The sequence below is a fragment of the Ambystoma mexicanum genome, chromosome 6q (genome assembly GCF_040938575.1).
Source record: "Ambystoma mexicanum isolate Mex_15411 chromosome 6q, UKY_AmexF1_1, whole genome shotgun sequence".
Taxonomy (NCBI): domain Eukaryota; kingdom Metazoa; phylum Chordata; class Amphibia; order Caudata; family Ambystomatidae; genus Ambystoma; species Ambystoma mexicanum.
The window spans coordinates 527,259,978-527,332,066 of NC_090937.1; positions in this window are offsets into that span (position 1 = coordinate 527,259,978).

The following is a 72,089-nucleotide window of genomic DNA, read 5'->3' on the forward strand; positions in this document are numbered from 1 at the left end:
CAAAACTGGATTACTGCAATGCACTTTATGCAGGCACAAATAAATACATCATCAATAAACTTCAGGCCCTACAAAACAACGCGCTCAGAACGGCCTGAACCTCCCAGCTAGAAAGCATATCTCGAATGTGCTGAGAAAATACAACGGGCTAAAAATTAGCAATAGGATCACCTTCAAAATTGTCACACTAACATTCAAATGTCTGAACAATGCAGCCCCCCCATACCTTAGGGATAGAATAATAAGAAAACCTACTGAACGACCAATCAGAACAGCCAACTCTTTCTGCCTCCAAACCCCTAGATTCCGACTAAAAAATAAACAGGAGGTAATAACTTCCCTGTGCAAGCAGCCCAGTACTGGAACGCCCTACCAGTTGAACTAAGAAGGGACTAGCCTTACAAAAGCTTCAGGCACCATACCCGCACCTGGCTTCGACGCAACGACCTCTGAAACCGGTGACCCTGAGCATTGTGATCTGATGACACACGTACCCCTCCACTCTTAGATGTAAAATGTACATAATGTATTTACTGTATATAATTTGTTACCTTTCCACCCTTACATGTATAGAATGTACATAATGTAATTACTGTATACAATTTATGTTACCAACAACCTGTAATATGCAACCTGTAACCAAGTTCTAAGCATGCTTTTTATTTTGTGCGCCCAGCTACCCAAGGGTTTTCTGGCGCCCTATAAATAAACAAACAAACCCTTAAGCCGATGAGCCTTTTTTTTCCTTTGACATGGATAAAAATAAGCGCGCTTTTCTTCTTATGTGAAAATCGTACAAACCTGATGATAGACTAAGGAGGCCTATGAATTAACAATGTATATACATATGCGTGTGTAACTTGAAGTTCATATTACAACCTGCTATGTTGAAAGCACAATGTATGTTGACCTATAATTCTGAAATGCTCATAACACTCATTGCAACATTACAATGTTTAACCAAATATAGATCTGTACGTGCAAGCACAATGCTACCTCATTTTTGATGAAGTAGAATGTAAATACATGTATAGTGTCATACAAACATATTACAGAGGCAAATCACTCCTAGTTAGCTGCACCCCCAGCTAAAGGCACTCCCATAGACCCTCGCTGTGATATGAATCTGGAGTTAAAGACATGTGTAAGTGTCAATTACTCCTTAATGAATCCTCTGCTTCCCTTTTTGCTATAATGAGAGTGTCTAGTTAAATGAAGATAAAAGTATGTTCTAAACCTGTGTGATATAAGTGTCAAACAGCTAGCCGCATGCTAAGAGTGAACTGTTGTATAATATGGAACCAGATTGCAACAGGGGCCTCAATTCATCCCAGTCCATCTGGGTGTCAAAGAGAGTTAGTGATGTTTGGACATTCGATCACTGAGCCCCCAAAATGAAACATATGCCTATCATGATGTGTACCTTTTGTGACCTATTCATTTCAGCCATATATTCTGAGTTCCCCTTGTTGGTACCTAATGGACACCTCCAACCATACACTGACCCCTTGAGCTCTACCCCCTAGCCAATATATTCCTAATTTGTTTGAACAAAGGGAGCAATACCTTTGATGAAGGACAGTTAATTCATGACTGGCAATAAATAAGCCTGCCTTAGAACCCTGTTTTCACAAGTGTTAAGATAAAGGCCTTGTCACCAGATGAGCAGGTCAGAGTTCTGAATGGATGATAATGTGTGGCCACAAGGGCAAATGTTGTGAAGATAGGATGTCAAAGACTACACAAAGAATCAACATGAAATACCAGGCTGATGAGCCCAGCTGAGCGAATGACCCGAACACCATGTCATCTCATCACATGCCCATGGACCAATCAGCCATCTCTGACCCTATAGCACCTATAGGTGCCTACTCTTAGTATCCAATCCCAACCTCTCTTGTGCCCCCTAACCCTTCCCACAGTGATGACGATTTTTGTAAAGAAAATTAAAGTGCAACATGTTTTCTGCAGAGCACTCTCGGCATGAATAGAATAGATTCTGCTAGCCCTAATTTTAGATAAAGCCTTTAATCGCACTCTCACTTAGTCTTGGTCTGGCATGTACTTTTATTGACTCTGTTGGGTGGTTTACCAGCAGTATTAGGGTTCTCCCACCTTCAGAGGCTTTTAATTGTCTTACTGTAGAAGTATCTAGCTCAATGCTTTTGAGTTCTCTTTGCATTCTTTCCTTCATAGTTTGAATTACAGGCTCATGTGGATGTTTATGTGTAAATGTTGGACGAAAAACTCTTTGTGATGTCTCGACCAATAGATGTAGTGTTTCTGTATATGGTAGATTTACAGCAAAGTGTAAAGTGTCGAGGTCATTGTGTGGCCGATCTAAGAGTGTTCTAAGTTTAGATGTTGTCCATTTGACCCTAGTCCTTCCCTTTAGGAGTTCAGTGGAAGGCCCATAATATTCACGTTGTGTGTAGTCTATTTGTATTCATACAATTCACAAAATATTATGGTCACGGTCTGTTGTTGGGGCAACCACAAAGTTTTGGATCTTGTCGACGGAGCATGAGGAAATAAAGACATAGGGCTTCATTACGAGCTTGAAGGTAGCCATGGTGCTATTTGCACCATGGCTGCCTCCAAAATTGTGTCTGGGGTCTGTGAATGAGGAATTACCGGATCATTCCAACTTTGGAGGACCCGTTAATTCCTCATTCACAAAACCCTTCCCCGTTCCCATTCAAGCACCCATAGGGCTCAATGGGATCGGATCGAGCAAATAATGGTCCCGTTAATAACGGGCCCGGTTATTAGCTCCCTGGTCCCCTTGCGAGACCCACAAAGAACAGCTGGTCTGATCAGACGTTCTGTGCGGTGTGGGATGTTTATACCCATGCATCCAAGCCCTACCATAAAACTGTGCAGTACTGGCATTGAAAACATCATGATGGCCAGAACTCCCCAGAGAGTGCACAGGGAAAACATGAAGAATAGGCTGCCACCCATTTTTGCCTATGTTGTGAGCACAGGAGGGCACTGCCTAAAACCACCATTGGGCTACACACACAGTAGCCTGAAACCATTGGGAATGGCAATGCGGATTGCCAAAAGTAACCCAGAACTGTGGGGAATTCATTTTCTTAATGTCAAAAATGGATGCAGTACCGGTGCTCACCACTATCAGAAAGTCAGTGTTTTAAAACCACCATACTTTTGTGTAAAACTGAACAAATTAACCGAAACCAGGCCAAGGAAAGACTTGCTAAGAGGTGGATACAATGTAAAACTAGATTCTGAAATGACTTGAAGGAAGTCATTATTTAATGTATATATAAAAAATAGCTGCATGTAAATTGGATTTGAATGTAGAAAACTGGGAACTAAATTGACATTTAGCTGAATTCTGCCTGACAACTACCCCTGACAGGAGTTCAACTGGCTCAACAACTCTTCCCAGGCGTAGCTGCATCCTGCTGGCCCCACCAAAAGGAGATGACACCTCTCTGATTGAATTAAAGGAGGGGTACCTGTAGACTGCAGGAGGTTGAACAAAGCCCTGTCCTGGGCTCAGGCAAATGTTATATTGGGGGGGTCGTAAAATGGCTTCCTCTTGGGAGAAACTGGGAGGGGCAGTGCCTGTGAGAGCCAGCTGAGCTTGGGGGAAGTGGATAAACCAGTTATTCCACCATGTGATGTGGGAAGCCACACCCCTTTTTGACCAGGGCCTAATTTTAAAAAGATGGATAATTCATAGTACGGACCTGTCAAAATGATATAAATAATATTATTCTTGGGATTTTTCCGTGCACATTTTAAAAGGTGTTAGGACCCTGTGGGGTATTCTGGGGGGTTGCTAGTGGAAAATAGGGTCTTACTCCAAATGTCTGCATGTTAAAAATCTGACACTTCATCAATTAATGTCCATACTCCTTGCGCACATTTGGATAATTTTTGCTAAATGTCCAATATTGCAAAACCAGTCAAAAAGCGCAAAATGTTGTCATTTTTGAATGCAAGCCCGCAGGAAGATCAGAGGCGGACAAGCATGGACCATAAGGAATATATAATGTGTACATGTAATTTCAACAAATTGTGTATCTGGGAAATATGTATTTGAATGAAATATAGATTTGTGGACAAATTGACCAGGGGAGGATCCTCTGACCCATAAACAGACCTCATCATGATGGCAATCCATTTCCTTCCCCCAATCATGGGAGAGGGGAGAATTGGGCCAATGATAAGTTGAGGGGGTTGGGCATGCAGTATGCCACACACACAGCCACTTCCAAAACACATAAAAAGACTGCTGGGACAGGTAGAGACATTCATTTTCCATTTCTGCGGCGCATTTTGACGGCCGACATCCCATCCAGACAGAGACCAGAACCAGAGACCCATAGACTACAGAACTTTGAACCTAGAAGGCCCACTGCAAGCAAAAGTATTCTCAGCAGGCATTCAGAATCCAGCAAACCTAACCAAACTATTCAACAGCCGGGCGAGCTGTTTGAATTCTTTGCCAAGAACTTTTGCTGGAACCGCAGACCAGACCCAGAACGCTGTGAGCAGAACCAGATGTCCGGATCGCTGTGAGCAGGACCAGTTCCTGATTGACCCGCCGAGCAGAGAGAACCGCCGCTGGACGTGTTGACCAGATCCGTGACGAGGCCTATTTCAAATGTATATTGTGAGTACCTAGCAGAACTGTGCAGAGCCAATCTCTTAGTTAAAATAATCTAATTCAAACTATTTTAACCTATTAGAACTGCCTCCTAGAATCGTGTCATTCTGTCATCTTTAAAACTGAAAACTGTCATCTGTCATTCTGAGCTTTAAAATTTCAAATCCGAAAAACTACCTTCACAAAATCGGCCGTATCTCCAGAACCGTTTGTGCTAGGAGCGGAATTTAACTTTTATCTTAAAGCTAAGATTCTAAGCTTTCCAACGAGCCTCCTTATAGTGCCTCCGTAATCGCGCTCGACGCACGCGACTAAATTTGCCGCGATTTGACATTTTTGCTCAATTTCAGCCACGTGTAAAAATATTTGTCCTTGCTTTGCTTGCTGAAATTCGTGTGCAACCTGACAATCATTCATAGAGCATTGCTAAAGTGAGCCTGAACTAATATAAACTAGATATCACCCACCCTGAACCTCTAGAGGGAATTAAAAGCATTTTAGCACATTTCTCACTTCATTGTCATCACATTCAAAGCATTTTGGGCCTGTGTTTCAAACTTCTACCTGTTTCCTCTAAGCTTGCTGGGGGGGGGAAACTGAATTTCGTATTGTATTTGATTGCATTCCTGAGAACTGTGTAACTGTGTGCTCCTCTTTCCATCTCCTTCCATTTCTTACATTGCATAGGGGGGGGGGTGAATTGCCAGAGAAAAAGTGATTATCTTATCTTTTGCTAAAATCATATAAAGTATTTCTGTACTGCATTTTATTCCTCATTGCTTTTCCCTTGAAACCATAAAATTATTTTTGCTACGTTATCCATCCTATACTAACTCCTCATTGATTGTAAACAAGTGTGCTAGTGCCAGGTTACCCATTTTTGATCAACATTATATCCATAAGTGTGATATCAATTATTCATTTATTATAAAAGTGTGATATATATCTTGTTAATTTTCAAATGAACCTTTTAATTTGCAAAACAAACCTACTTCTTGGCTCAGTGGGGTCAGGGGGATTCTAAGAGGGGGGTGTTATACAAGGGTTGTCATCCAGAGTACTGAACTGGACATAAAAATACATCAATAAGGGTTTTCCTCAGCATCCCAGACTAGGCATTGCCTTAGCTGTAGTGTTGATTGAATATCGCTTACAGCGGGTCCTGCAAAGGAACCTCGTATTAGGGCGGAATGTGTTTACCGGCACCATTACCGGTGCCGGTAAACCCATTCCGCCAACCTCGCAATGAGGCCCATAGTCCAATATGGCAGACGAAGAATCTTTGTGCCACGTTGGGGAAGGGGGAATTTTGCCTTCAATCATTCCATTTAGTATTGTGAAATCTCTCTCTCTCTCTCTCTCTCTCTCTCTCATTAGATTCAACCATCTAGCCACTCTGGTAAAAGCAAACGATCATTAGGACTAATACATCTGATACTTGCAAACCGAACAATTAGTATCGTATGATTACTCAATTCATGCCCAACGTTTTGCTCACCAAGTCAAAAAAAGCATCATTGGTAATGCAACCGGGTTCCAGTACAAGTTCAGGATTGCTGTATCAGGGCTGAGAGGATTCAGGGATTCGACGAGGAGAGTTTTGTCACTTGAATACATGGGTGGCGGGATGCCCATGGGAGTAGCCTACTGCCCAAGTCCAATTTTACTGCTCTTAAAAATCCAGCAGAAGGTCTCGCTTTTCCCTGTTTGATGGCAGGTAACCAGCAGATTTCATAGCTTGGCCATATGGGTTCACTGGTTATCCAGGTTTCTTGGAGTACAGTAATATCATAGGCGGCTAATGGGTGATTTTCATTATTTTGCATCAGATGTTTGAAGACTCTTGTATTCCATACAGCCATCCTGAGATTATGAGGCAATAATGTTGCCTGGCATTAATATTTCCTGGTGTACATCTTTAAAATATACTTCACGTTTTAAGTGACCCCGGTTACCTTCACGGTTAATAAAAAGAGGTTCAAATGGATATGGTTGCAAAGAGTCAACCATAGCAAATCTAGATTTAAATGTGTCTCTCAATCTCTCAATCTTAATGAGTTTGTTGTTTTTTGTACTTCTAAGTTAAATTCATGATGTTTAAATGTATCTTTTGCGTTTCATATCAATTCGATAACAATCTGTAATGGTACAGTCAATTTCACTATATCCATATTTGTATTGTTAGTGAATTGGATGTACTGAATATCTTGCAATTGTATCAGTTTTAAGTTGGATATGGATTTGAACATGGTTAGGATTGTTGTCCTATTATGGAAATGGTCGCCTCTTTTCCTATCTTTCATAGTTAGAATTAAAATGTCTGATAGTTTAAGTGCAGAAATGTGTGTTTCAGATTCATTTCTAATGGAAGCTACTGGGGATGTTGCATAACCTTCTTTTTGAGAAGAGTGTAACCACTCCCTGATTTGAAGAGTCAATCGTTTATCTTTATTTGTGTTGGAACGGGATTTAGAATGTTGCGTGTTGGCAAAAGTCTTATCCGAGATGCTTAGGAGCTTGCAAGCTCAAATTCTTTTTTGCTCCATGGTAAGGAAATATGAGCTTTCATCATTTAGATCCCAGCTTTTATCTTTATGTATGTCTGGAGGCGCCGGGGAATAAGATAATTCTTGCATTACTCTTCCTTGTAGTAGGGAGGACATGGAATAGGTAAGTTCATTAGCTCCTCCTCTTCCTCATTGTCAGGTTCAATTATGTGAGATTATAGGAGGGCAGATGATGTGAGGGCAGGGTTTTCTCTCTGGGTATGGTTTGATGTTTATCAAGTTTTTGAGTGGTTTTAGATAATAAGATGGATATTGAAGCATGTGTAGGAGTGGTCAATGATTCTATACATTCTTTGGATTTACTAGTTACTGATCTAGTTGCTAGGGGTTGGTTCTTAGCTTTTTTTATATCGTTAGTTTGTTTAGTTTTAGTATTTTATTTTTGTGGTTGGAATACATCAACGTATGGTTCCGGCACATTGTGAGCTTCAATGGCATCTATTATACTTGAGGAGGGCGTTGGATCAAGTTGTATAGCAGTCTTAGCTTGAACCATAATTTCTGGCTCCTATGTTGTCTGTGAACCTACCTCAATCGTCAAAGTGGGCTGAGAGACCACACAAGTAGCCTCACACAAAGGAGTAACTACAGCCGAAATTTGGCAATCTTTTAAAAAGAGATGATGATGGTATTTCATTTCTGAGGCTATACAGTCTACTTTTCATGATAGAAGTTTCAAAAGAGTGGTATGCAAGTCAGTTTTTAGTTCCATTGTGTCAAAAATGTTAGTTAGACTGTACATCCCGTTGTTGATAGCAGTCAATTTGGTCTCATACAGGGGATTGGTGGTTGGTTCAGCCCACAGGAGGGTCTCATGATAGGTTTTACAAAAGCCTTGGGGTACGTAGCAGATGAATTAAAAGTCAAATTAGATGAATCACGGTATAAAATGGGTGAATGCGATACATTTCAAGGGTAATTATTTGCAGCTTCCTGTAATTGGGTTTCACATACTGTATGCTCGTCATTTGTACATTTTGAAATAGTGCCTACAATCAGTTTAGTGGGCTTGTTACATGAGGAAGAGGTCATACTTGTGTTGAGGCATTTGAGGTAGTGTTGTTTCATTTGCTGTATTTTTAACAATTCGCAAGTAGAAAATTAGTAGTCGCATGTTGTCAGTTGTGTGAATTACTTCCTTTGTAATTGTCGGTATTGGTGTTTCCATAAAGTTTTAAGCAGTTACAGTTGTGACCTTCTGTGTATTATGATTGGAAAAACTAATCTGTGTGGGACATGCCAACAGCTCAGCATCAGTTATGTGGTGCCCAGCGCTCGAGATTGAAAGGGGATCGGTTACTGCTGTGTGCATACAGGATTGCAAAGAATTTCCCTGTTCAGTAGTAATAATCGCTTGTATATGCGTGATAGCAGTCAGGCCATGCATACCAGGTTGCCAAAACTGTTTGATATCAGCTGGTAATGATTTTGAACACTGACTTTTAGAATATTTGGTTTTGTTGCTGATTTATGGACCTGGGTCTGGTCCATGTCTTGTGACTGTGGATGGCTCTGCTTGCTGCTCAGCTGAACAGCCGAACAGCACTAAATGATCACTCCCACGATTCACATGCGGGTAGTTTTTGTAGTAGTTCCGGAGGAAGAGGCGGGGCTTAGCGATCCGTTAAAATAGAATGAGAGGATGTTTTAGATGTATATCTAGTTCGTAGACTTCCAATAATGAGTGGAGGTAAATAAGGGCCTAGCACGAATCAGCAGTAAGTGTTCACCAAAGAAATGCTGCAAATAAGAAGTTCGAAGAAGTTTGAATGGAACTTGGCAGGTCCAGCAGTAGGTTCACAGCAGCAAAGGATCCTCAGCCAAACAGCACTCAACAAGCACTCCCATGATGCACCATTCAAGGTTAAATACATTTGCACAGTATAGAGATGTGCATTGGCTTATACCATTCTACCCTACCAGTGTCATTTTAGCGTATGATTCTTTATCACACCCACTCCAATCCGCAACGGTAGCCATTGAAGGTAAAGGTAGAGACATGAGTACTTCATGGGATACACTTAAATAAAATGCAGATGAAAACTCTAAGAGTGTGCTCATCCTGTTAGACATCTCAGCCATTTTTTACATGACTATGCAAACATCCTCTATCTTAGACTAACAAATTAACTAATGAAGAAACTTCAAAGAGTCCAACATGTAGCAACAAGACTACTTCTCAGAATTAAGCGATTTGAACATATAACGCCAGCATTACATATTCTCCACTGTCTGCCCATTGTAAAAAAAAAATAATTACAAAATCGTGTGCATCTTTCATTGTTCAAACCACTGAGGATACACTTCTTTGTCTAGAAGTAAGTTTCAACACTACACTCCCTCCCGAACACTTAGGGCTAGCAATGCTGCACTAGTACTAGTCCTCATCTTCAAAAGGGAATGGTAAGGCAGATGCTACTTTTCATTTTTGGCCACAATACTGTGAACACCCTCTCCAAACATCTCAGCCTGTAAGTGAACCAGCTGACTTTCAGGAAACAGTTCAAGACTTGGATTTTCAACCAATCAGTTGAAATGAAAAATAATAGTAACTCACTTAAAACTGTGCACCAGGATCTTGGGCTAATTTACTACAAGCATTTTATTAAACACTTGATGCTACCATCTGTGGGAAACCAATTTGATTCATGGATCCTCTGCTACAAGACACTATACCCACAGTAATCTCTGTGAAATCTACATCCACAAGTCACGACAGGACAATATCCTCACCCCCCTTCCACTCTCCCTATCCCTTAACTAACTCCTCAATACTAAAATATATATCATTAAACCTCCCACTCTCCATCAGACAACCTCCTTGTCTAGTGTACTTAACAAATTCAGACTTTACAATATTGTTCAGAACAAAATAAAAATCAATGTGAATAAAAAACCTTCAAGTAGTAACTCATATTAAATAGCACAATGACAAAATGTGTATTATTGATGAGTAATTGTAATAATCAAAAAGGATACACATTTTTGTAGTAAATCACAAAAGAATACCATTAACCGAAAAATATATATTGGTTCGAAAAATGAATTATCAAGTTTAATTAGAAATTCATGAAAGACATTACAGTGACACCAGCAAAGTATGCCGAGAGAAATGATAAACTTGTGAATAAAACATATTTAAAAAGTAATAATCAAAAATTAAGATATTCATAATACAAAATAAACACAACAATCTTCACACATGTTATCAAAAATAAACTGTAGAATGAATAATTAATACTAAATTGCAGACACAATATCAACTGTTTTACATTTCATTGACAATCAAATAACAAAGGTTATCAAGGCCAAAATGTAATATATAACTTTCCGAATTGTGATTTGGAGTTTTTTCCATAGAATGCAATGTAGAGAGCAGCCACCTGTACTACTTGTCTGGACATTGTGATGGCATGCCTTGCCTTGAGGCTTCAAACTCGGCTCTAGTGAATGTATTATCCTGTAATAAAGTTGTACCTCAGGGATTCTAAAAGTGCCTGGTGGTGGGTGCACCATACATAGGCATGATGTCAGAATGTTCACAAGAAATGCTGCTCGTGGCTGCAATCTATGTCGCATTCTGGGGAAAAACTCCAAATCACACCTTCAGGAACATGAACTACAGTATACTGAATAACTTTACTGTGCTGTACTCCACCTGTGTTCTTGCTCCTTACAAGACATCCACACATTACATTGTGTATATAATGATCAGAATTTTAGGTGAGATTCACAGAATAGAAACAACATAACACAGCATTACATAACATAACATACAATAATGGTACACACATTCGTAATGGCATAGAGAACATTTTATATTGGTCATGGCACCATTGCACTCCACGACTCTGGGAAACACTTTAATAGCGATTGTCACCCGTACACGTGTATTTGGGATCCAGAACTGCCTGCACAACTATGAAAGGCCCTGCGATAATGATGTTATATCAGTGATATTATACACACAATTAAGTTCCCCCCTAAGATGTGCCCAGACAATATTGATTGGATTTAGGTGAGGAGATTTTTGGGGAATTCAAAACTAAGTGTGTACCTTTTCCTCAAAAAAGTGAACCTCAATGTTATATTTTTACCCATGTGTATTTGTTAGTTCCCTACTTAATCATGTTTAGTTGCCTTTATTAATAGCATACTTCTCACCAGTGCTCGCTATGTCTGCCATCTTAGGCAAGATGGCGGTTACTTCAGGGGTTGTCTGGTTTCCACCCTGACCTTCTTTACCCCGGATAACTCCACCCCCAGTACAGAACTTCACTGAATTCAGCTACCTCACAACATTTTCTGTGTTATGTTAAATGTTGTCACTTTTTCTCTTTTACCCTTTTTTTAATTATGTATATGTTTGACTAAATCCATCCTTATTACCAATAAGGTTTTATTGGACACTTACATCAAAACAACACAAATAAATATATCGACCCATAGGAACAAGCCAACAGTGGTAACACAATAGCAAAGAACAATAGTACAGGTAAGGAGGCTAATTCATGGAATGTTTAGAGCGGTGCAAAGTGACTTTGCACTGCCAAAAAACGTGTTCATCTGGGGCAAATTCATAGAGCAGTTCAACGCGTTTGCTGGCCTGTGCAAACCGTTCCATGAATAAGGACCTTGGGTTCATCAAGAACATGAACTGAAAGTGTCACCAGCAGGAATGAAAATAAAATATGATATTGAAATAATAAAACATTGAGGGATAAGTGCAGGGACTAAAAGAGTGGTGGAACACACATCATCAATATTATAACAAAGTTATCATTTAATCATATTACTCCAATACCTACCAGTGCTGCCGTTAGTTAAATTATATTGCCTTTCATGCACCCCAAGAAGAAACACCAATCTTCATGGACAGCTCTCCTTCAAAACGCCTCTTACAGTTTTCAATTATACTTCTTACCTATCCTTTGTATGCACAGGAGCTCAAAGGGAAACACTCTGCTACTTCCATTGCCATCTGGCCATGGTGAAACCAAAGCGTCAAGGCACCAAATGATTGAACATCCAGCTTGTCTCCTAATATTCCAAATAGAACATGAGACAGCAAAGGTAGTAACAGGTATTATTTACATATAGCTGTGCAGAAATTGAAAGGAAAACCAGCATAGTATCCCAGTAACACAGTTGTGCCCCTAGCACAGAATCCTCAGGGAAATTGTAGGGTTTTACACAATAAGCCTCGTATAGAAAAGTCTATCATGATACAATTAGTTGGTTACATTAACAATCAACTTCCGAAAGACACATACTCCAGCTCTGAGTGCATGGCAAGACAGCGCCAATCAGGAGCTGAATCATTCTGATCACATAACCACAACTTAAACACTACCCCAACAGCTGGCCTTTCTACATAAACTAATGGTAAGATACTCAAAGCCTGATTCATGGAATTATTTGCGTGAAAAACGCAGATTTGCGCGCCTTTCTGTCCGAAAATCCCTATACTTCAAACAGGGATTTTCAGGCAGAAAGACGCGCAAATCTGCGTTTTTCACGCAAATAATTCCATGAATCAGGCAGAAAATATCTCTCTGTCCAAATGATTCCCCATTCAGGATCCAGTACATTTACCCAACCTACATCTGAGACATATACACCGGTAATAGGGTGGTGTTCGGACATAACTCGGCGTTCCTAAGCCATGAAACATGCCTCACTACTAGACACACTGCTATATGGGCTCATATGTGTGTGTGTGCCACCCAATCCCCATTCATTCAACTCCACATCACTAATCATATCTGCGGCTCATTGGCCATCAAAAAACATGGCAATGGCTTAACCAATCAGTATCCTTGGTTATTTACTGCATTGCCTTGAACTGTTTCAAAATGCTTTATATGCCCATGTTCAATGTACCCACATCACATCCTTTTTCAGTCTGTTGGGAATCTCTCCACTGCTTAACAATACATTGCAGAGTTCAGTTCACAACCCTAAATTCTACTCATGGAATTGCTTCCCACTATTTGGCCAAGAAAACCAAACCTTTAAACATACCAAAACACTCTGCTTTGAACCCATTCTTTTGTTGTGTATCCCCAATTCTAGATGCATGTTAAGAGGGAACCAGAGGTTCTCTATGGCAGGCACTCAACTGTTGCTCTCACAAGTCCTTATTGCGGTCTTCACTATTTGCATTTTTAAAAGCCTGAATTAAAACGCCAGCTCTATGACTACTAACAGCAAATAAATAAAGAGAGACGCAGGTGTTTGAGCCTCACCAAGGAAACCGTAAATTACAAACAGAACCTGAGGGACCCTGACCAATCGGGATATGGGGCAAGGCCCACTGATCAAGTTGTGGCACCCCTCCAGCATGGGCCTCATGGCAGTCATTTACAACCTCTCATGCACAAATGGGAACTGACCTCATGTATGGCACCTGTCCAGAACAGGTTGACGTGAGGAAGTTAGACTTAGCCAGGCCTAGTCCAACTGATCAAGGCCAGTCCCTGTCTGATATTGATGAGTATTCATATGTAGCATACAGAAGGGCAAGTGGCCGGACCAGTGTGTCCTGGGAAGTAAGGAATACTACTTTTAGTACTTATGAGGAGAAAGTCAGTGAGTTAGATTGGCTGAAGATGCACCTACAAAGAGACCAATGTGCCCACTTCGCTGAAGGAGAAAAGCCAGACCCTCAGCCTAGGAAGGGCATTCTAAAAACCTCTGTATATTCAGGGGAAGGAGGGAATTCCCAGACCACCTGGTAGGAGGGTTGAGGAATCTGGGTGCCATCCTGAGCCTGAAAGGAACTCCAAGGAGAGTGACCCTGAGAGTTCACTCTGGTCCAGGCGAGAGGAGTCCAGACCCCATGGTTATGGGAGATATTCTCAGTCTCATAGAGATAGAGGCAGCCTAGAAGACAGGGATTGGAGTACCACTAGCAGCTCTGAGTCAGAAGGTGAATGGACTCACGTGCAGCGGAAGAACACAACTGCAAAGCAGAGCAAGGGTTTTGTGAATGACCCAATAAGACAAATCAAGGCCATTCCTGACTTCATAGCACAAGAATTCTAAATATTTAGTAAGGGAGCACCTGGAACTTTATGAGCAGATTATGGCATCATTCCAGATCAGGAACGATGTGAATTGTATAGCATTTGCAAAATGGACGTTCTCACCTGAGTACTCCAGTTTCATTGCAGGACTGGAGGACCAGGATCATCGTAAATGGTCAATCTATAAGGCGGACATATTGAAACATTTTTCCACCCACAGGAAGCCACAAGAGACCTGTAAGGCTGCATATAACTTGCAGTTTGAGGAAGATCAGGCACCTAGGCAGTTTGTGCATGGGCAAATGTGTGCATTTTCTCAGACTTCCCGGCAGGTGAACACCAATAGTAGGGAGTTCATAACTACATATTTTCATGCTCCCCCCAAATACATAATGACTCAGTTGGTGTGTGACTTTCACGAGCATTGGACCATGGATTGGGCGATTGAGCAGGCCACCAAGATTTATGAGGTCCTAAAGCCTGCTGAGTGTCAAAATACTATAAAAAACCCAAAATCATCTAACACCACAGCAGCTGCAAAGGTGGCAGAGGTGAAAACTACCCCTTCATTTGATCTGGGGGGGGGGGGGCTAAAAGGAGCCCTCCTGACAACAAGCAAAATGGAAAGCAGAAAGGGCCCTCAACCCGTCCCAATCGAATGGTAGTCAGGCTGGGGCCCAAAACAATGACCCTGTCACCTATATACATCCTAGGAACAAGGGTACTAAAACAATCCTGGTGTATGTAGACACCCCCCTTGCCCAAGTGGGGACTAATCATGTAAGTACTGTCCCGGGAAACTTCCCTCTAAACGTCCCTGAACTTTGTATTCCCCAAACCAGAACTTCCTAAACAATCCTCCTCTCTCTCCCTGGTTCCAGGAAAATAGATCCCTGAACCCGGGAGAAGGGAGATTTAGGATGGAAAATTATGTGGGGAATTTCCAGTACCCGAGCTACTCCGGGAGAAGGGACCGTTACCCCTTTCAGGAGCAGCAGAGGTATGACTTGAGACCTTCCTACCACCCAGACAAGGTGTCGCAACTGGAGCGACAGGTCCAACAACTGACCAATGATCTGGGGTGCATGCTGAGGGCTCAGTCCAGCTCTCAACCTAACCCTGCTTCTCAGAATTCCCCAATACCCATGTCTGATGCCCCAGGGAGGAAATGATGTCAGGAAACCTCCGACAAACCACAGGTTCGAAGGAGGGCGGTCAGGGGGAGGGGATTTGTCAAGCCCTTGAGGAAGCTTCCTTTCTCACCCAAACAGAAGCCCTAAAAACCTCTCACCCTGAAAGAGTCTCTTCTACCCGCAGAATGTTAGAAGCCAAAGAGCAAAGGGTAAGTAGGAGAGACCAATGAATATTCCACTTTGTGGAGGAAATGCAGATTATCCCCTTTAATGAGAAGAATCCCTGGAGGATTCAGATAAGCAGACCTTCTCTTTCAAAAATGGGGGCATCCCTCCCAAAGATAAATGGGTCCCAAAAGACCTTAAGTGGCACAGGGTAAGTATGGAGACCAACCTAAAACCACAAACTATTCAACTCCAAACATGTGAGCCACGCAGAAGTGAAACAGAGGGGGTGTCCTTTCTCCAAAAAGTTTCTGAGAAATGTTGTCAGGTAACAGGAGACAGCAAAGGAGGATTCGCCAAGAACACCCATTGCGAGTTGCAAAACTTTTTTATAGTTTCCAGAACTCCGACACAAAAAACTGCCCAAGATCACGCAGTGTCGGACTTCAATATTAAAACAATGACCACCGGGCTGTCAAACAACTCACACTTTCTTTGCACTGTGGAGAAGAAAGAAAGCCAATTTTATGCACCGATTAAGGTGCAAGGTCAGTGTGAATTATTTGCTCTGGTGGATACTGGATACCAAGCCACCCTCCTGTCAAAAAGGGCGTTCACCAACTAAACTCATGATGGGCAGAGGGCCATCAAATTCCACTCACACCACTTCCCAGACAACCCCAAAATTATGACAGGAATTATATCGAAGGGACTGTGGATCTGGATAAAAAAATTTGACGGCACCGGCTGAAACATCTGGTGATCGTTGTGACTCCAGTGGGCACACCTTCTTTACTGGGGAACGATCTGCTGAGGAGGTTACCATCTCTGATCGATTGTGTAATCAAGGTCCTCTGGAGTCACATTAACCTATCAAATATAAATGAGTACTAATTATGTAAGCCTGAATGGTACCTGTAATGTAATTGATCAACGTTCTGAGAATGTAGAGTTCCATTTAAAAAATGACCAAGTCTCAGACATCACTGTCATCTCTGTGGGAGAATAAACCAGTGATGGGAACCATTGTCCATTCTTGAAAATCAACATTCCTCCTGGTTTTTAGTGGCAATCCATACTGGAAGTGAACACCCTAAAACTTTAGAAAATCAAATGTGGTAATGAGTTATGGATGACTTTGTTCTTTGGGCGAATTCAATCTTAATTTTTATAGGACTATATCACATCATGGTTTGGTTGTCAGCTTTGGGTATGTACTATTATCTTGATTACCAAAGATAAGATTAGATCAATAGGGTAGGGATGTGCATTTCCCAATTGCGCCAGTCCAAGACAAAGTATTCAACTTTTGTCGCTGAGAGCCATTATAGAAATTACCATTCTTGAGGAAAAAAAAATGTGTGAGTATATTTTATTTCACAAGGTATTTGTATGTTCTCACAAGGTATTCGTATTCTCTATACTCGTGTTTCACCCTTAACAATCAGAAGGGATCCTCAGGAAATTTTCAATTGCAATGTTGTTCCGATTAGGCGTTTAAGCATAGGTGATTTTAGAATTTACTGTCCCTATAAAAAAAAAAGAGATTTGGGGGTCCAAAGGCTGGGAGGATGCAATAGTCCTATCCTGGGTGCATACAGTGTTGCACTTACCCTAAAACTTTACACCAGTCCAAAATCAGAAGAAACCTGAGTCCAGTGAAACCCGACAAGGAAGAGTCCACTCAAATTCTGATGGACATTCAGGAAAAAGGCTGAGCAGTTGTTTTTCCCCATTCAGGTACATGAGAGGGAGGAACTGGTGCTTGCCAGAGTATGCCTGAATAATGGAAGGAACTTCATCAGCAAAGAATTATTCAGGAAACTCCCAAAAGATCAGACCATTCACACATGTAAATGTATTGACAAATGGGAAGTAGGTCTGGAAACCTCAAATTCCAAACGTCTCCTGCCTAGCAGGTGCATGATAAAAATATCAATTGGCAACAAAGTTATAGACCATAATTGTTGCGTCGTGAGAAATGTCCTTTCCGCCTTTTATCTGGTAAGTGACATTCTCAACCGATTTGCTATCAATTTGGACCTAATGAATAATAAAGCCTGGTCCCGACTGGTGAGTAACCCTATGGGCTTTGACAACATTTAAAAAGCATTCCAGTCAGCTCAATCGCTCCCTTATGTGGTTGAAGTTCAAGTGGGAGAAGAGGTTAACATTGCAGGACAGGTGCGACAATTACACTTCCCCTCAAAAGTAAGCGAGGACAGAACCTCAAACATCAGGACGCATATATAAATATAAATCCCCATCTTCAACAACAAGGTTTATATTTAAATCCAACACCTCTAGTAGACTTACAACACAACAACATTTGAATATTGGTGGATAACAGTGACCCTCGAAGTATCACTTTGGGTGCAGACACCTTTATTGGAATGATGGTTGATACCCAACATTATTCTATTGATTTAGGAAATGAAATCATGGGACCAACCCCAAACGACTGTTTCGACATCAGCGATGGTATTCCTCCAGGAAAGATTTTCACTAGGCATGGGGAATTTCCTGGTGTACTCTCCATGCACTTACAGTGTGGATGAGGTGAGCTGTGACAATAGGAGGGAAGAGATAACGTTCAGAGTCAAGGGCCACTACTTCAAATGCCCTGTCCAGGTCAAAGCCATCAAAAGAGATCGATCCAACCCCAACTGAAAGACACTGCTAAAATTGCCAAGCCCAAAGTCTTTTCAGGTTTCTAACAGATGGTCTTGGAAAGGCTCAATCTTGGTGATGCCTGTGAGGCTGAGGAGCAAAGACTAAAGCTAAAAAAGGTCTTCCTGGAATTCAAAGATATCTTTTCAGTGGACTCATATGACTGCAGATGCACAATCATTCATACAACCACCATTCCCACGGACCCCAAGATGGCTCCCATATTTGTGAAACAATGCTGGTTACCCCTCACATCCATAGAGTCACTCACAGAAATGATTAAGAATTTAGAATCCCGTGGGATAATTTACCCTATTCACAGTACCTTTAACAACCTGGTACTGGGGATACTCAAACCAAATGGTCAGTGCAGACCTGAGGGATTTAAACAAACGGGTCCACATGTCAAGATGGCCCCTTCCTTACATCGATCTGGGACTGGCCCAGATCCAAGGGTCATAGGTGTACATCACCATTGACCTGACCTACGGTTACTGGATAGCACCCATGAGTAGGGAAGACGAGTACAAGCTTGTCTTTACCTTTGGTGGGCAGCAGTACACATGGACCCAAACCCCCTTTGGATACATAAACTACGGCAATGAGTTCAACATCTTCCTACATAAAATCATACCTGATTTGGGTGAAAGGGGAAACCTGGACTATGAGGATGATGATTTGATCAAGAGCTGTTGAGGAACATATAGCAGAAATCTGCTATGTTTGAACCCAGTTGCAGAAGGCTGGATAAAAACAGTCCTTTCAGAAAGCACATTGGTGTAAGACTGAGTGAACTTTTTAGGGCACAAGATCACACCTGAGGGTCTTAATACATGTGCGAAGAAGGTGAAAGCTTTATTGAAACTGAAAGACCCTACCACTCTGCAAGAATTAAGAAGCCTTCTCGGACTTACTAATTATATTTGATAGTTCATTGAAGACTATTCAGAGGTCACTTGAACCTTGGTACATTTAGTAAAGGCTGGAGAATAGTGGGAGTGGGTTCTAGAATAATCCAAGGCAATTAAACAACTGAAATGAAGCCTTACCTAGGCTCCTTGTTTGGCTTACCCCATAAAGAACAAGGAGTTCTTCGTTGAGTCCGGGTTCTCAAATACTTGCCTAAGAGCGGTATTGTACCAAAAGCATGACAAGGTCAATAAAGTCATTTCATCTGTGGAGGAAAAATTCAATGACTCTGGGAAGGCAATTCTGGCAATGTTGTGGGTGCTGAAAGATTACCGCCCATTCATTCAGGGGGAGCACATAATTGTCGAGACTCCTCACCAACCCTTCTAGTATCTACATAGTGACAGAATCAGGGCAGGGAATGTTAGTAATTCCAGAATTACTTCCTGGATTCTGTCCATGCAAGGCTTTCCTGTGGAGGTCAGATATGACCAAAACAAGAAGAGTCCCCTAGTGCAAGGGTTGACTGGATTGAATGATTGTGCTCAAGAAAACTGTCTTTAGGACAAAGGTCTAATGACCAACAACAACATGGAGGCATACGTAACTTCCCCACTCAAGGTTTATGAAGAAGACATTTGTCAGGGGATACCCACAGTTTATGTGGATGGGTGCTCATACCATGTTGATAACAACAGGGAAAAAGAACTGGTGGCTGGCATTGGGAAATAGGACCCAAAAGTAGTCCGGTTGCAGAGTTGATGGCTGTTTAACAAGCCATCCTCACTGCAGTGCACCACCAACTCAATGAACTGGTCATAATCACTGACTCTGATTATGTCAGGAATGGGTTTGTGGAGCACCTGATTAACTGGAAGAATCGAGGCATGCTTTGTGACAACAACGAACCCATAAAGCATGCCAAACTGCTCCATTTAATTGATGATCTGGTGACCTGCAATAAGATGACCATCTATTGGAAGAAGATAAGAGGTCATTCCACGATAGAGGGGCCAGGGAAGACTGGGAATCACCTGGCTGACGAGCTGGCTAAAGCCGGAGCTCTGCAGGGGATTTCATAGAAACAGGATCCCTGCTGTTTGAAATCTAAATGGCTTACCAACATAGGCCAAAGCAACGGGGAAGGGGGGGGGGTGTATCTTAAAAACAAACTGCAAAATCACTCTGCGTGTATTCTTTTAAAAAAAAGGGGGTTCCACGGGTGTAACACTTTCAGAACTGACCCTAAATAAGAAAAAATAGGAATAACAAATAATTTGTCTTTCAGCAATTTATCATTGCTAGACTCATTAAAGGTTTCTTTTAGGCACATTTCAGCGGGTGAGTCACTGATTTAGTCTGTTCTTAGATACCTCAACTCAGCCTTTCATCCTTCTGAGGTTCATAAATGAGTACCAACACAGGTAGGGTGATATTGTATTTATATTTGTTTATATAAAATGCTTAAGCCTAAGTGCTTGAACTCGCAGTAATTTGCTAATATGGGCCTATACACACTGACATTGATACATATGTTGATCCATTCTTTTATGAAATGTATATCACATTATAGTGATTTTGTAACCATATGTTTCGTAGTGTACTTAGGTTCAATGCTATGTGATGCCACTTCCTGTTTTTTCAAGGGGTGAAAAAAGTCATGTTCCATCACTACCCGTGATGCCACTTCCAGGTGAGGTCACATGACATCACGTCCTCTGATGTCATCAGAGGTCAAAGGTTGTGTGATGTCACTTGTGCTACCCCTGACATTTTGGTAAAATGATGTGCCTGAATCCTGGGCTGAATTGAATGATATTCCCCCAGGTTCAGCGCAACTGGCAGCTGCACGCACCCGGCCTCTGTCTCCACCAACACTGGTGTTCTGTGGCTGGCCCCATAACTATCCCACCCACCCTCAATTTTCTCTGCCTCGCCTCCTCAGAGTTCTCCACTGTAGCCACTGTCCAGGAGCCACTATGCAAATGCAAAAGGGGCTCAGCCTACCATTTTATTTAGTGTTTTTTTTAATGTATTTTTACTGAAACAATGGGACATGAGCTCGCTGAAGTTCAATTTTTCAGGGGAAAAAACGTGATGGACATAGCAATAATTCACAAACAAAAATGCATTGATTGATTTCACGGTAATTCACGTGGTCTCAAAAATGGGTGCGGCTACATTTCCAGAATATAATCAACCGACGACTACATTTGAAACTAAGTTAGTTATTCACGCGTGCTATTTTCGATGGGTGTAGTCACCACTGTTGAACGGCTGCAGAGTAACTGCATGTAAATTCACTATAAGAAACGCGAAGAATGAACAATTCAAGCCGTAACAAAAACTGTAAAGAGCAAGAGAGGGAGGAGAAGGAATCTAATTTTCATCAAGTGATCACAGACATAAACATGGCTTTGTTTTTTTCCATGTGTGATAAATGCAAACATAACCCTAATTACAAAGCGAGGTGACTATCGTTCCGTCAGAAAGAGCGCAAAATGATGTGACCTACTTTCCTTTGGCATTTCACCCAGCAGCAGTTATTTAATCAAATGGAGCCCATTAAAACGATCATGAAAGGCAGACAATAGCTTTCCTCTGATTGCCAGCCTCAGCCTTGTAGTGTTTGGTAAGTAAAAAAATAATATGTTATTTTTTTTTTCTCCACTCATTTCCATGCCACCTCATTTCATACCCCTGTTGAACAAGTTGATAAAAAGGCCCGTAATAGCACTCAGCTGTTGGAGATTACCCTAGACGGCTATGGTAAGTTAGGAGAGGAGCACGTCTGCAGATTCGGGAGACGCACTTCAACATGCTTTATCATTTCCTGTAGAGCGACTGAATAAAACTCATTTGTAGAAGAGTGCTCATGCATTATTTCCATCATGTAGACTAATGTAACGTTCCAAAAGACAACCGCCTTGCACTTTAATGCAAGGTAATGATTGCGTCTTCTGGTTGCACTTACAACGGAGTTTGATGTCATAACAGAGAAGGACCCTGCGTGAATTTCAAAGCTTTTTCAGTGTGTGCGGGCCCTCCCCACTCTGAAAAACATGAAACCAGAAAAACGAACTGTTTCGTTCGTTTACACACTGAGTACAGACATGTGTTCTTCATTTGATTCCAAGCTACACAACTGATGGATGAAAACGCAGTGGGTCACCTTGAAAGTGTTCTGACCTGCACCTTCTAGAGGTAAATGTGAAGAGTTGCTCAACCTTTATCTGCCAGAAACGGTCTACGCTAAATCCCCCCAGTGGTCGCAACTGGGGAACGACAAAGGCGGCAGCTGCATTCAGATATGATTTTACATCAAAACGTTTATGCTAATCCACTTCTGATTAAACATTCTCCCTATTCATCATATTATAATTTTTGCGTTTCAATTCAGCTGTGAAATAATGCATACATTAGAAGGAAAATGAAGGCATTGATGAATATATTCAGGTACCTTTTAAAGCGAATGGCAGCGAAAACGGTATTACCTGTCACTAAATATAACTGTTTAAACTCTGTGGGAAAAAGAAAAAAATATATATCTAAATTATGATCTCCCCCTTTCTCGTTCTCTCTTTTTCTCGCGCTCCATCTCTCTCCCTCTCTCTGTCTCTCTCTCTTTCTTCTACAAGCACACGTATATATCGGAAGACACGAGAGAGAAGTATCTCATGTTAGACACTACCACCCATGCAAGAACATTGTGGGAATCTGTTTAGCCCTCAGAACAGGGGCACAGTGAAAACTACATTTCGGGGGGCACACTGGTGATGGGAGGGGGCACTTTAGAAAATGGGTGTGGCAATCTTGGAGGCTCCACCCCATCTATTCTACCTAAAGGGTTATCTGGCACGGGGCCCAAGTATGCAATGGTAGCATCCCGGCATTACACATAGGCATACCCACCATTACACATTCACCCATTCATTTAAACATCCCATTTACCATACACTCACTCATTTACATGCACACCAGCCCCCATACATCATACACTCATTCACACACACTCACACATACATTACATACACACTTCTTGCACACATGCATACATACATACATACACAATGAGCTAATATGTACTGCTAGTTTCAGAAAAGACTTCTCACGCCTCTACCTAACAAAAAGCAAGTGTGCACATCAGCCTCTCCCCCTAAGATTGATTGATAGTTTATTTGTATATCGCCTATACACAATGTGTTCCAAAGCGCTTCAAGGCAAGGGAGGGAACAAGTGAAACATACACTGATATTCTTGCAAGGCCTTGAGATATTTAGAATGTGAAATTACTATCGTACTAGGCCTGGCGACATTTCTGGTCGAGCCGGAGAACTGACAAGAGGTGCAGTGAGGTGGGTGGGGGGGGGGGTGCTGGGAGGAAGAGAAGAACAAAACAAACGACTACCATGCTAGGCCTGACAACATTTCAGGTAGTGCTGGAGGGGGAGGGAAGCAGAGGAAAAACAAAAGACCTGATATCATACTAGGTCTCATCACATTTCAGATAGAGTAAGTGCAAAGAATATATTAATGGGTAGGGTGGAAAGGGGAGAGGGAAAAAGATAGAGAGAGGAAGAGAAGACTAAGATTCGGTGAGTGTGGTGAAGGAGAAGAAGAGGCAGGCAGGAGAGGGAGCGAAGTACAGAAGGCAGGCACACAAACAGCACAAGCATACAGCAGGGGGGGAGCATAGTACAAAAGGCAGGCAAACAGACAACACAAGTATAAAGCAGGAGGGGCTGCGAAGATGGCACAGCAAGTTTGCATAAGAACACAGGCAGATTTGAAACTAAGTTAAATGCAAAAAAACACAGCCAGATTTGAAACTTTGTTAAATGCATAAGAACACAGCCAGATTTGAAACTAAGTTAAACGCATAAAACAAAGCCATATTAGTGTAGCAACCAGAATCAGAAGCTAGCAGTGGCTGCAAAAACGCAGGGCTAGCAAAACAGTGGGTGCAAACATGAGAGACAAGCAGAGAAGGAAAGTGAGAGTCGAAAGTGAGAGTCCAAAGACGGTAGAAGTGTGTCCAGAAGTAGGGAATTAACCCATGGTTATGGAGGAGTGTTATGGAAGACCACATTTCTTAGTGAGGTGGGATAGCAGCACTATGGAAGTTCAAGTGCAGGTGTGACAGGAAAATACCTCAAGCAGCGCTCTGGTAGGGCACAGGGAGCAGACAGGTCCCTTCTTCTTCTTCTTAATCATCGGAGGCGTGGGCAGACCCACGCAGGCGCTTCCCCATCCTATAGGATGATGTGCACCCTACCCACTAATTATTATTTGGCTCCATTTAAGGTCACAACTCCTCCCACCTCCCCGTCTGCCTCACAAAATCCAACATCACACTACTCCTCCTCCTGCCTCTCTCCCATCACCTCCCAGTATAGTCCTCCCACTCAGCTCAGCCCCACCCAACGCAGTCAACCGAACTCTCATCAATTCTCTCTCTGCAACATGTCTTTCACACCTAATCAAAAAATGTCCCACCGTTTCAGGCACCCCACACACCGCACAGTCCCTTGATTCACGCTTCCCTATTCGAAATAGACAGTCATTCAGCCCCACATGACCTATCCTCAACTGATTCAGCATCACCTCCTCCCCCCTCCTCCATTCTGAACTCCCTGCATCCAACTTCACCGACACTTTCCCACGAACACCGAACATCCACCTGCCCTTCACCCCATTCACCCACCTCTCCTGCCACTCATCCAGGACCTGTCTCACCATCACAGCCTTCACCTCATCCACACTCAAAGGCAACCTCACATCAATCGCTCCTCTCCTCATACCCTCACCCGCCGCCAGATCCACCAACTCATTTCCCAAAATGCCACTGTGACTGGGAACCCACGCCAACTCCAAATCCATACCCCCCCGCACACACCGATCAATCTTCATCCTAATGTCCAAAATCACATCCTTCCTATCACCATCCCATGCCACAATCGCCTGTAACCCACTCAATGAATCTGAGAACACCACCACTTTCTCATACCCCAACTCACACACCCTATCAATCACCAATGCAATCGCCACCAACTCAGCCGTACAAATAGACACATCATTCGTCAGTCGTCCTATTTTATACTCCCCAATGCTTTCTAGATAATACGCCATTCCCACTCTCCCAGACACAGGATCCTTTGAACCATCCGTAAACATCTTGTATCCTTCCTTTCCTGCCACATACTCCTGACCCAAAGCTTTGATCTCACCCCGCATACCTCTTTTCTTCGATACCACATTCGCCAACTCCAAACACACCTTTGGAGATCTCATCATCCACCTCGGCCTTCTCTCCAAATCCGTATCTGTCACAATCATCAAATCACCCACACCCCACTGCACTCCCTTCTCCCACATGTGAAACCCAAAAGAGCCCCCCTTCCTCCTCCACCGATCCCTGTAATAGTCAAACCTCCAATTATACTTCAAACATTCACGCACCGGATGAGCCACACTCTTCGCACTGCACTTCACCCACCATCTCATATTTAACGCATCCCTCCTCAACCCCAATGGCATCTCTCCCACAAGCACCTGAACCGCATTCACTGGGGAGGACCTCATCACACCCGAACACACTCTCAATGCCCTCGCCTGTACCCTATCTAACCGCAACTTCTGACTCGACTTATAACCCACTGACACCTGACACCCAAAATCCATCACACTCAAAATTAACCCCTTACACAACATTCGTAAACACTTCTGTTGCGCACCCCATTCTTTCCCAGTCACCGCCCGCAACAAATTCAGCCTGCGTTTACACTTATCCACCACACCATCCACTTGCACATTCCAATTCAACTTTCTATCCAGAATCACCCCAAGTACCGAAACTCTTCCACGCTCTTCACCCTCACACCTTTCAAAACCAAATTCAACTCCTGCTGCACTCTTTTCCTTGAGAACACCATACTCACATTCTTATCCACAGACACCGAGAAACCCCATTTCCCACACCACTCCTCCATGCGTACTATCGCAGCTTGCAACCGTCTCTGTACCAACAACAAACACCGCCCTCTTACCCAGACCACACCATCATCCGCGAAGAAATCCACCTGACACCCAATTCCCGCCAAAGCTCGAATCAACCCATCCACCATCGCATTAAACAGCATCGCACTAATCACACTCCCCTGCGGCGTCCCATTCTCCATCTTCCAAACTTCAGACAGCACCCCCCTCACTCTCACCTGAAATGTCCTATCTGCCAAGAATGCCTTGATCCACCGAAACATTCTTCCCTTCACACCCATCTCCAACAGTCTCACTAACAACCCTCCCTTCCACACCATATCATACGCCTTCTCCAAATCCAAAAAGAACGCTCCCACCAACTCTCCATCACATAATGCCCCCTCCACCCCAGTCACTAATCGCACTAATGGATCAGCCACCGACCGATTCCTCCTGAACCCACTCTGAAAGTCACTCAAACATCCATTCGACTCCAAATAAAACCCCAATCGCTCAACCACCATCCGTTCCATAACCTTACACAGCACAACAGTCAACGCAATCGGTCTATATGACTTACACTCTGTAGGAACCTTGCCACCCTTCAAAATCACCACTACAATCGCTCTTTTCCACAACTTCGGCAAAACTCCATTCTTCCAGATCTCATTGAACAACGCTAATACCTCTAACTTACATTCCTCAGGCAACTTCTCCAAAAATACATGCATAATTCCATCCACCCCAGGGCTAGACCACTTCCCCTTCCGAATCGCTCCATTCAACTCTACCATCGAAAATGAAACCTCATATTGCTCCTCCCAAGGCCCAACATTCGCCACCACCTCTCGCGTCTCCTCCTCTACCACACCCATTCGTATCCTCACCTCTTCTGGGAAGTTCCTCGAACTGTGAACCCCCGCAAAATACTCCCCCAACAAATTCGCCTTATCCCCATCCTCACTAATCACCTCTTCTCCTTTCAACAACACAGACATACCACCCTGCGACCTCATTAATCCGGACATCCGCTTGAACTGTTTCCAAACCTCACTCACACCAGAATCACTCCCCAGGGACCCACAATAGCCCCTCCAATATCCTCTCTTTCTTTCCCTAATCACCCTCTGTGCCATCGCCTTAGTCTTCTTATATGCCATCAGATCCACCAACATTCCCGTTCTCACCGCTCTTGCTCTAGCCTTCTTTCGTGCCGCCACTGCTCTTGAACATTCCACCGACCACCAAGGAACATCGATCTTCCCACCCTTCCCCTTCTCAACCTCCGGAATTGCTGCCACAGACGCTGCTCTCATTCCCTGCACCAGATGCTCATTCCATTCATCCAACCCCCCCTCTCTTCCCCTTGGAACAATCAAATCCCGACACACTCCTTTGTACACCTCCCAATCAGCCTTCCTAAAATTCAACCGACTCCCAGTCATACGTGACCTGATCCCTACCTCACCCCTCACAGTCACCAAAATAGCAGAATGATCACTCCCCATGTCTCCATCCTCACGCACCTCCCAATCACATTCACCTTCAATTGCAGCAGTCACCCAGGTCAAATCCAAGCACGACAGCTTCCCAGTCCTCACATCCAACCTTGTACCCGACCCATCATTCAGCAATACCAGACTCAATTCATCCGCCATGTCTTCCAACAGTTCTCCATTTGTATCTGTCCTATCACTACCCCACAACGTGTTGGCACTGTTAAAATCGCCACACAAAACACACGGTCCCACATGTCCTCTTATCACTCCAGTCAACACACCCACTTCCACCACCTCACACGGATTATAATAATTCAGCACCAATACTTCCGATCCTCCTACCCGAATCCCTGCCCCATTCGCCTCTACTGCTCCATCCACCACAATCTCCCTTGCAATCAACCCCTTTCGAACTGCTAAAGCCACACACCCCCCTCTCCCCTCCAACCTATCCTTACGAAACAACTCAAAACCTGGTATCACAAATCTTAAATCACCCCTCAACCACGTCTCCTGAATACAAACCACGTCAACATTCAATTCCTCACACAACACAGCTTTCAACTCCTGTCCATTACTCAACAAACTCCTCGCGTTCCACTGCAAAATCCTCACGCCGGCACCCCACTCAGCTTCCGCACTTTAGCAACCTTCTTAAACACATCTTCTTCTGATACATCTACAACATTCAAAAACCTCCTCCCAGCTTCCACCACTCCTTTCGTAAGATCTGATGAACTGATAGACGTATTCCCCTGAACCAGATCCAGCACATTCACTATAAAGCACAAAAACTCAGTTTTCGGAACAACCACCATTTATACACCTTTCACTTCACCCACCACTTTCTTTCTTCCCACAACCTCATCCACCACCAACTTTTTCTCACTCACCTCACTCACTACCCGTACTGGTTTCACCTTTGCAACAGCCTGCGCGTAAGACAGACCTTCCGCCGCCCTCACCTGTACCACTTCTCTCGCCACCCTGTAACTCTCACATCCCCTAAACGCAGAAGAATGCTCCCCCCCACAATTCACACATTTCTCCGGAGTCCCCACCTTACATTCCTTTATATCATGCTCTCCACCACACCTCCCACAATGTCTCTCATTCCTGCATGCTCTCGCCACATGTCCAAATCGTTGACACTTATAACACCTTAATGGCATTGCCACATATGCTTTCACACGATACCTCTGATAAGCCATCTTCACCACCTCCGGACATGCCGTTCTCTCAAATCTCACTGCCACAGTTGTAGACACCACATCCCCATGTGCATCCCTCCTCCCCAACCTCCATGCCTCCACCACCCCCACTCCCGCCAGTTGCTCCTCCACCTCAGACATACTCATAACCACTGGCACTCCATACAGCACCCCCTTTACAAGACACTCCACTTTGATCAAACACTCTTACCGCATGCCTACCCAGAATCTTTGCTTTGCTATCAGCATCCGACCCCTCCACCAACAACCGACCCCCAGCCACCACTTGTACCCGGGAAACATCTCCCACTGCTGCCTTCAACCATCTAGCAATCTCCGTCGGATTCACCCCCAGAAACGTCTTGTCACGATTTTCAGGTTTCAACACTACCTTCCACACACTATCAGACTGCATCTTCTCCTCAGACATACTGCTCACTGAGGCTTCCAGCCCCTCCAAAGCGCATTTTTCTGGAGTCCCCGACCCTGAGATGTCCCGGACCAGCCCCCCTTCATCATCCCTCTGAGGGGATCTGCTGCGATGCCGTCCCTCATTTCCCCCCATCCTCCCCTCCACAGGTGTAAATTTCACAGATGATGTCTTCCCCCTCTTTGCCTCCTCCTCCTCCTCCACCCCCCCTTCTTTCCAACCTTCCCTTTCCCCTTACCCATTCTTACCGCCTCCTCTGAGCACTCTCACTCCTTGCATCCGACTCCAGAGACAGGTCCTCCTCCTCGAACCCAGCACCCTCCACCCAGTCACTGCTCCGCCCTGCCTGGGTCCGCCTTCTCTGAGAGTCTCCTCTCCCCTGCAACAGAGCCACCGTCCCTAGTTCCTGTTAGAGGAACGGGCCTCTGCTAGCGTCCCTCCACCACTTCCTGTGGCTGTCACTAGTGTCCCCTCATGCTCAGTGCCAACTCTCTTCCGCTCTCCTCGTTCAAACCCGCGAGCAGTAGCAGCCCCTGCTTCTCGCTAGAGGAAGGGCAGTGTCTACTTCCCATTCGAGAAACGGACCATAGCAAGACCCGCCTTTACGTCATCACGTGGGCTGCTCTGCATCACGTGCGCAGACAGGTCCCTTTGTTGTGAGGCTTCAGTAGTCAGTGCCGGATACCGCCTCCCGGTTGCTCCAATTGGCTTAAAGGCCAAGTGAAACCAATGGGAAGGGGGCAGCCAGGCCGGGCTGAGGAAGCAATGCAGGAAAAATGGTGCGGCCATGTTTAGGAGGCCAACAAACAATGAGGCAGGGCTTCAGGATACCTTCAAAGTTGCAGATAGGCATACAAAAAGAAATATAGAACAAAATGCTGCACCTCCGGTCGGATTCTTCATTTGCACAGAATTTATTTTCAATTTAGGTGATAACATTTCTTTTTTTGAGAAAAATAATGCCACACCAATGCGCGTTTCAGAAATTATACCAGGCTTACCCCAGTATCAATGGTTTTTGTAGGAAGTGAGGTGGAAGAGAATGGGATGCCTCCAGCGTCGTCGTTGCACTCTGATGCAGAAGAAGTGGAACAGATAATGTTCACACACAAACGGGGGGGAGGCTGTGTTCATTTGATTTTTGTAAGGCAGAGTGGTGACACTAGCAGCTGTAAAGCTTTGCTGCGTTTGTGCGAATACATATTTCTGCACAAACACAGTCAAACTTTAATGTTGCCTGTTTTTAGCAAAAGCTTCTTTCCCCTCTCTTAATAACAGAAAATGGTGTGCAATGCCATTGAGCTAATCGGGCTTCAGCTCGGGGGGTGGGGCGGAAGGCCAATCTTCTCAATGGTGTTGTGCGTCTGCCTCAGTATCCCCTGGGCCATGAACAGGGCAAGTCTCAACCTAGCGTGTTGTTTAATACTTTTTAAAATATTTTTATTTGCATTTTAGTTTATTAAAAACCTTTTAGCGGAGCTAGGGGGCGCGGGAGAAGGTGGCTGCCTAGGACCGCAGCTCCCGCTCCCTCCGGCTATACAGAGATGATATAGAGCATCTGCATCTGAGAATCCATGAATAACAGAAGACTTCTGGAACACGCAGAGTGAAAGACAGACCCAATAACGCACAGCTGAGGGCAGAACGCCAGGGAAAGAGACGGCAGTGCACTGCAACGCTCTCAGTGGAAACAAGGCCTCCAGCCCCCTGCAACCAGAATTACATGCCCCCAATGCACCCGCGTCCTCGGAGCAACAGACGGATGATAAACCAAAGAAGGCCATTAAGGCCCCCCCCGGGTTAGTAGAACGAACCTGGTGTGACCCCCCCCCCTCGGGACCGTCTCAGGGTGAAGAACCTCACACAGTATACCGAATGGATGTCCTCTGGAGGGCCATAGACGGAAGGAATTAACAGCTTCTTCGAGGACAGAAGGAGATGGCTGGAAACAACCAACCCTCAGGAGCCAAGCCACACAGTGTGCCAGTAATGAGATGCCCAGCTGATGGAGGAAAGAGACCAAGGCTAGCAGAGCTGCGGGAGCACCAAGGGAGCAGTCTGGAGCGGCTGCAGAGGATGCTGCAGGAGTTGCCAGGTACGTCCAACATTCCTCCCAAGGTCCTGAGATGGCAAACTGAGTGGTCCAATGGCGGGGTAAGACCAGGGAGTGGAGGAAAGGCCAGGAGGGAGAAGTGAGCAGTGGGCCAGCCGGGGGTTCGGGCCGCACAGAAAATCATGAGCATAGTGGAGAGGGTGCACAAAACATGCGCTTTCCTCCCAGAACTGGCTCCTTCTGTGTAGCACTTTCAAAACGAACACTCGGGAGCCCTGGACGAAGGATATTAACATTGCAGGACGAAGCAGCAGAGCGAGATGAGGGGCCACTAGAAGTTCTGGCCATAAAAGTTGCTAGGGGGGGGCAGCCCAAATTAAGAAGACCTGTGGGGTTACAATAAAGACGAGAAGTGCATGCTGGAGACAAGGGCACTATAACTGCAAACCTAGCGGGCCAGCTGAAATGAGTGTGTGAAACAGAAGAGGCAGTGGGGTACACAGAGAAGGACAGATGAGTGATTGAACCCCCCCATCTATGTCCCATCTATGGCAGCCTGACAGACGACGGGCCACATGGTGAAGGAGTGGCCAAGATGACCTGGAGCATAGGCCGGGGGCTCCGAGGACATAAGGGAGTTGCCGAACAAACAAAAAGGGAGACCCACCACGAGGCGCACCACGGCACAAGAAGAAGGGGAGTGGAAAAAAGAACTGGATGGTAGGGGGACTGGAGGAGGGGTTGTGCAGCAGCTGGAGGACACCAATCCTATGAGGCAGCTGCAGAATAAAGACTAAAAGTAGTAGGGGACGGTATACCCGGCAAGGGGAACCGTGAAGCACTAGTGGTGCACTGTAAGTGAGATTCCGTTGCCTGTAACCCCATGTGTGCAGACTTGGGAGCAGATCACACTGGTGTGGCGGACTGAGGAGGCGGAAAGGAGAAGCAACTTAGCAGACAATACCCGGACCGGAAGCATGGAAAGAAACAGAAGCAAAGATAGGGAAATCACGGGGCCGTCAGGGGACCGCTAAGAACAAGGGGGCGAGTACACTAACAGACTTTAAAACTAATGAGGACAAAACTGGGAAGCAAAACACAACGAGGACCAAAGCTCCAGAAGCCAATATGGCGATAGGAATAGATTTGAATACATTCTCTACGAAATAAGATACAGGGTATATCCTGGCTGAGATTAAAGGCCTCAGAGAGGACATACAAGCTTCACTGGTAGAATGACCACACTAGAAAGCATAGTCGAAGGACTTGAACATAACCAGCTGAATTCAGACATGGTTGAAATGAAGCTGAACGCTAGAATGACAGAGTTGGAACTCAGGGAAGAGGAGGTTATGCTCAAAATGGATGACCTTGTAAACAGAGAAAGACACAACAACATAAGTATACTGGGCTTGAAAGAACCGGCAAGGGAGACCCCGAGACAAGTTGAGGAAAAGGTCCTTGCACTGATACATCAACTCCTTGAAGTGGAAGGGGGCAAAACAGTGCAACTCGAAAGGGCACACGGAGGAGGATGGCACTACGGAAATGGCCCCCGCTCTATAGTAGCTACATTTTTTGAGCTACAAGGACAAAATGGAGGTTCTGAACAGGGCAAAGCAACTACAAGAAGTAGAATTCGAAGGCTCCAAAGTCTCCAAATACCAGGACCTCTCCAACCTTACGCTCGCATGACGAAGAAGTTGCAGGCCCCTCACGACATGGCTGCAAGAAAAGGAAATTAGGCACATGTGGGGCTACCCATTTTCGCTATAATTCGAAGTGGGGGGGTAGAATGCCGGCTAACATTGGCAGAGGAAGTGGAGCATGCCCTGAGACACCTCACAGCAGACATTGAAGTCCAGGCAAGAAGCACACAGGGCCCATCCATGAGCACAGAATAATTGAGACCTGCACCAGGCCTGTAAAGGAGAAGGAGGGGGTAAACGGGGAGGAAATATATGAGGCTCAAAGGACCCTTGCCCTGAAAGGTGCATGTGATGCAAGAAGAACAAACGGAGCAAGACTCCAGGGACTAGAATGTATGTGAGTTTGTTAGACTACGTGAACTGGGCAGATGCCGGATATAACAAGTAAGATTTGCTGGAGGCAGGCAGAACTTCTTGCTCCAAAGTGACCCCCTGTGAGAAAGGGGTGTCTCTGAGACTGGTAAACAAAACACTGAGTTGGGGTAGCAAACTGTTACAATGTTACTTAGTAAATTATCTATGGGGGTAGGCTTCAGGACTGAGCACATTAGGGGAAAGGAACATGGTCTCTGGATAAAGGAGGGAAATAAGAGAGATGGGTCAATAACCATATGTGGATGCGAAAAGGGGGCAGAGGGAAACACCCTTAATGGGGAAGGGTGATATCAAGAAGGGTCTCACTGTGGCCCCTCTTAATATTAAAGGTTTAAACTCTCCGACAAAGAGATCCCTGGTTGTGAGAGAATTCCGGAAAGCCTCACTGGATATTCCTTTCCAGGAGGAAACACGTCTAATACAGGGAAAGGAACACGTGTTGAAAGGCAGGGGAATTGGACAGGTGCACTGGGCTTCTGGGACCACTAAAAGAGGGGAAGTCAGCATAGATTTCCACAAACAATGTAGGCTACCGGAATGTGTAACCACAAAGCTGCTAGAGGGTAGAATTTTGAAACTGCAAGGTAATCTGGAAGGAGCACAAATACTATTGGCAGCCATATATGCCCCCAATCAGGGTCAAGAGGGGTTTTTAAGGTAGGCATTTGAAAAAATACAATTCTTTGAAGCAGACCTGTACATCATAGGTGGGGATCTTAACTCGTGGGTGGATGAAACCTGAGACAGGAAGGCGAGGGAGGAGACAGTTGATAAAGGGGTAGGCAAACCGGGTCACTTGGGACTGGCAATCGAGAGTGAAGGCCTTGTGGATGTATGGAGTAGCCAACACCCACGGGAGGAGGGTTATACATACTTCTCAGTGCCTCACAAAACATACATTAGAATTGACTATCTACTGATAAATAGGGATCAGGGCACAAGGGTAATGGAAAGTAGTATCAGACCCGTGGGATGGACTGATCATGATATAGTGATTACGACCCTGGATGCGGTGGGACTACACAGACCTGAGGGTATGTTGCACTGTAATGAGTCACTCTGGGGCGATCCCATCTTCAGAGACCAATTTAGTAAGGCAATAATGGAATGCTTTGAGCTGTATGGCTCTGTTGACCTCAAGACTCAAATTGAGGAACTAAAGGACAATGGAAAAACAGCCCTGCTCCTCCTACTGGACTTGTCGGCAGCGTTTGACTTGGTAGATCATGCAGTCCTATGCAACCACCTCGAATCTGCCGCCAACTTCACCGGAGATGCCATAGCTTGGTCCAATCCTTCTTAGCCAATCGCACTATGCGAGTCTTCTCCACATCTGACTCTGCCGACCCTGTCAAATTAACCTGTGGTGTCCCACAAGGATCCTGTGTCTCCCACACCATGTATAACATCTTCACCAAGCCTTTGTTTGACAAGTTGGACAGACTGGGTGTCACCTACATGAACTACGCAGATGACACCCAGATCCTCATACCCCTTTCGGGCGACTACGAGACAGACTCAGCCTTGGTGAACAGATATACACCCTCATTCAGGAATGGATGGCCTCACATGGCCTCTGCCTGAATGACGATAAAACGGAGATACTAATCCTAGGCTCTGAAGCTAATATCCAAAAACTAAGCCCAAACTACACATCCTTTAGCATTGATTACAACCCTATCAAGGTGATGCCTGTGGTTAAAACCCTTGGATTCTATCTGGACTCCTCCCTCACTCTCAAGAAGCAGGTCAACTCCCTTGCCTCCTCCACCACTTACACCTGCAAACTCATCCGCGCTTCCAGACCGTACCTCTCCAGTACTAGCTGCATCACTCTAGCTAATGCGCTCATCATGTCTAGGTTAGATTATTGCAATGCCCTGTACTCAGGAGCTAACAGATACATCACAGACAAAATTCAAAGACTGCAGAATAATGCCTTGAGAGCAGCACTAAACATCCCCCACAGAGAGCACGTCACCAAATTCAGGAAAGATGTTAATTGGCTAAAAATAATGGACAGAATCCTCAATACTCAAAACAGCTTCCCTCACCTCTAAATGTCTGAACAACTTAGCCCTCCCGTACCTCATGGAGAAAATCACGAGGAAAACCTCTATGCAACCCACAAGATCTGTTAACACCTTTAACACCTTTAAACTAGAAACTCCTCAGTTTAAACGCTCGACATCGGGAGGAACTAGCTTCTCTGTCAAAGCTGCTCACTGCTGGAACAAGTTACCACTCGACCTCAGAACTGAACAACCATACCCTAAATTCAGACACAAGATCATTAACTGGTTGCGAGCCAATGACTAACAACCAACTACAGATATACGATAGACAGTCTTGCTAGAGTGCTTCGAACTTTTCTAAGTCAAATCTTGTACTTGCACACATGTTTGTATATATTCCTGCATATATTTCTTTTTGCCTATGTGTTCGTTATATTCATGCCAAATATTGTAATAAGCTTAAGATTTCTTGTACACTGCTGCACCCGGCTACCCAAGGGTTTGGCGCACATTACCAAATAAACAAACAAACAAACAAACAAACTGGGGAGGTGGGTACAGAGGTGGTTTGGGATGTGGGGAAAGCCACTTGGAGGCGCCTCTTGATCAGGGACGGAGCTAGGAAGAGGGGAGAAGGGGCTGTGGGAGGAAAAGCTCAGAAAAGAGATACTGAAAGGCGAGGCGAGGATGCAACCTCTAAAAGGAAACATAGATGGGATTAGGGAAGAGAAGTTTTCTACTACGAAAAGGAGTACAAGTAAGACACTCTGCTGGCAGCAAGAATCTGGGTATGGAGGTCAGAAAGGTGGGTATCTAAACTGGCGGACCATGAAGAGGGAGATCAGGTCTTACCGAAAGACATTGCGGAGAAGTTTCCTCAATATTACCTAACACTATACAGGTCTGAAGCCTTCGATAAGATGGATGCGGTAGGATCATACCTGAGTGGGGTGGACATGCCTAAACTCACATATCTGGAGAATGAACACCTAGAAGCCAAATCACAGCTGAAGAGGTAAAAGATGTAATAGCACGTCTCCCTAATGGAAAGACCCCAGGCGAAGATGGCTTCTCCATTGGGTTTTATAAAAAATATGCAGGAATACTAATACCGCCTATGGCGAAGCTCTATCATATTTTAGACTCAGGGAAGGTACCAGAAACATTCAGTAAGGCATTGATATCAGTAATCACGAAGGAGGGGAGGGACATGGCGCAATGCTGGTCATCTCGCCCTATCTTGCACCTAAACGTAGACGAGGAAATATTCCAGAGAATTTTGGCGACGAGACTTCTAGGGAAGCTACCCCATATTGTTCCCCCAGACCAAATGGGTTTTATAGCTGGCAGTAGGGCCAGCTGCCATAAGGAAGTTGCTAGATCTAATGGAACACAGTAAAGGTAATCTAGGGGACCAGGCACTACTAAGGCTGGATGCCGAAAAGGCTTTCGACAGAGTGGAATGGGGCTACCACTTTGCAATACTGCGCAAAATATGGGTTGGGGACAGAATGTGCTGGGCAATAAGGGCAATCTATCCAAGCCTGACAACTATGGTGGCAGTGAACAGGAGGAGATCTAGAGAGTTTGAGCTTAGTAGGGGAACCAGACAGGGGTGGCCTCTATCGCGCATACCATTTTCTTTGACAATTGGACCACTAGGTGATCAGATGATCAGATAAAGGAATTATGCTAGGGAACCAATGTCACAAAGTGAGCATGTATTCTTATGATATTCTATTATATCTCTCAGATTCAAGGGTACCAGTGCAGAGGGCTCTACGGATGATAGAGGAACGCAGGAAGGTGTACGGTTTCAAAGTAAATGTTGGTAAATGGATTCTACTTCCACAGCAGGAGCTTACAGAGGACCAACTCAGGAAATGACGGACCTGGGAATGCCATGGAGAGGGATAGCATAAGATACCTAGGAGTGAGGATAACAAGAGACTTAGATAATTTATACGAGTGCAACTTCCCCCACTGTTACACAGGCTTTCTAATGATCTGGAGGCTTGGGCGAATTTAATGGTACCCTGGCTTGGATGGCTAAATGCAATAAAAATGATGCTTCTCCCAAGAGTACTGTACTTATACCAGGCGCTCCCGATAGAACTCCCCATGTCCCATTTTGCGGAACTCAAGAAAAGAATAGTATGATTCCTATGGCAGGGGAAGAATCAGAGGGTAGCTTAAAAGAGAAGGGAGGGGTGGGACTACCCGAGATGCAAATGTAGGGCTGCCCATTTCAGGACCCTCATCCCCCACTTGTGCATGGAAGGGGATAAGCAATGGGTGGAGAAAGAGAATTTCCTGTACAGGCCTGTCACCCTGGGAGAATGGCTCTGGGCGCCAGCCAATGCGGCGCTGGAAAAAGTCCACTCACACAGAATCCTAGGCCCGTTCTGGAGACTGTAGAGGGTTTGGAGGGAGCTGATGGGGGTGACAACCTGGCCATCGCGTTAAGTCATGTACGGGCCCCACCGATACAGGATATGGTGCCAGACCGCGAGAGGTTCCAGGACTGTTTTGAAGCGGGACTGGAGAGGGTAGGACAAGTCTTAAAGAAGGACAGATTTATAGAAATTGCAGACCTTGAAGTCCTTGGGGATAGGAAACATTTCTGTTTTTAAATATCTACAGCTCAAGGGGGTGTTGATGTCGGAAAAATGGAAGATAGAACTGCAAAGGGAGCTGACATTTACAGAAAAGTTACTGAACACAGAGAGGGGGATTAGGGATCTTTTATCTATAATGTACCAGGCGATGCTGGAGGCGAGGGCAGATGACACAGAAACACTCAGGAGGAAATGGGAGAGAGAAATGGGGGTGGAGATAGATCGGGAGCAGTGGAAGAAGCTATGTATAAATGCTCACCATACATCAGTGGCATGCCAGTGCAAACTACACAGGCTTAAACTCCTATACAGGTGGCAGTGGGACCCTCTGAGGATAGCTAACATGTTTCAGGGGGCGGACCCTCGCTGTAGGAGGAAATGCGGACAGGTAGCTGATTACTGGCACATGTGGTGGGGGGTGAGAAGGTCAGGCGATACTGGAAGGAGATCCTGGGGTGGATAAAGGGCTTGGATGGAATAGGCCGAACCATGGACCCCTTACTAGTATTGTTCGGTATGGAGACAACTGAGGAAGACTGGGTGAAGCTACCCCATATGACGCCCTACCTCCTCCTGGCAGCCAGAATGTGCCTGGTAGGTGGGTAGAAAAGGGAAAGGCTCCCAAGCAAGAAGGAATGGGCCTTAAAGGAATTGGACCTATATAGAATGGAAGAACTAACCAGGCAAATACACAATTAGATCCCGACAAGGGAAATAGAATGGGCGACATTTCGAGTGAAATATGACCGGTGGAGACCTCAGAGGGGAGATGGCGGGGAATACACGGGGGAGGAGAGGGCGGGGGCAGGGAAGGAATGCTCAGGGGACATCCCCAGCAAATGAAGAGAGGAATATGGAAAGGTGACTGTCCAGGAGAGATGAACTACAGGTGTGCCCAGGACGAGACCCATCAAAAGAGACAGAGACCAATCGGATTGTTCCTGGTGACATGGGAACAGATGACCCAATGAGACCACTGCAATGACTGCCCTGATGCTTCAATAGATTAGCTAAGGGTGGGGGAGGGGAGGGGTAGGGTGGGAAAGGGGAGTTTCACCTTACTTTTGGGGGAGGGGGAAACGTTTCAAACGTGTATGGTGAATATTTGTTGTTGCATACGAAAAGTTGGTTTTCATGAGTTGTGATTGTACCAATAAACTAAATTAAAAAAAAACAATACGTCATTAAAATACATTCCACAACAATCAGTGCATACAAAAGGAAAATAAATGCATTTAAATTATTTTGAATAAACTATCCCTAGACTTCCATATCTCATCTTTAAAAATACACCAGCATCTAAAATTCATCTCCAAGGTCTGCCTTGATGTATTTATACAGTTTCTAAAACCAATGAAACCCTTTCACCACTCAATAAAACCGCCCACCATCCATCTGGTCATAATGTACTTAAATGATCTGAAAAGATTTTGAAATGCTTCGTTCTCTCATCAACTAACCCCATGTAGAATAGCAATGCGTAGTGTAGAGATTTTACAGCCTCCTCCATCTTGCAAAAATGGCATCCCAAATCGTTCGTTCTACCTCGATTTCTTACAGCCATTATCTCCTTCGTTGGTAGCAAGTTCAGACAGATTCTCAAAAACTGCCCATATAATAGCTATTCAGAAACTTGGACAAATACTTTGGTACAGATCCAATCAGCCTCGCCTCATTGCGGAGGTGGTAGAACAACTTGTATTTGCGAGTATCCTCCAAAGTGTTTATCCAGTCCAGTTCCCATATTTTTTTATCAACTGCCATCGGTTTACCTTTCATATCCACATCTGAAACACTTACATTTTCAAGCATCTCTCTACATGAAGAAATCCGGTCCATCAAGGTCTTGCAACTCTCTTTACCCATCTCAAGTTCTTAAATATCACAAATCGCCACAGAGTCTTCTGACATGCATTTCCTATAGAATGCAAGATGTTTCCATTGCACTCGTCCTTTTAAATAGGTCAACCCCAATGATCTCCTTAAAACCTGTATTGGGAAAGAACGCCGGACCCTCAGTAACTTTTCATTCAAAAAGAATCCCTCTAGGGCTGACCATAAGTGGTCTGGGATAAACAACATGGATTCGGCCCCATAGGTCAGCGTCACCACCACCTTCAGCTTATAGAACTCCAAGACTGGTAGAAGTGACCCACATTATCTGTGATTATTGCCTGATTGGCAATACTTGTTTTGTGCAACCATGTTTCTATCTGTTGATGGCAAATGATCCTAGTTACACGTGGGCACAGAGGCACTTTACTGAGGTTGTTTTTTAAACATATGATAAGAATTAGAAGTCATATTTAGTTCTACAAATTCTTAAACTCATTTTTTGTCATTGATTTTATTAATTGATTTAGCTTATACTTATTTATCATATAAGTCTTCAGTTTTTTACCCGGAATAAACGTTACTATGTCATAGTATGCACTGCTTTAAAACAGTGTTGTGCATGCACTATGATCTTACCAAGGTCGCTGTAAATGATTAAAACCAATCACAAAATGTGAATGGGATTAATGCAATAGAGGGGATGAGCGTGAAACAAAATGTTAACGCCTATAGCATGAAAGCATGAAATTGGACTCTGGGTGTCAGTGCAAAATACTTACGAGTGTGCTAAAATCTCATTGATATGCCCCACTCCAGCGCTGGTCAATGGGCCGAGATCCAGTATCAGATGTCTGGCCGGATCTTGGACCCGGCATGATTTAGCCCTGACAAGGCTTTACCAGCCCGCAGCATCACTTAGGGTAGCTGGGGCTCGGTGATCTAATCTGCTGCTGGATCTTGGACCCGGAATGATTTAGCCCTGACAAGGCTTTACCAGCCCGCAGCATCACTTAGGGTAGCTGGGGCTCGGTGATCTAATCTGCTCTGTCCTCCTTTCCTCTGCTGTCAATAGCAGGTCTGCAGGCTATATTTGCTCAGCCTGTGCCTTTTCAACTGGCCTGCAAGGGACACCACAGACATTAATGGGCCATGACCATCACTGGGGTGGGGGCCATCACTGTTAAAAACAGGCTTTCTACATGCTGGACACACAACTGTTTTCCAAGTGTGCATCTTACAGTTTCATAGAAACAAAAAAATGATTTCCTAACTCAAAAATTCTGCTTAAACTTGCACTCGCTAGTTTTCTTTGAATGCATTTCTTTTTGCCAGACTACCACACAAATACCCTGTAATTTTGCTGCCCCTGCCTTTTTGTTTTAGTACAGGTTATATCTTTACAGATGTTATATGCTTATCAAACTGCTAAATCACAAATAAATGCTTCGGTTGTGCTAACAACAGTTATTAGGAAATTAAACTGTGGGCTTTTGTCAACTTCGATTTTCACTTCAGAGGCAAAAATACCCCCACCTCCATCCTGAATATAAGCAGGTAGCCAGCCCAACCCATGCTCTTGTCAAACACATTTTATAGCAATTAGTTTTAATAAGGAATTGCAAGAAGTTATATGATTAACAACCAGTTTTTAAAATAATATCTTAGCAATGGTCTTTCAACCTACTGAGCTACCCTGGTAACCTTCTACTGTAGAGTGTGTCTATGACTCCCTTAATGTCCTAAAAAATTACTGCGTTACCAACAGTGTTTTGGGTGGACCACTTCCATGGAAGTGATTCAAAGCAGCATTGATGCAGTGTGGAGTTTGGAAAGAAACAGCATGAACGAAATTGCCCCATTTTGAAACTATATTTTTGAGCATTTCCTTTGAGTCGAGTTCAAATGCCAACTCCGCCCGCTTCCAAACTCGGCCCCTACCATGACCACTGTGGGATACCCCATGAAATTGTTTCCATTCCAACCACTCAATGTGGGCCCCTAAGAAGCCTACAAGGCATTTGGCGCCATTCTTCAAAAATGGCTGCTGCCAGGACACAGGGAGAGTGTAGCCATCTCCTCTATTAGCTGATTTTGAAATAATCACAGTTTAAGACATTACATGGCCCTGAAAAAGGAGAGAGAAAAAAGAGAGAAGAAGAGCTGGTAGAGTAAGGGTGGGATAAAGAGTCTTAAAATTAAGTATGGGGAAATAGAGAAGGTAGAAGAACAGGTAGGAAAGCAGAAGACGATCGCAGGGGAAAGTTTAATGCAGTGACCTATGCTAGCCTCAGGGGCCAAGTGATCATCTAAATGATGACTCAAGTGCACTACAAGTTAGAAAGTAGAAGTAATGTGATGAGATCTCCAGGCGTGTCCCAAATGGGGAACTTTTGTGCCTAAGCTCATCACAGAGTGCTTTATTAGGGAGTAAGAGAGGAAGAAAAAAAGATACAATAGAAAGCGGAAGGTAGGATTAGAGAGTGTCTGGCAGAAGTGGGGCAGTATTTCTGCTCAAGACGACTAAAGTGCAGTGGAGTTCGAGATGCAGAGGTAAAGCCAGGCCAAGTAAAGTACTAATCAGGCCCAAGTAATGTCCTGGGTGAAGGTATGCTTTGGTGGAGTCCTGTCTGCACCTTTTGTGACTGAGGTCATATAGAAATGCAGAGCCTGGATAACAGTGTTTCAGAGGTCAAGAGATACAATACAAGACAGTCACAGTAGCCCAACTGGGCCTGAAGAAACAGGTATTCAAAACAACACGATTCCCTTAAGGTGAATTTTTACTCCATGTTAGGGGTAGTCACAACCTGGTCACAGCATGCTCTATCTTCACAAATCAGCTGTGGAATACACGAGTTGAGGATCAGGTGTACAAGCCGAGAGGGAGAGGAGAGGGGAGGAGTAATGTAAGAAAAGGGGTAGAAAAGGGGAGTGGGAAGATAAGGGAAGGAAAAGAGATGAGGAGCACCACGGAGTGCACTGGTCTGCATTGGTATACATTGGAGTTAACACGTGAAAAGTAGGAGAGTTGCAGAGATGGGGAGAGGAATGATCGATGTTATAGGAACATCTATAATTCTTCTTCTTGATTGTGTCCAAAGAGCATTTCCATATTGGAATCCATAGTCATTCTTAATTATTTCTGCCTCAAATGTCTCTCACAAGATCTGCCTCTAATTTCACTGGGCAAATGAGAAATTATGAAAAAACACAGCTGGTTGATGCCTCCATTGTGGATGTTCTGAAAGTGCCTAACTTCACAGTAACTTGTGTCACTATTTCTGATCGATCTGAGGTGCTGCAGAGTTGTGATGGTTTGGGTGTGTATTGTGCTCAATATACATGTCAAAGGTCAGGGTAGGACTTAAAAGAAAGTTTGTCTGGCATGACAGTTCATGTTTGAACCTTTGTTAATTTCCAATTAATGTGTCAGTTTAGTCTGTTTCGCTCACTCCAATTTTACAGGCCGTACTTTCATTGTATATTGTGAATGTGAGCTTCTGAGTGGTCAACACATTACTTGTCTGTTTCTTACTTGGCTGAAATGCCTTTCATGGCAATAGGTTTTTGAGAGATGTCTTTGTAGTAGGCAGTCTGAATATGCTTTTCTAGAGTTATCTTTATCTGCTGTCAAAATTCTCCAATTCTTGTTAAGTGACTCTTCACCTCTTTTCATTTGTCATAAAATATTGTGACAAATCACATTACCGTTTCAGTGTCAATATTAGATGTGTTCATTTCATCTCCTGTTGCTTTTCGTTGACTTCTGCTTCATTAAGTTGTGTTCTCAAATGCCCTCGCCATCACTGTCTTGATATTTTTCTAACTAAGCATGCTGTCTGTCTGATTTGTTTAATGAATGTTTCTTCATCTCAGCTGTTACACTGTATTCTAACACATTCACCTCATGGGATACTTAACTTTAGATTAGTTGGATGGTTGCTGTTGTCACGAAGAGCAGAGTGAATGATAGTATCCTTCCTGTATATATGTTAATCACCTCCTATCGTTCTGGTACCAGATCTTCACAGATGGCACCCAATTCTTCTTCTCTTTTCCTGAACTCTACTCTGATCCCTCTATAAAAAGTCATACAGTCTCTCTGCCATTGTGAATGGCTTTGCACTATCTGATGTTAGACTCTTAAAAAACAGAGGTGATCTTCCCTGCCAAATACTCTCTCCCATCTCCTGACAAGTCTGTGGAGTTCCCACCTGACACTCTACCCAAGTCCTCTTCAGCAAGAGCCCTAAACATCATCTGTGATTCTTCACACAACTTCTCTATTTTCATCTCCAAACTTCAACAGCGGTTCACCTCAACCTCCTAAATATTAGGAATATCACACACCTCCTTCATATTAACACTGCCAAGCATCTCTAAACCACGTTTGCATTCTCAAAACTAACTCCTGTGCCAGCATCCTCTTTGATCTCTACACTGTGTTCTGTCCTCTTGATAAGATCATTAACTTCTCTACCAGGACACTCTTTGTACTCCCCCAGTTGCATAGAATTCTATTCCCCAGACATCCTAGAAACAGTCCACACTGAGTCTACACAGATATTTTCAAAGCCAACTCGAAAGCCTACCTCCTTGCCTCTGAGTTATTCGCTTAACCTACTTGTCATCAGAGATGTCTTTATGGTAGGGAAAAAAGGAGCATATGCCCAGCACCCACCTTGGAGGGGGACCTGCAAGGTTGACTGATCTAAATAAGTCTGTTTCCATTGTTATCAAACGTTAATAGCACACGTCAGAATATTTTATGGTATGCTGCTGAGGCTCTAAACCTATTGCCTGTGTTTTATTGGCAAGTGGAGTCTGCTCTGATTAATTCATCCTGTAATGCTTTCTGTGTTCACTGTGTTATACATAGTTTATGTGTTCACTAGGACACCACTCCTGTAGCGTTCTGACTTTTCTGCGGGAATTACATTGATCATGCACTTGCCACCAGCTGGCCACTCTTATTTATCTTGTTATTTCATTATGCCATGCACTGCCCCCCCCTGCACTTTCCTTTTCCCCCTTCCCTTGCACTTGAGCAATCTAAATGACACCTGGCCTAGTAGGATTGCTGTCTGTCTTCCCTCTTTTCCCCCTCCCTTGCCTCGTCGCTCCTTGAAACACTTGTGTATAGGCGCATTATAAATGCCATATCATATCATGTGCAATATTGAAATGCTTATTGATACATTTGGGTGTCTTACAATGGTTCAGACTATCACTCAATGTGTTCAGCACTCATTGCAGAGATCTATGAAGTTGATGAAACTGCATGCATATGTACTTTATTTTGTCACTCAAAAGGTGCTATTATCAGCAATGTCCCCACACCAGCTAGTGGTTGCTATAAAAACTAACATAGCATTAATATGGTAAAGGTCTTGAAACTGGTTGACTCAGATTGGGAGTTGTACAACCTAGGCATTCACCTACAATTAGGAGCATAAAGTGTTGATCCCAGAGGTGATTATGTATCCGATTTCAAGATTGTGGCACCAAATCAACTATGCTTGAAAGCTGGCTTTGCCAACAGACGATACAGTGATCATGGGAAAATCATCTTATACCACTGACATTGCTATGCTGTCTTCTGCGAAAAGGTGTGGTTTCTCACATGCTGGTGATGTTGTTTAGCCTATTACTTGTTTTTTGTTTATGTAGGCCGTTTGAGTGGAAGGGGTTCTAGATAAAAGAGAGCGGACCAGATAACGAAGCCCACTGGCAAGCATTTTTTGAGGTCAGCTCATTTGACACAAAAGACGGATTGCTTTCTTTCATACAATTCAAAGGTTTTTCTGCATGTTTCGGAATAGCATTTCACAAACATGTGTTTTGGTCGTATTTAAAGCTTTAAAATACAAAAGAAAAACCCAGTTGAAATATTCACATGAACTAGTATGCTGCTATTTATATACTTGAAATGATAATGGAGATAATGAAGCTAGAATCATTCCCATTTTGCAAAATATGCTTCTATAACATTCTGTTTTTAAAATGTCATGTTGGGTTATGTGATTTGTGTCAGTTCCATAAAATAGGATTATTATAGTTCATGGTAAGAACTGGAAAATAAAGTGGTAAAGTGTACATATTGCAGACACCGCACAAATATCAGCTTCACTGCTTAGTGTGATTCTCGGCATCTAATTTAGGGGCCGATTCATGCAACAAATGTGCGCCGTAAATGTTGTGCGATTCATGGAAGGGCCTGCGCGTGTTTACTGCGGGATGTGCGCCAAATCCGAGCATGGCGCACACGGGCGCACACGTCACAGCAACATCCCGAATGCCTTGCGCGACGCGCACAGCGAAAGCGCACAACGTCGGCGCACACACCAGAAAGGGGGCGCAACACGGGGTGTAACACGTGGAATGGGGAACAACGCATGAAGAAGAAGGCATAACTGGTGAAGTACTGCAGGGAAATACACGGAACGCTCAAACGCACGCGAACAACATATATTCATGGAATCGATTACCGGAAACCCACGCACGCTAAAAGACACGCACAGGCGTCAACACGTCTGCCACACAAAGGCAGGTGGGAGCGTCCCCGCGCACAGTGTAAAAGTGCACGCAAACAACAAACACGTATATACAGCTATGATGAATGCCCCATTTGTCGCAGCACTGATCGTGGGACACCGCAGGGGGAGGAGAATAGCCAGGCCCAAAATTTCTTCCCCGGACCAGCCTTTTTAGGATGCCTGACGACCACGTCTATGGCAGGTATAGGTTTCCAACTCATATCATCCCAGACCTGGTCAGGGAGTGGGAAGATGACCTTACATCCCCCACCCTGTGCTCCCAAGCATTGAGCCCCTTGGAGAAGGTGCTCAATGTCCTGCATTTTTTGGCCACTTGGTCATTTCAGCGGACAACTGCCATACGGGGGGGTCTCACAGCTCACGCAGTCACGCTGCCTACACCAGGTGTTGGCAATCATGACTGCGCACCCCTCAGTCCACAGGCACATATACATGCCCAGAACTCCCGCAGAAAGGCAGGCCGTGGGCCAGGACTTCTACAGGGTGGCACACTTCCCCAAAGTCCTCGGTGCCATAGATTGCACCCATGTGGCCCTACCTATGGCCACTGAGCACATCTATCGAAAACGCAAACACTGGCATTCCATCAACGTGCAGGTTATATGTGATGGAAAGGGAACCATCATCTCTGTCTATGCAAACTATCCAGGCTCAACCCATGACAGTTTCATATACAGGATGTCCGCCCTGAGCAGGGCCCTGGAAGCTGGGAAGCATGGCGACACATGGCTCCTAGGTGAGTACAAATGCCTATGCACATGCATGCATGTCACACACAGACAAATACGCAAACCCAACTAATCACAACCATTATCACCTCCCCAGGGGACAGTGCCTACTCTCTCAGCAACCACATGATGACGCCAATCCGGAACCCCACCACACCACCCCAGGTAATATACAATGCTGCCCATATTGCAACCAGGGCCATAGTGGTGCGCACATGCATAGTGCTCAAGTCACGCTTCTGCTCCCTTGACCGCTCTGGCGGCCAGCTACTATATGCACCCCCAGTAGTGTGCAGGATCATTGTGGCAGCATGTTTCCTGCACAAAGTTGCAACATGGCAGGGTGTACCGATGGACATGTTGGTGCCCCCGCATCCCCAACCACAGGCACAGGCGCTGCCCATGGGAGGGGAAAGGGCAAGTTGCGAGGCAGCCCGGACCCAGCTTGTGGCCACATTTTTCACCTAAACCCCCACCCCTGTGGAGTGCACACAGGCCTGGCACATACCAGGTGACAATCGATGATGACAAGGAGACAGTCAACTGTCACAATCTTACCACCCTGAGGATGTTGCCATGGAAGTGCTACATTGTGTGCATCCCTAGCTACTTAAACATAACCAATCCCGTGTGATCACAAGGAACACATGCAAGGTGTGTATCACCCCCGCCCCCCGCAAAAAAGGCCATGACAATCCCTGGTATGTCACCCAAACCCTCCCAAACTACATCACCCTTGTCTGCCACACCATGACATGGTATGCAACAGCAAAAGCCCAACACATGACCAATAAGATACGAAGTGACATGTGGTAAATGGAAAGTGGCCCGAGACAATGACGCCTGACATGGAATCAGATGAAATGACTGATCAACAACCTCTCACACATACCAAGTCATACACAAATGCCTTCCTCCAGTGGTAGCTTGAACACAGTACTGAATGCCTGTTCACATGCACATTGGGCAATGCAAAATCGCTACTCCCGAACCTGTGTGCTGTGTGTGTCTCCTGCTACACACTGCTCAGCACACAGCACAGTGAGCAGCCATTGTGTTGGGGATACACCTTGAGCATCACATGAAAAGGACAAAGAAAAGAAATAACCTATGGACGCATGTACAGGATCCCCAAATGGTAATTGATCATGAACTGCAGCGACACAGCGTGCCCGAGAAGGCAATATGTGTGCACCTGTGGGCATGGAAGGGTGGTTGTACATGTGGTGGAGCATTGTGCAACAGTGTGTGTCAGTAGGGACATGCACTGAATATATGCATGTGAAATCAATTGACCCTCAGTGTCCTGTACACATCGCATGTGACGAATGCCCATGTGTACACCCCAGTATGTCAAAGCACAACAATCCCCTGACACCTGAAAAGTAAATACAACACAGGAACAGCCATTGACCAGCAGAACACATCATGTACATAGTACCCCACAATGACATTGTCAGAGAGTGCCCAAACACTGTAGCCCAGGCTTACTGTCCAACAACAAAAGGCCCTCCCTCATTTGCACATCACCATGACCTTCTGAACAACTGTGTCTGGGTAATGCAGCCTTCTCCCTTTTAGTCTACCTGGCTTCAAGGTCCCCCGTCCCCTTGGTCTTCATGTGCCACCTTGCGTGTAAATAGGGTGGAGCCCCCTCAGAGGCCTCCTTGACTGGTAAAAATCCCAAATTGCAGAGAACTCCAAGGAGCCAAACCCCCAAACCAGGGAAAAATCCTCTAGGCACAAAAAAACCCTGGAAGAGTCTCCAGTAGATTACTTGAAGTGGAAAAAAAGTCCAGGCACATGTACAAGCAGAATGATAGAACTACCAAGGTAGCACAGTTCAAAAATGGTTTAACAGGATGGGTACCTTATTCTGGAAACAACATACAATGAGGATGCAACAACTGATGGGTAGTGTCACAGCTCCGGTCTCCAGGAGCAGGAGTAGCACAAACCAACCACCCCCTCCATGGTCTGAGCGCCTGCAAAGTAAATCTTACACAGGCCTCTGAGACCCCAGCGGGGAAAGAGGGTCAGGGATCCGTTGGTTGGACAGGCATTGCTATTCAGGATAAACGGAAAGAGGGGCAGGAGAGGGGAGTTGGATTGGCAAGGGGAAGTAGGCAAAATACAAAATACAACTATAGACAATAACACATACTCAATCAGAGACACCATGTTCTACATGCACATTGTACTAAATGAGTCAAATGCAAGACAAAGAGAGACTTATCTCTGAGGTGAGTGCTTGCCTCCTGCCTGCGCACTCTCAGGTCCGGTAACAGGATCAGTTCAATGCTGCAAAGAGAGCGTGAGTTACTAATCTGTGTGTGTTTACAACACACAGACAACACCATTCATGCTCCAAATGTATGTTCAAGATAACAAACTGCTAACAAAAACATATCAGAAACAGACAGAGGTCAATTCAACCCTCTTTGCTACAAGTTGCCATTTTGATCCTGTGAAAAATAACATTCCCAAAGGCGAGTTCATCCGAGCTCGTCGGGACTGTACTGATTCACAAATCTTTGAACAAGAATGCCAAACTTTGCACACTAGATTTAAAGCATGAGGATAACGAACAAGATTTATTAAAGCAGCATCTGACAAAGCTCACAAGATTACTAGAGACTCAACTATTAAATATACAAACTTATGTTCAGAGAAAAGACCTGAAATAGTAAAATTCATCACCACCTTTTGTGCAAATAATGGTACACTGCGAACAATATTACGCAAAATTGGCATCTCCTGAAATTGGATGAGCACCTCCATAAAAACATTGAGGACCGCCCAACAATTATCTATCGGAGAGCCAGAACACTCAAATCAACTATTAGTCCCTCCATGTTGCCAGAAACAGACCAACTCCAAAGATACACTTGGTTACAAACAACGAACTTGGGATTCAGGAAGTGTGGGATCTGCACAAATATGCTCACTGTCCGACCTTGAAATTTACAGACAGTTTTGGCACTTCAACCATGATCTAAGGCAATATTAACTGCAAATCCAAATTTCTAGTGTATGGGGGCAGCACTATCCGGGAACTGAGGATAAGAATAAGAGAACACCTCTCAACAATAAGTACACTGGCAATTGAATCATCAAATGGACGACAAAAACGATATCCACTTCATTGGTCTTAAAAAAATCAGCCCAGGAAGAAGAGGGGGCAACCGAGAACTCACATTAAGACGACAAGAAGCCCGTACCATATGCCATTTCAGAGCCACGCGAGTGGGTTTGAATTCAGACAACGAGATGGGAGTCTTCCTTTGAATCAATGATATTCTCTTTTCTTTGAATGCTTACTTATGTTTGAAATTAAGTCCAGATGTCATCTGTGAACGCGAATACTGAACTCGGACAAGTAAATCCTAAATGACATCTGGGAATATGAATATAGTATGCATCTAGAAAACACGACTAATATTCATCTTGTGCCTTAAAAGCAAGCCTTTTCATTTAAGGGGACTCGCCCCTTAATTAATACTATCAATAGCCCTTGCTTATTTATCTATTTCTCTACTAGATATACTAACTCGCAAATGAAGGCTGGCCATCTCCTATAGTTTTAAATTTCCATTTCAAGCTAGACCATTATTAATAACATCTAAATTATGATAATACCAAACTGAGATATTGCCTTTTTACCAAGCTCAGGAACTCTTTGAATTCAATATTCTCTTGAATTTGATTTTCGAATTACATTTAATACCTTCGGTTTTTTGATATTGGTTACTTTACCTATGGATACAACCTCTTATTTAGGCTTTGTATAATTGCAGACCTTCTATTTTAAAAGTAAAATTAGGCTCCATTAGGCCTTCAAACATGGCGCCCTGCTTTTCAACAATTCCCCGAAAAGGGAAATAGGACTGCCGTCGTCATGGAGACGACTGCTACAATACTAATGCGAAGCGCAGCGTCTGTGCCTGCTTCCAGATGCCGACGCTTGTGAAGGAGACCACCTCTTGCGAGGTAAGCCCTAAGCCCCTCACATCAATAGCAATACAGCGCCGCACGAGTGATGCAAGGTTAAATATGTTAGAACTGTGAACATTTACAAAAAATTACTTTCTCATTCATTTTGCATGCCGCTTGGAAATTAACATTGCTCCCTAAGACTATGGTCCTCATTACGACCCTGGCGGTAAGTAACGGACATTACCGGCATGGTGTAATGACCTTGTCAGTGCTGGCCAGATACCGCTAAAAGCAGCACATTACGACTTCTCGGGCACGAGCATTGCGCCATGCCGGTAATGGAAATATCGCCATGCCACTTACCAGGCATTGTATGCTGTGCAAATAGCACCTCTGCCACCCTAGCCTTCCATATTAACGGTCACCGCTAATAGCGGTAACCGTAAATAGCGGGAACCACAATTAACGGTGATCGCAAATAAGCGGATCCGGAAGTTGCGTCACTGCACATGAACGGGAAAGAGCACGGCGGCCATCTTTTAAAACACAAACCATTGCCATCCTCTTCAACCAGTGGACACCTGACCCCCCCCTCCCAAGCTCCACAAACCTTCTCCTACACCTATCAATCATCAGAATGCCTAAAGTTCTGAAAAAAAACAGAGACCGGCTGCGGCAGAAGTGCTTTTCTAGGGAGGAGTTGAATATGTTGGCAGAAACCCTACAAGAACATGCAGACGTAGTATTCTTGACAGAGATGACCAGACCGGCGATAACATGAAAGAAGGCCACATGGGCCATGGTAGCACAGAGGGTCAGTGCATTTGGCACAACACCCCGCAATGCAAGACAGTACTGAAAACGGTGGGACGATCTACGGCTCCGTGTAAGGAGTATACTGTCGGCAAATAGAAACCTGGGCATGGCAACTGTTGGAGGAGCTGAGTCACTGATCAAAACGCAGCCGTGCGAGGAGATATGTGCCGCAACCATAGGCACAGAGAGCATAGAGCGGTTCGGAGAAATGGAGAGAGGAGCCGCGACATCAGGTGACGCAGGTAGGTGCCTTAAATCCAGCCATGCCAAAGTCACTGAAGTGCAGATTTTTGGGAAGTGCAATGATGCCTAACAGGGTTAACACGACACATTAGCAGAAGACTGCCTACAGGCAGTGTTGACCTCCACCTTGTACACATGCAGTATGCACACCCTTTCTGTAGGCACCCACATACCACCATGCTTCTACCACCTAAGAGGGAGACAACCTGCATGTCACTGCCTCCAATGTGCACCATCTAGTAATCAAAATGAATGCAGCCATCACAATGCCTGCTCAATGTCCGCAGACCCATCACTAACCCTTGCCCTCCTTTGGTCCACCACAGGCTCTCATTTGGACAGTGCCGACGAAGACACTGCCACCACACCTGTCAAGAAGGCCAGGCCCGAAGTCCCAACACACCGACCCTCCACCTCTGCTGCAAAAAGCAAACCCCACAGAAACCGAAATCTACCAGCACAACACAGGCCAGTGCACAGATGTGCACCAAGTTAAGCACCACGGTACCACCAGCAACAAACATCCACCAAGTGGTGTCCACTGAAGGCACTGGGTCTGCAGGAAGCAGCACGATTGGCGAGACCGCTGCCACCGCAACTAGCTTGGACAATGATGTAGGGGATGATGATGTTGTTGTGGGTCCCCCCACTGCCCCCTTCATTCCCCCTACCTGTCCCCATGCAGCCCGCATGATGATGGCATACAGGGGCAATCCCCTGATGACTCTTGGCCAGCCACTCCATGCCCAGTGGCAGATGTGCAGGAGGGGAGCAGCACTAGGGACACGCCACTAGCATTATCCATAGTCCAAAAAAAAAACGGAGTCGATGGAAGAAATCATCACGCGCCAACAACAACTGTCCTCCCTCTTGACACAGCATGTGGCAGAATGTGGAAGTGCAAGGGCGGAAATGCAACAATGTGCAGAAACGGTGAAGGCTGCCATAGAGTCCAGCTCCAAGGATTTTTGTGCAGAACTGGCCACTGTGCGGCACGTACTTTCGCAGCTTGTGCAAACTATGAGGGACATGCGTCCTTGTGAGCAGGCCAGTACCTCCTCGGCTGTCAGTTCTACAAGAACCAGCCCCGTCCACAGATCGGGCAGGAACCTGCGGCGTACAGACAGGGGTGCACCGGGTGCCGGGAGAGTGGGGTGCCAATAGAGGCCGCCCTGTGGAACGATCACACTTGATGCACTTGAACACTGACATCCACACCATGTTAAGGAGAGTTGAGGGGAGGGGGAGTGGGTGTGTTGGGGAGTTAAGGGGGAGGAGGAGGTGGGTGTGTTCATTCAAATCACTATTTCAATACACTTTTTGGTTATGCACAAATCACATGCGTGGACATTGCTCATTGTGTACGTGTGCTTTATTGGTGAACAGTCCACAGTGTGCATGTCCCAGACACACCCAGTGCCCCAAGTGCCATCTCCATGTGACACCCCCCGTCCATGTGTGCTAGAAGCATTGGTTAATGGAAGTCTGACGTATGTCACGTCCCTCCTGTGCATCACTTCCTCCATGAGGTGCTGCCCCATCCCCACCCTCATCATCCTCTTCGTCAGGTGGTTGCAGTTCAGCGTCAGGGGACAGGGGCACATTCCATCTGATGCACATATTGTGTAGCATTACACATGCCATGACGCTCTTTGCCACCTTCTCATGGCGGTACAGGAGTACCCCACCAGACCTGCTGAGGCAGAAAAACTGTGCCTTCAAGAGGCCAAATGTCTGCTCAATCACCACACGGGTTTGTGTATGTGCACGATTGAAGTCCTCCTCGTGCCGGTTCTGTGGGTTCCGGACTGGGGTAAGGAGCCACCTCCTCAAGGGTAGCCTGCATCACCTGTATGTGGGCAACAATGTATGTGTCAGTCAGGACATCAGATTGCAAATCATAACGTGACACCATGGCATGCATTCATCTCTTACCTTGAACCCCATTTCCATGCACGAATGGAGTCACAAGATGTGACAGCTATATCTGTATTCCCCTTATGGACAGTTGTGAATGCCATCAACTAGTGTACGCAGGGAGGTCCAGTACCTTGTGAGTGCCCATCCACTGTGTTAGCCCATAGCGGTTGTTTTGGTGATCTGGCAGATGTCCAGTGATATTAATGCTTACATCATGGCACCATTGCTGTCAGCCTCATGATGATCTCACTGAGCACTAAAAATTATGTTATGCAATTCATTTGGGCCTCTGTGTCAGTGTAGTGGTGTATTGGTGTTCATGACTGCCATGTGACTCCTTTGTGTGCAGTTATGGGGGACTGGCCTTTCAGTTGATGGTGTTTGGTGCTGTGTATTGCCTGAAGTCATTACATTGCGTTGGGGTGGATGTGGTCTGATTTGTTACAGTGCACATGCTGATGGTTGTGGAATGGTTGGAACACAGCTTCATTCACATGGTAGGGCTGATCACATCTAGCATTATGTGGTCAGGTGTCAGCTCAAGTCTGGCCTGCTTTAGGGTATGAGCTTGCTCCATTACCTCTGGTACTCGCAGCCAGGTAAAGTTTGCATCTCCCCCCCCATATCAGACAGGTAAAGTATGCATCTCCCCCCCCCATGTCAGACAGGTAAAGTATGCATCTCCCCCCCTCCCCATGACAGACAGGTAAAGTATGCATCTCTCCCCCCATATCAGACAGGTAAAGTATGCATCTCTCCCCCCCCATGTCAGACAGGTAAAGTATGCATTGATACGTCAATCACCTACCTACTTCACATTTTCATGGCCATGACATGACACTCACCAAGTAGCCAGGATCTCGACCCTGCATGTCGCTCCATGTAGCGTGGTATTGTGGAGTTCCTCAGGACCATTGAATCATGGGTTGATCCGGGGAATCGGGCACAACAATGTGTGATGATCCTGTTCGAGTCACATACCATTTGCACGTTGATTGAGTGGTATAGCTTAAGGTTGCGGTACACTACCTCCATGGCATGTGGGACCATCAATTCCACATGGGTGCCGTCGATGGCACCAATGCAACCAGGTAGGCCGGCCAGTGCATGGAAACCCACTTTGGTGTTTGCAATCTCCTGGGCAGACCGTGGTAAGGAAATGTGGTTATCTGTGTGCTTGAGGAGGGCATCAAGCACTTGGTTCAGTGTACGTGAGAATAATGTTTGTGAAATGCCATGCAAGTGCCCCACTGTGTGCTGGTAGGTGCCTGTGGCCAGGAAGTTGAGCACGGACACTAGCTTCAGTAGGGGGGGTGGCGGTGGGTGTTTCAATCATGCTGACGATGTTGTCGTGTATCATGTCCACGATGGTGGTGATGGTGTCTTGGTCCAAACGGTACAGGGTTTGGATCTGCTCAGCGGTGAGGTTGAATGGACTGGCTCTGATGCATGGGATTGGGGGCTGCCTGCGTGGTGGCACTGGCTGTGCTGGTGGGGCTTGCTGGCCCTGCCTTGCCCTCCTACTCCTCCTGCGTCTCCTCTGTGCTGCCTTTTGTAGTAGTAGTTGTTGTTGTTGTTGTTGTAGCACTTCCATTGCAATCAGGTCCTCCAGCCCCAACATTGCTAGTCGTATTGGAATCATTGTGGAGTGTGACTGGGTGTGGGAAGTGGTGGGGTGTGCTCCTTTTGTACTTGGCCAGTCTGTATTGCCTCCACCTGTGCTGATTGTGTGACCTGTGTCACTTAGGTACACTGCACATGGCCGTTTATGGTTGATCCGCGATGGCGGTATTAGCACCATGGCAGTGAGGTACTTTACGGCCTTCGCAAGGGCGTTAAGAGCATGTCAGCTTGGCTCGTGATTATCCCCACTTTGCGCCATGCCGGTATTTACGGAATGGGAGGTCGCGTGCCCACGCCCTTGGCGCTGTTAGCGGCACCGTTGATTACGGTGCGGCTGATAGCGCTATCTCGGGTCGCAATAGGACCTAGTGGTAAGCGATGCCGGTAATCCTTTACCAGCATCGTTTTTCACTTACCGCCAGGGTCGTAATGAGGGCCTATATGTAAACAAATCCCTATTTTTGTTGAGAATGGGTCCAATTGATCATTGAAGCATTGCATGATTCGCACATGAGAACCATGTACACACGACATGTAGTGGCAGTCAAGCACAACACATCACACAAGCAAACCACACATGTCCTCGACAAATATGCAACAACACTCACTGGACGGGGCATCAAAGTCCAGCATCTCTCCCACTCCTTCGACCATTCCTGTTGGTATGAACTCCGCAGCGACTGACTCGTGCGAAGTGAGGTCTTCCTCCTCAGGTGGTGGCCCACCGCCATTCACCAGAGTCATGTTGTAATTAGAGGCACGCTTCGCCTTAGTACTGCATTTGAGGTCATCCCAACACTTTTTGCACTCTTGAGCTATGCGGACCTCATGGCCGAATGCACTCACACGATCCGCAAATTGCTTCCAGTGGGACATACGAATGGCAGCCGTAGTTTGACAATTCCGCCCCACTAGCATATCACGGTTGTGGTCCCGCACGTAGCCACAAGGAAGTCCAGTTCCTGCATGCAGAAAGGCTTCTTCCTCGATGTGCTGGAGGCCGGAGCTTTGTTTGGGGCCCAGTCTCTACTGCAGGTGCAACCTTCCTCCTCTTGGACAGTGGTCCTGACCCTGGCTGGCAAATGCCGCCCTGATCAGTATGGGCTTTGGCGCTGGTGGGTTGAACCGAGGGAGTGGCAGGTGGAATGAGGATGGATATCAGTCTGCGACCCTTACCCCCCTCCAAACTCATCCTCCCCAGCCATGGTTTTTGTGAGAATGCACTGTTCCTGAGAGTCTCACCTGATGATTGTTAATGGCGAGCTCTCCGTCCTGCTGCTTCTGGCACGGGCGATTAAATGTCGGGTCCGAGTCCTTCACTGGTTCCTCGCATGTGGTAGCCCAGTCCAGCTGCGACTAGTCCACGTCACTTCAGGTGAGTGCTCTTCTGTTTCTCTCTCTTTGTCTCTTTTCGCCTGTCGGCTTTCAGCCTCCTTTAATAGTGTTTGTATTGTTTATTTCAGTATTGTTGCTTTCTCTGTAGTTAATGTTTCTATTTTGCTTTCTCCCTGTATAGGCGATGATGTGGACCTTGCTGCAGCTGCAAAGCACGGGCGGAATCCGGATGGAACGAAGATAGCTCTATGATGGTCGAGCAAAGGGTAAGTGGTCCTTAGGGATGCACGTGAGGATTGACTGAGGCGCGTCCCTAAATGGAATGTTGAATAATGTTCTAACCTTGTCTTCCGTTTCTTCCACATGAATTGGCTTTGTGAACAAAGAGCGCAGTGTACGGTGGTATTGAGATCAGGATCACAGAGTTCCAGAGAATGAATCTGTGGATGGTAGGAAGGACGCCGCTCTCCAAGCGGTATCTACCCAGGTAAGATGCTTTATCCAAGAGGTAAGTCTGTCAACTAAGGCGTCGGTGAGCGTTATGTGGCATGCAAGTGCAAATTAACACAAAGCGCTGGCCTACGGGATGGAACAGCGTATATAGATGAGTTCCTGAGGCCACACCCTGCCACTCCTAGAATTCTAAACATGCAGCCCAGCCCTGGGAGTCACGCCCAAATAGTCTGCATGTGGAACTGCTCCTGAAGTAAAAGCACATGGACAGTCTTGTACAATAAAGCACTCTGGTGCCATAATTAAGCATTCCCATTTATATTCTTACATGAGCCTGGCGCCAAAGGCGCCAGGACTCAGTCCAGCCGGGCCCCCTATGTTGATGCATCCCAAAGGTGTGAGAATGGATTATGTGACCCATTGCCCCATCACCTGATGTTGTGATGTCTGTGTCCTAGGGCAGTTGACCATGACAGCACTCCCCCTCAAGGCCCCTCTCAAGGGTGGTCCTCCTCCTGGTCCTGGTTTGGTGGGGTTGTTGCGGTGGAACTGCTAATCAGTCGGGGAGCGTGGACATGCTCATTAGGTTCCCATGTTCGGTCTTGAAGCCCAGTCCTTAAGAACCTGCATGATGGTTTTGTGTAAGGTTGTTACTGCTGGCATTTCCAATGCCTCGAGCAGGTCAAAAACGGATGCCCGTGGATGTCTTCCGTGCACCGTGTAGAATGGATTTTGCCCTGTGCTGGTGTGGATGGAGTTGTTGTATGCGTGTTCCGCTAACCAGAGTATGTCCTTCCATCTGTCCTCAGATTTTTGCAACATACATCTTAAATATTGCTCTAGGGTCTGGTTGGTCCGTTCGTTTTGTTCATCGGTTTGGGGATGATGACTTGTGGATAGTCGAAGGTCAATTTTGGCGATTTTGCAAAGTCTTCTCGAGAATGCAGAAACAAATTGAGTTCCATGATCCGATATTAGTACTGATGGAAACCTTTGTAGTCGGACAATCTGTTCTAAAAAATATGGTAGCCAGAGCAGAAGCAGTTGGGAGCCCTCTCAGAGGAATGACGTTAGCCATTTTGGAGAACAGATCCACAATTACCAGAATGCTATTGCAGGGGAGAAGATCTGTAATGAAGTCCATTGACAGCGTATGCCAAGGTGCCGGGGTACTATCAAAGGACGTAAAAGCCCTGCAGAACTTTGTTTTTAGGACTTGTGCTGTGTGCAGACCCCACAGGTTGCAATGAACTGGGTAATGTCCTTCCTCCAAGTTTGCCACCAGTAGCTTTTCTTTACTGTAGCCTGCATTTTGGCTATTCCTGGATGTCCTTCTACTAATGAGTCATGGTAGTTTGCTATGATTTGATTTTACAGTTTTTTGTCCGGGACATACAGTTGCCGTTGAAAGTATGGCAGGTTATTCACAATGGTATATCGGTCTCCTTTTGATAGCCAGTCTTGCTGTGCTGATGGATTCATGAGGTGTTGCAAATCAGATTTCAAGTCATCTATAGAGGTGGTTGTGGCAATTGTGCTTAGGATTCGTCCCTCAGGAATGATAGCCATGGGGTTTGGTGCAGTGAATGCCTCTTTTCCCTCGCTCATGCGTGACAGTGCATCCGACTTTCCACTGCATCATCCAGGTCTATAAGTATTGACAAAGAAGAGAGCCCAGCGGAGTTGGTGTGATGATTGCGCTTTAGTGGTCTTTAGTAGATTACCATGATCTGTGATGACAGTCACTGTGTGTCTAGCTCCAAGAAGATAAATGGGCCTCATTACGAGTTTGGAGGAAAGTAACTGTCCTTACCGGCATGGAGCAAATTCCATGTACGTGTAGTAAAGAGCCCGCTAATAGAGGGCTATTTTGAGTTCGCAGGCACAAGCTTTGCGCCATGCCGGTAACGACATTACTGGCATGCCGCTAAAGTCCAAAAAATTGACCTTAACGGCATCATGGAAAGCGCTGACAGCACTACCGGTATCAATGGACACGGCATTAGCGGTCACCGCTATTAGCGGTACCTGTAAATAAGCGGAACCAGAAGTAGCGTCATCGCACAGGAACGGGAAAGAACATGGCGACCATCTTGAAAAACACAATCCATTGCAATCCTCCATACACAAGACCTGCATCATCACCACAGTAGCCCCAACTTCACATACCACCCCATCACCATGGGCAAGGCCCTGAAGAAAGGTGCTGCGCGCCTACGCAAGGTGCGTTTTTCGGAGGATGAGCTAAACATGCTTGTGGACATACTTGCAGAAAATGGGGATGTCGTGTTTGCAGCAGATATGACTCGACCTGCCATTATGAGGAAGAAGGAGATCTAGAAGGAGGTGGCACGAAAAGTCAGTGCGGTCAGTACCCCCCCGCACCGAGAAAGATGTGCATAAGCGCTGGGATGACCTCCGCCTACGCGTCAGAAACATTCTGGCAGCTAACAGGTGCCAGGACATGGAAACAGGTGGCAGAGCAAGCTCACCAATCAAGACGACTCGCTGGGAGGAAACATGTGTCAGGACAATTGTGATGGAGTTAATTGAGGGTGTGGGAGAAAAGGAGCAGGGAGCGCCGTCATCGGCAGATGTAGGTGAGTGTACACACAAACCATTGTAATGCAAAGCACGATGATGTCCCACAAATTTGACAGTGAAATGAGCCAATGCATGGGCCATCACACACACATGTACACAACCCTGCCTATAGGTTGTTCCCAGCACCATCACATCCACATGCATCCAGCACCTCAAAGCCATACCTGACACACACCTCACAAGCATGTAAACATCATGTGTCACACTGCATGCATTGCACAACTGGAAGGCACGTCACCCAGCATACACCACCTCATACATGTGTGACCCAGACGTATGCCTGCATGACCTACCCATATGGCAAGCAACCTGTATGTCACAACTCCAAAACCAAATCCCCTCCAATGTGTAGAACTGCATCAATACCAATATTTGCATGGGGAGGGGGAGGGGGAGTGGGTGTTTGGGGTAGTTCTGGGGGAGGGGAGGAGAAGATGTGTGGGATAGTTCTGGGGGAGGGGGAGGGAGAGGGGTGAGAGTGTGTGTGGGGTAGTTCTGGGGGAGGGAGAGGGAGGAGAGGATTAAAGAACTTTGTATATACTTCACGTTTAATATACCCGTTGTGTCAAGAAAAATCACATGACTGGACATTGGTTATTGTGTATGTGTGCTTTATTGGTTAACAGTGCACAGGGTTCATGCCCCCCCACACCCAGTGCCCTGAGTCCCACCTCCATGGCACCCTCCACATCCATGTGTCTTAGTATTACTGGTCTATCACATACTGGCGCACAGCACATCCCTCCTGTGCAACACCACCTGCCTGACGTGCAAACCCCATCTTCTTCCTCTTCCTCATCCTCACCCGGTGCATGCTGGACAATGTCAGGTGGCAGTGGTACGTTTCCCCAGATGCACATGTTGTGCAGCATGGCACAGACCATGGTGATCTTTCCCACCTTCTCAGGCCCATACAGGAGTGCGCAACTAGACCTGCTGAGGCAGCGAAACCATGCCTTCAACAGGCCAAAGGTCTGCTCGATCACCACCTGGATACGGTTATGGGCATGATTGTAGTCCTCTTTGTGCCTGTTTTGCGGGTTCCGGACAGGGGTGAAGAGCCACCTCTTAAAGGGATAGCCAGCATGGGTGCTAAGGCCCAACAATGGGTGAGGGTAAGGCCCAACAACTGTCCAGAGACTGTCCCGAGCTGGCCAGTGCCCAGGGCCAGACCCCCTGCTTATGCACCCACAGAAAAAGCCACATGTTTAACATTCAATGGAAGGTAACTTTTGCTACACTTTCTAAGCTTGACTTAACCACCCCAATTCCAACAAACTTTGATTCAGGCTCCTGACGCAGAACACGCTCCACTGTAATACCAAGTCCCACTAAACTTGCTCTTCCTGGGTCTCGAAGTGATGTGTACACACATGTGACTTCTGGCTGCGCTGTGATTCTCGCATTTAGGTGAAAGACTGCCCTAGTTACTCTATGTACTCTAATGTGTTTTTGGCTGCGCTGTGATTCTCGCATTTAGGTGAAAGACTGCCCTAGTTACTCTATGTACTCTAATGTGTTTTTGGCTGCGCTGTGATTCTCGCATTTAGGTGAAAGACTGCCCTAGTTACTCTATGTACTCTAATGTGTTTTTGGCTGTGCTGTGATTCTCGCATTTAGGTAAAAAACACTGCCCTAGCTAGCTCATCTGTACTTGCCTAGATTGCCACTACTTGTACTTGCCTAGTTTGCCACTACTTGTACCTGCCTAGTTTGCCTGCCTACCTAGGTCCTAGCCCATTTGTACTTTCCTAGATTACCTAACTACCAGTATACGGTCTCTTACTAGATTGCTTAGACTTCCCTGCTACCAAATTGCCATAACTAATATAGCTACATGTCTTTGCACATGGCACCAGTCTACACCCATAGCCCGAACTTGGATTTGCCTATCATTTAACACCTCCCTGCCCACGACGATAATGAAAATCACCCAATACCAAACATTACACCTTGTACTGAGTCTCCTCACCACCATGGCACTTGCATCCGTTGCCTCACACCCCCCTAAGGATGGAAACATGAGACTGAGGGCAAGATTGTCCCGTCTCCATGAACCATCATCCTTCCACAACTATAGAGGCTATATCGATCTAGCAAACAAATGTTCGCAATACTTCAAATCTGCCCCTCTCCACCCTATCCTCATAACAACTAGCCAGTCACCATCATAAAGAGTCATCCCAACTAAAAATAAAGTACTTCCCACTACTATACCAACTAGCACCCTATCACTAACTGGGTCACTCGTCAATGCTAGATCCAAAGTAGCCCACGCTACAGAGATCTCTGACACTTTAACCAATGAGAACTTAGACCTATTTGTCATAACCAAAACCTGGCTCCATGAGGCGGCTGGCCCTGCCACCATACTAGCAATACCTGATGGCTACCAACTACTAAGAGTCGACAGACCTAATACCAAAGGAGGTGGCCTAGCCATCATTCACAAATCCACCTTACCCATCAGATTAGCTACTACCTTGCTATTTCAATCATGTGAACTCCTTACTGCTAAACTTCACCTCTCTTGTAACCGCACCCTCATCTACAGACCACCTGAACCACTAGGATCCTTTGAAGACGACCTAACTATTATCTTAACTAATAACACTAAAGACCACGCTCAAATTCTACTACTGGGAGACTTTAACCTGGGCTTTAATGACTGTAATGACAAACACGCCCTATCTGTTGCTTCACTATTGAATGACTATGCCCTAACACAAAAAGTCTCCTCCCCTACTCATGCCAAAGGTAGGACCCTAGACTGGGTTGCTAATCGGAATTGCAACATTAGCATTACCAACATAATGCCACAATCTTGGACTGACCACTACTTAATTGTATTCAAGGCCTCACTTGACCTTATCCGACCCAAACCTATACTTATGGCCCCGCCACTCCCCACCAGAAGTAAAAAAGATATCACAGCAGAACAACTCTTACCCCACCTCCTCCCCGCTCTCGACAATCTAGATAACATCACAGACCCAACATCCCTTGTGGAAGCCTACAACAGTACGATGGTTAAGGCACTTGACTTGATTGCCCGCACCAAAATTCGTAAAAGCAAACAACTTTGTCACCTGAACAACTGGTTCACACCACAATTGAAAGACCTCAGAATTCAAAAAAGAAAGCTGCAGTCAATTTGGCAACACTCACCCACTGAGGAGAACAAAATTAAATTAGCCACTCTCGCCAAACAGTATAACAAGGAAATCATAAGCACTAAAAGGAATACCTTTAATGATAGAATATCCAAGACTAAATCAGATACCAAGGAACTATTCTCCATCCTCCATGAAATGGAATCACCCATACCCCCGACTGATAACATTCCTAAAAATAAACTCTCGTGCACTAATATACAAAATTCCCTGGCGGGTAAAATTAGCTTGCTCCAAACCAAAATTGCCAATAAAAAGCTTCCCTGCTCCTGCCAACGGAGTCTACAACTCAGTCACAGCTTCCTCTAAACCAGCCTAACACCCCTCACCCATTTAGCTTCAGACAAATAACTATATTAGAGACAGAAAAAATCATACTATCTCTAAAGCCATCCAACTGCAAAGGAGATAATTGCCCTGCCCAAATTATAAAAGATGCAGCCAGAGACCTAGCCCCCTTCATCTCTAAACTCATCAATGCATCCTTTAAATCTAACCTAGTGCCTAATAACCTAAAACGATCTTGGGTGCTTCCTTTGCTAAAAAAAACAAACACTTGACCCAGCAATACCGACAAATTACAGACCCATCACCACCGTCCCGTTTCTGCTTAAAATCATTGACAGAGTAGCTTACCTGCAAATTCAGGACTACTTAGAAACTAACAATCTACTAGGCTCACGTCAATCTGGCTTCCGTCCCCTTCATGGTACTGAAACAGCCCTGATTGACCTTAAGACCCAAATTGACGAGTTGAAGGACAATGGCAAATCAGCTATGCTACTCCTCCTTGACCTATCTGCGGCCTTCGACTTGGTAGATCACGCAGTCTTATGCAATCACCTCAGTTCCGCCGCTCATTTTTCAAGTGATGCCATAACCTGGGTACAATCCTTCCTTGCAAAGCGGACAATGAGAGTCTTCTACCCCCTAGCAGCTGCTGATCCCACACAAGTTTCATGCGGTGTCCCTCAAGGATCATGCGCATCTCCGACGATGTATAACATCTTTACTAAACCTTTGTTTGACAAGTTGGACAGACTGGGTGTTATCTACACTAATTACGCAGATGACACTCAGATCCTTATCCCCCTTTCGGATAACTTCTTGGAAGACACAGCCTTAGTAAATACGATATATCTCCTCATTCAGGCGTGGATGGCATCGAACGGCCTCTGCGTGAATGACGACAAAACTGAGTTACTGATCCTCGGCTCAGAGTTGGCCATCAAAAAACTTGACTCAAACTATGCCTCATTCAACATCGACAACAATGTCATTAAAGTGATGCCTGCAGTCAAAACCCTCGGGGTCTATCTCGACTCAGTGCTCACCTTCAAGAAACAAACTAACTCACTATCATCTTCCACTGCATATACTTGTAAATTGATCCGAGCATGTAGACCATTTCTAACTGAGACTAGCTCCATTGCACTAGCTAATGCACTCATCATATCCAAGCTGGATTACTGTAATGCTCTATATGCAGGATCTAACAAGTATATCCTTGATAAACTCCAAACTCTCCAAAATAACACTATTAGAGTAGCTCTAAATATTCCTAATAGAGCTCATATCTCCACCTCCAGAAAAAATATCCATGGGCTAAAAATCAAAGACAGAATTGCCCTCAAACCCCTCTCTCTCACCTCAAAATGTCTTTACAACATAGCTCCCCCATACCTGGTAAACAGAGTCAACAAGAGAATCTCAAACCGTCCCACTAGAATGACCAATGCCTATACTTTAGTGGTGCCCAGATACAAAAAGAGCACAGCTGGCGGCTCTAGTTTTCCGGTCATAGCTGCTCAAACTTGGAACAGACTCCCTCTAGATCTCAGGATGGACAAACCCTACCCTAGCTTCAGGCGGAAAGTCCTCACCTGGATACGCTCCAATGACACTTAGCTCGACCTCCCCACTGCCACTTGCCCTAGAGACCCCTGATGATTTTAACTAGACTAATTGGTTTCTGGTCAACTAGCCTTAACTGTATTTCACACTTGCTTGTACATGCACCTTGTTTCTAATTTGAATTGTATAACTGTATTTTCCTGTAACCAAGTTCTCAAGTATCCTTGTATTGTCTGCGCCCAGCTACCCTTTGGGTTTGGGTTTCGTTTTGCGCTATACCAAATAAACAAACAAACAAACAAACAAACATTGGGTATGTGTAAGTTATTTCATGAAATGACACCTGTACTTATCCCTCACATGCCTGCAGTTATTTGTTGTTCACATCCACATATCCCTGCATGAATGGAGACATTCAAACTATCCAAAATGTGTGAAGTCACATGGTCCACAGGTGTGGGTTGCATCATCAAGTTGATGCAGGGTGTCCACTTCCTTGCCAGTGTTCAGGCACAGTGGTTGCCTACGGCAGTAGTTGCTATGATCCATGCGATGTGTAGTTAATCGTATGCATTCATCCTGGCACTGATGCCACCAGTCTCATCATGATCAACCATTCCACGCTTGATGTTCTCATGCTGGCATGCTGTGCTTCTGTGGTGGTGTGCCAGTGACTATCTGTGTATTGGTTTAATGTGATTCATTTGTGCGCCCTCATGGACGCATGTCCGGTGTAGTGCTGTTCAGCGGTCATTTGTATTGGGCATACTCACAGCATGTTGCTGCATTGTGTTGCAGACGGTACGGTCTGATGATGTGCAGTGTACGTGTTGATGGATATGGCATCGTTACAGTACTGGCATGTTGTCATTGTTGTGCAGCTTACGTCTTTCATATTGATTTCAGGTGTCAAGTTCAGTCTGGGATGCTTTGGGGCACAGTGTATTGCAGTATGGGCATTGTCCAGTTGCACACCCAATGCCACCCAGGTGGAGTATGCATCTCTCCCCCCATTACACTGCCATATGCTTGCCATGCAACTCACCAAGCAGCCAGGCACGTCGTCCAGCATGTCGGTCCATTTAGCGTGTTATCGTTGAGTTACGCAGAACTATTGAATCATGGGTTTCTGTGGGATATCGGGCAGAACTATGTGTGATGATCTTGGTTGGGTCACATTCCATTTGCACATTGATGGAGTGTTGTTGCTTGCGATTGATGTACACCACCTCCATGGCATGTGGGACCACCAACTCCACGTGGGTGCAGTTGAGGGCACCAATACAATTTGGCATGCCTGCTAGTGCATGGAAGCCAACTTTTGTATCAAATGTGTCCTGGGGAGTCCGTGGTAGGGATATGTAGTCACTTGTGTGTTTCAGGAGGGCATCCTGCACTTGGTTCAGCATGCGAGAAAATAAGAGTTGTGATATGCCATGTATGTGCCCCACTGTGTGCTGGTAGGTGCCTGTTGCAAGGAAGTGGAGCACCGACACTGCCATCATTAGAGGGGGGAATCTGGTGCATATTTCTATGAGGCTGACCTGTGTATCATGTCCACAATGGTGGTGATGGTGTCCCGGTCCAGACGGTACAGGGTGTGGATCTGCTCAGGGGTTAGGTTGAATGGACTGGCTCTGATGCGATGGATTGGGGGCTACCTGCGTGGTACCACTGACTGCACTGCTGGGGCATGCTGGGTCTGTCTAACCCTCCTTCTCCTTCTGTGTCTCCTCTGTGGTGCCTGCTGTTGTTGTTGCTGGCGTAGCAATGAAAGCATGTCCTCCAGCCCTAGTATTGCTACTACTAGTGGAATCATTTTGGAGTGGGAAGGGGTGTGGTGTGTGGGTGTGCTCCTTTTGTGCTGGCCCAGACTCCATTGCCTCCACCTGGCTGATTGTGTGCACCTGTGGCAGTTTGGAACACTGCACATACCATTTTACAGTTGGTTCACGATGCCGGTATTACCGGCATGCCGGTATCCCCTATTAGCGCCTTCATAATGCCGGTATTTGCATGTCCGCCTGACTTGTGATGTCCTCCCATTAGCGGCATGCCGGTATTGTCGGCCTGATGGGCCGCATGCCTGCCCCCTTGCCACTAATAGAGGCACCGTTACTAGCGGTGCCTCTAATACCGGGGTCTTAGGTCGGAATAGCCCGAAGCGGTATGCGATGCCGGTAATCCTTTACCGGCATTGTTTTTCCATTACCTCTAACCTCGTAATGACCCCCAATGTCTCCATGCTTTAAAAGCTGCTTTGATCGCTAGCAGTTCTTTATCAGTGATTGTGTAGTTTAATTCAGGTGCTAAAAACTAACGAGACCAAAACGCTACAGGATGCAACTGTCCTGTTTCGCGGTCTTGTTGTGATAAAACTGCTCCCATTGCAATGTTGGCGGCATCGGTTTCAACCACGTATGGTAGGTCTGGTCGAGGGTGTCGTAAAACTGGTGCTGTGGTAAATGCTTTGTTTTATTGTCTGAAAGGCGTCCTCTGCCTCTGTAGAACAATGGAATTGTTTGTTTTTTCATAGGAAGGAGGTAATTGGGTGGACGATTTTGGAGAACCCGCAAATAAATCAACGATAAAAGTTGGCAAACCCGAGCACGCTTTGTACTTCATTTGTGGATGTTGGTGAGGGCCAATGGAGGATAGTGTCTACTTTGCATGTGTCCATGCGTACACCTTGTGGTGTGAGGATAAACCCGAGGAATTCTACTTCTGTCACATGAAAAAAAAAACCTTCTGCAGTTTGGCATATAACTGATGTTGTCGAAGTTTTTCTAAGACTGCCCAGACATTCTATAAATCTGTGTGTTTTTTACTTGGTCCAAGGGATCAGTGGCTACAGATACTGTTTTTTTGCCATTATCTGGTTAAGTGCACTGTAGTCAATACAAGTTCTCAAGTCGCCCTCCTTTTTGGGTACAAAAAAGAGGGACGATGAGGCAGGTTACTTGGACGGACAGAGGAAGCTGTTAGCTAAATACTGATCAAGGTAGATTCTTAGATGCTGGTTTTCCTGCTCTGTTAGAGCATAAATTTGACTGCAGGGAATTTGGGCTCCGGGTACGAGATAGATTTGGTAGTCATGCCGCCTGTGCAGGGGAAAGATGGTCACCTGCTCCTTCTGAAAGACATCTTGCTAATCCAGGTATTCCGGTGACAGCAAGCCGGTGAGGCCCAGTGTGGTTCCCTTCTTTGATTTCGGGTTGATGGAGCCTTTCGATGGGATCCTTTTGTCGTAACAGGTATCAGCACATTCATGGGGAAAGGTCAGAACTCATTTACACCAGTCGATCATAGGATTGTGGGTCTATAGCCAAGGCATTCCTACTATCATCTGTACCTGAGGAGCACCAATGAGATCGAAGGTAATGTCCTCTCGGTGGCCGTCCTGACACAGAAGCATGACCGTCTCGGAGTAATGCGTTACTGGGCCGGATGATACCTGAGATCCATCCACTGCAGTGACATTCTCCAATACCTGCTTCTGTCGAAAAGGAAGGCCTATCCGGGAAGCCAGAGCTTGGTCAATGTAATTTCCCACAGCTCACTGTCAATGTATGCCTCCAAGGCATGTATTTTTTACGCCTGTTTATGGTTTACCAAGAGCACCGGGATGACTAGGTGTGAGGTCTGTAAAGGTTCCTTTTTACTGCTCGACAAGTGGACCCCTACGCTTGCCGGGTGTTGGAGTTTCCCGAGTCCTGTTCTTCTTCTTCACCTTTGTTAGTTGCTCCAACTGTTTTCCTGGGTGGTTTCACCAGACATTCTCAAATTCTGTGACCTGCTTTACACCGTATAAACAAAGCTGTTGCTGTCTCCTTTTCTCCCTTTCTGCCTTGGAGAGTGGGCTCCGCATCCCACCAATTTGCATCTATTTTGATTGTTCGTGTGATTTGGTTTTATTCTCACAGAGTTGCATGTAGACTGACCGCCCTTCGGCCCTCAACCGATCCATTTTCCGATCCTGCAACCGGTGACAGAGCTGCACTGTCAGGTTGATGTATTCTGCACATCCTTCTAGGGGATTCACCACTTCAGCTAGAACGTCCTTTAAGTTCCTCATGTAGCCCCTGGTAGAAGAGCGTAGTTCTCTTCTCTTCCGGCCAGTTTGTGTGAGCTATAAGACAGTTTAAGGAGGCGATGTAGTTTAGTAAATCTAGATTACCATGTCTAAGCGACAACAATTCGTTGTCCAGAGCCTGTCCTTGAGTATGCCGTGCAAACAGTTTCTACATTTCATGCTGAAAACCCCCAAAATCCCGAAGCAAATGATCATCTTGGTTTACCAAGGGTAGTGACCAGTCTGCAGCACTACCTCCCAAGTATGATAGTACAAACGCCACTCTGGCTTGATTGTTGGGGAATGCTCCAGGTCTGCACAGGAAATGAAGTCGGCATTGATTCATGAATATGGCATATTTGTTTGTGTCGCTTGTAAAACATTCAGGCGGGGCCAGATGAACCGCCCCTGGAAGAACCACCTGTACTGGCATTGATTGTGGAGGCGTAGCAGGATGGGCAAACCCGACAATGGGACCTGACCAGCTTGTGCCTGGAGCGTCTGCCTTGCTAAATCATCAGTTTGCTCTTGATTCACAATGAGATCCCTCCTTCGAGCATTGGTTTCCTGTCTGGAGGCATAAACTTCAGCCCGTAGCTCTCCCAATAATTGGGCCAACTGGTCCGTCTCAGAAGTTTCCATTACGCCCAGGCAGAGATTCTTAGAGGCTTTGCGTTCTGTGTCCTAGGGCAGGTGACCATGACAATCTGCTGGTGTATTCTAACTGTTAATTGTGCTATAATCTAGTGACAAAATTTGGGTTGCAGGAATATGAATTATGCATTTGTTAAATTTGCTGGTAACCTATGTTTTGGAGTAACAGAGGTATCATTAAATTCAAACCAACCACTTATTTGTTTTACATATGCAGTTTAGTGCCCTGATGTGGTGGTGGCATCAGTGTGGTATACTGTATCTACTGTTGTTAAGGTTTTCATTTCAAGATATATTTGGACGTGTATGAAGCATGTAAACTGACAGTTATTTTTGGTACCCTCTGCATGGTCCCCTAGAAGCATTAGTATGACATATTGGCTATGTAAGTATATTTGTATGGTGGAACAATTATCTGAAATACAAAAAGGGCATAATATGCCATGATTTACATTCTGCAGAAGCTGGTGAGATGGAATAGATTCAGAATTCGGTATGGATACATATACAAATCGTTCATTAGGGATGTAGTCTAGTGAAACATGGTTTCAGAGAGTACATGTATTTTTCCACTTGTTTTACATCGTAGTAGTTGTCATTGATGGGAATGTTTTTGGTTTCTAGTACTTGCAGTAAGTACATTAGGAATTCTTGTGGATCTTCCTGTGTGTTTATGAGAAATGTTACCATTCCTGCACAGTAGTCCAATTCTTGCCTTACACCCGAGACACTGTAAGTGTTGTCATAATTATTTGTGGCATTTCTATGAAGGACAAGCATTTTCAAACACAACTGGTCCAAGACGTTTAAGAAAATGTGAACATTTGCTGGCAATGGGAAGAAAAGATTGATTGCCACATTTGCATAGCAATTCCCTGCAGTTGTTTTGCTGATTGTAAATGGATCTCCAGACCTCCTCCCTCTTGTAACCACGACTAAGGCTCAGGAACCAGGGTCTGCACCGCTGTAGAAAGACGGAATCCAGCTGGACCACTCTTCTAACTAGAGGTAGAGTTTAGGCTTTGGGTACTTACCTTATTTCCTTTAGCCATGCTCTTCTTACTTGGGAATTGCAGTAGCTTACCTTTTTGAGTTGATTTCAACTCCCTGCTCACATGTGGGCCAGCTTGTGGCCCTACAAGTGATTTTACTGAACTCTCTAACTTTGTGCAAGACTTTGATCCACGAAGTGTATCAGATCCATAGACTGTTTTTGAAATGACTTTGGCAGTCCTGGCTCCCTAAAGGCACTCTTCGAAATCCATTGACTTTGATATTGTTTGTCCCTCCTATGTGGTCGCTTGTTGTGTACTGGTACTGCTGGGAAAGGCTTATCCAGACTTCATTGGAGGATTTAGTTGTCCTCACATTTACTGAGAAATTGTTCTAACCTTTTTGTTTACTTACAAAACCCTTTTCTTTCCACAACCTCAGATTCTACAAAGTAAACTAGTGTGATATATAAATGCCATTACTGTCCTTGTGATTGAAGTCGCCTCAGGGTTGGAATTGTGTATGAAGCATATCCAAAGATTATCCACTATCTTGTTTTGATTCTGAAAAGTAATTTTGAAGTATAGTTGAATTGCTACAACAAATTGCCTTTTTAAAGAATGCTTATTTAAAACTGACTTGAAATAAATACATATTTATAATTGAAACATTGAGTTACTTGTATTTATGAATTTCAATTGATAGCTCTACAGCTCACATTTACCCCTATTGAGATAGGCCTGGCTAATCAGTCACACTACCATCTTGTCAAGTACAGACCGATACCAAAAGGTGGGTTACCTAATACCAACCAGATACGTGTTGTGTAGACTCACACAGTGTGACTGCACCAATTCCGACCTTACACTGGTGGTAGGTGGTGGGATTGGTGTAGAGTGGTTTCATTGACTATTTGTATTACTTATGCCCAACTAAACCAGTCGCAAGGCAAAGTTCCACCAAAAAGAAAAGCAACCTGTAACATGCCTAATATGGATAACTTTAATGAATCATCCCTCAGTAGCCTGATAGTAGATCAACTGAAAGATCTGTGTAAAACTAGGGATCTGACTCTGAAAGGAAACACATTTGAATTAATTTCAAGTTTGTTAAATCACCAAACCATAGGTAGGAGGCCTGTAACACCTACTAAACAAAATGATGGAAGATAATGGTGAGGATAATAGTTCAGAGTCAAACTCCAATCTACAAGAAGAGGCAGAAGGCGGAGAGGAGTCTCCAGAAAGGAGCCACCATCTTCCACAGCCTGTTCCTGTACCTCAGTCACTT